Consider the following 72,089-nt stretch of genomic DNA (forward strand, 5'->3'; position numbering starts at 1 on the left):
TGAATACTTAAATACACAGCACTCTCTCTCTCGCCTCTGAAGAGAAATGACTGATAGTTCCATTTCATCTTCCTACCTTTTGGAATTTGAGTTATGAGTTAAACTAAGGAAACATATCTCCATATATCTCCATGTACAGTGTGTTCCCTGGAAGAGGTCCTCTTGTGGTACCTCCCAACACGTCACAGTATACAGAGGTTATCGTGATGTGTGGCTTGATGTTAAAAACAATACATATTATATGTTTTTTTTTTAAAGGAGTGAAAATTCCTATGTAAAAAAGGGGGGAAATCTACAATTATTACAACGTAGCAAATATAAAACAGGAGTTCTCAAACTTTGTGTCTGGAGGGGAATGCCCAATTGTTTTACCTTAGCTTGGATCATGTATTTGATATCACATTTTTATATGGCTGAGCGATTTTTCTAACTTGGCAGTATTTGTACATTGGTAACATTTTTTTTTAGAGATATGGGAAGGAGCATGTAATGCAATGAAGAACAGCATCTCTCAGTAAAAGTACATTTTGGATCTTCATTAAACCACAATCCTAAAGTTGCATTCTAAATTGTGAAATGTGTAGACAATTCGATTGTTTTCTTTGCAATGGAATCTGTCTCAAATTTAAGTTGGAATATTGGTGTTACAATATGAATGGCAATTCAGTATTATTCAGCAGTTTCAACTGATTTTTGTCAAACTGCTTTGTACAAATATATAGAAATGTAGAGATAAATAGACCCCCCACCCCCCTGTCATTTCATACTGCAGGTATAAGGAAATTACATTTCAGAAAGAAAGCATGGCCACATGATAGACTTCAATGCTTTATCTGGTTATGCATACACAAGATAAATTGAGACAATGGCTTAATTGACTTCAGCATCGTTCTTCAGAGGCATTTACACTGTAATTGGGACTGGCAGGACAAGGTCTGCTGGTGCCAAAGATGCCATAAATGGCAATAAATGGTGCCATTTATTATATTAGTGGTGGGAGGACATGGGCTATCATCACTACTGACTGTTGGCTAAGACACCCTTCTCCAGAAGAAATGAGACTTCTACTCTTACCTTCCAGGTAGCTATTTGTCATGAAAGAGAAGAAAAACTAGTAAAAAAACAAAATACAGGGGGAAATCTCTGGGAAACCAAGGCCTGAAGCTGACACACGAGTACCTGCAAGGCCAATGAGGGCTGCCTTGGTTGAAGGCCATGGGCTTGGATTGGCAGTGTCTTGGAACAGGGGTTGTACCGACAGACTGGAGAATTGCAAACGTAATAACAATCCACAAAAAGGGAAACAAAACCGAACCAGGTAACTACTATAAGAGATCCAAAATGGAAAATTACTTATATGGTAACAGTATCCTGGGAGACAGGCAGCATGGTTTTATGAAAGGAAGATCCTGTCTTACTAACTTGCTTGATTTTTTTGAGGATGCAACATCGACAATGGATAATTATAAAGCATATGACATGGTTTATTTAGATTTCCAGAAACCTTTTGACAAAGTCCAGTGTAAATGTTTAATTCTGAAAATGAATGCAGTAGGCATTCAAGGAAATGCATGCACATGGATTAGGGAGTGGTTAAATTTGTAGAAAACAGAAAGTACTGATTAGAGGAGAAACCTCAAAATGGACCGAGGTAACCAGTGGAGTACCACAGGGATCAGTATTAGGTCCTCTGCTATTCCTAATCTACATTAATGATTTAGATTCTGGTATAGTAAGCAAACTTGTTAAATTTGCAGACGACACAAAAATAGGAGGAGTGGCAAACACCGTTGCAGCAGCAAAGGTCATTCAAAATGACCTAGACAAGATTCAGAACTGGGCAAACACATGGCAAATTACATTTAATAGAGAAAAGTATAAGGTACTGCACACAAGAAATAATAATGTGCATTATAAATATCATATGGGAGATATTGAAATTGAAGAAGGAATCTGTGAAAAAGACCTAGGAGTTTATGTTGACTCAGAAATGTCTTCATCTAGACAATGTGGGAGAAGCTATAAAATAGGTCAACAAGATGTTATGATATATTGTGAAAAGTACTGAGTTTAATTCCAGGGAAGTAATGTTAAAACTGTACAATGCATTAGTAAGACCTCATCTAGAATATTGTGTTCAGTTTTGTTCACCTCGCTACAAAAAGTATATTGCTGCTCTAGAAAGAGTGCAAAGAAGAGTGACCAGAATTATTCTGGGTTTAAAAGGCATGTCATATGCAGACAGGCTAACAGAATTGAATCTGTTCAGTCTTGAACAAAGAAGATTCAAAATTCTAAAAGGTAATGACAATGTCAACCCAAGGGACTTTTTCGACCTGAAAAAAGAAACAAGGACCAGGGGTCACAAATGGAAATTGGACAATGGGACATTCAGAACAGAAAATACAAGGCACTTTTTTACATAGAGAATTGCAAGGGTCTAGAACCAACTCCCCAGTAATATTGTTGAAGCTGACACCCTGGGATCCTTCAAGAAGCTGCTTGATGAGATTCTGGGATCAATAAGCTACTAACAACCAAACGAGCAAGTAAACTTTCTTATGTTCTTATGTCCTTAAGATTGACTTCCCCTTATAATGACTAACAGAGCTCCAGCCATCCTGGATCATACTAGTATAGTATATGAACACAGCCTAGTTTCTTTCCCTCTGCCTTCAAACAAGCCTATATCATCCCCTCCTCAAAAAACCTACTCTCGACCCCACCTCCCTCCAGAACTACCGTCCTGTCTCCCTTACCCTTCATCTCTAAAACCCTTGAGAGGGCAGTACACTGCTAGTTTTCTGCTTTCCTATTTAACCACTCTCTGCTCAACCCTCTCCAATCTGGTTTCTGCTCTGCTCATGTAACAGAGCTAATATAGACTTGAATTTAATTCCTTCAAAAGTCAATTACTGTATTAGCTACTCTGACACCTTGTGGTGAATAAAGGGAGCAAACAACAGCCTCTTGAATAGTTTAGATTCCAGGTTACCTTCTCGAATGGAAAGAGGGTAAGTTTCATGACGTTTTCTCTGCTGTTATACTTCAGTTTTATTAACATTAAAGTGCCCAGTAGTGATTGAAAGTTACATCTACTGTAAAATAACCACCCCCTGTAATGCATTATTCTCATGTAAGTGCACTATGTTTTTAATATATATATAGTTTTTATGTTCATTTATTATTGTATCTACACATGGTTGCCATGTATACATTACTACAACATGTCCAGCTGGGCTTTGGCCAAATCAAAATTGCTTTTTGAGTATATTTATTATTTTATTTTGTTATAAGAATTGAGGAAACAAATGAAGCTGCCTGAAACTGAAATACATTTTTATATTTAATAGGTATGTTGTCCTCCTTTTTATCTGTTCTTTATAATAGTGTTGAATGTTTTTTTATGAAGCTGTGTACATATAAAGGTTTAACAGCAGGATTTATTATATTATAATATTATAATAATATTTATGCAGGATTTTATTTTATTTTCTATACACTGTCTATATAAATGTGCTGCCCAGTCGCTTCTCGAATGGAAAGGGAATTGAGGAGACAAATGAAGCTGCCTAAACTGAAATGTGTTTTTATTTTTAACAGTTGCTGTGATATTAGGCTATTGAATAAAATGTCTGCCATACCCAAACATTGTTGTCGTCAATGTGTGAGATAAGGAGAGGGGGACAGAGTAGCAGAGAGGGTCAACCAGAAATAAAATACAACATAACGCGGAAACATTAAGCCAAACCAAAGCTGAACCGGTTACACTCACTTTAATGAAACTGCTTTCCCGTCTGTCAGTAACTCACTAAACTGTCTCATCTGTCCTAATTCTCCTCGAGCTCTCTACTGCCTGTGACATTGTCAATCACTCTATTCTCCAATCCTCTCTCTCCTGTCCCCCAAGGATCAGTCTTGGGTCTGGTCCTGTTCTTTCTCTACACCCGCTCCCTGGTCCCCCTCATCGCATCTTATGGTTTCTCATACAATTCTATGCTCATGATGCTCAGATCTTCCTCTCCTTCCACCCCTCTAACCCCACTATCCCCTCCCATATCTCTACCTGCCTGTCTGCTATCTCCTCTTGGATGCACTTGCATCACCTCAAACTCAACAACTCCAAATTGGAGCTCCTTTTCTTCCCCTCCACATCTTCCACCTCCTCTGATCTCTCCATATCCATTCCTTTGGAATATACCATGGTCTCTCCCTCCTCCTCCTCAGCCAAAAACTTGGAATAACCCTGGACCCCTGCCTCTCCTAATCCAAGCACATCTCCACTCTAGCACACACCTGCCAATTCTTCCTGAGCAACATACGAAGAATCTGACCCTTCCTCACCAGCTACTCCATGCAAATTCTCGTCCAGGCCCTGGTAATCTCCCACCTAGACTACTGCAACTCCCTCCTGGACGGCCTCCCTGCGTCCGCCATCTGTCCGCTCCACCTCAGCCAGAACTCTCTTGTGTTCTCTCTGCCTCGCTTCTCCCACACTACTCCACTGCTACGCTCACTCCACTGGCTCCTGTTCAAGACTCTTGTACTCGTCTACTGATGCCTTGACCAGACTGCACTCAGCTACCTCCAGACCCCCCCCCCCCCCCCCCAGATGAACTGGATGTACCTGCGCTACGTTCCCCTACCTCCTTCTCCACCCTTGCCCCGCAGTGGTTGAACAACCTTCAAACGGACTCTGACCACCTTCTGGCGCCTCCTCAAGGCACACCTCTTCAGACAACACCTTCAAATAAAACTCAACTCTTCCCTTCTGGACAATATAACACTCTGCCTTTAATGCACTTTAAGTTGCATTTATCTTCTCCCTATTTTACTGTATTTAATCCTGCACTTAAACCAAACTAGTATCTTATATTTCACTTGCAGTCGTATCCAAGCCTGATGTATCTATCAACACTGTTGTCTGCTCTTGAACTGCTCCAATATCAAATCATACTGTGCTTTGTATTTGCCCTTATTAGGACTGAATCATTGTATTTTGTATCTTGCTCTTAATTGTACTGTTATTTTTGATATGTATTTTTTGTAACTGTAAGTCGCCCTGGGTAAGCACATTATTTTGGACAACCAGTCTCCAGTCATGTCCGATTTAACGAGGGACTACTGTTTAGCATTCTCTTTCAGAGGTGCTTTTTCGGGTTGAGAAAGAACCATAAAACCCTCAACTAAACCTAAAGTTCCAGCTATTATTAAGCAATTGCTAGCAATGTCAAATTGTGGTTGTTCTTTTAAGTAGAAAGCACTTCTACAGATCACGTGCTGTAACCAGTTATTTCCCTAACATGTATTTTGAATTTATTCTTATTGATCTGATTACAAATATGCATTCAAATGGTACATTGAAATTTCGTTCTGTTCGATATTTTATTTTAAAACACTTAAGCTCAAAATCAGTTATTGTAAGGTTACATTGGTTTTATGTTGGGAAATATTTTTAAGAAAAATAAAAAAAATGAAATATCTTGCTTGCATAAGTATTCAACCCCCAAACATTAATATTTGGTAGAGCCACCTTTTGCTGCAATAACAGCTTTAAGTCTTTTGGGGTAAGTATGTACCAGCTTTGCACACTGTGTCGGAGTGTTTTTGGCCCATTCTTCTTGGCAGATTTGCCCCAGGTTGTTCAGGTTGTTTGGACGATGCTTGTGGACCGCAATTTTCAAACAGTGCCACAGATTCTCAATGGGACTGAGATCAGGACTTTGACTGGGCCACTGTTGGACATTCACCTTTTTGTTCTTGAGCCACTCCAATGTTGCTTTGGCCTTGTACTTGGGATCATTGTCCTACTGAAAGGTAAATTTCCTCCCAAGCTTCAGTTTTTTAGCAGACTGAAGCAGATCCTCTTGAGGTATTTTCCTGTATTTTGCTCCATCCATTCTTCCTTCAATTGTAACAAGATGCCCAGTCTTTGCTGATGAGAAGCATCCCCACAGCATGATGCTGCCACCACCATACTTCACTGTAAGAACATAAGAACATAAGAAAGTTTACAAACGAGAGGAGGCCATTCGGCCCATCTTGCTCGTTTGGTTGTTAGTAGCTTATTGATCCCAAAATCTCATCAAGCAGCTTCTTGAATGATCCCAGGGTGTCAGCTTCAACAACATTACTGGGGAGTTGATTCCAGACCCTCACAATTCTCTGTGTAAAAAAGTGTCTCCTATTTTCTGTTCTGAATGCCCCTTTTTCTAAACTCCATTTGTGACCCCTGGTCCTTGTTTCTTTTTTCAGGCTGAAAAAGTCTCTTGGGTCGACACTGTCAATACCTTTTAGAATTTTGAATGCTTGAATTAGGTCGCCACATAGTCTTCTTTGTTCAAGACTGAACAGATTCAATTCTTTTAGCCTGTCTGCATATGACATGCCTTTTAAGCCCGGAATAATTCTGGTCGCTCTTCTTTGCACTCTTTCTAGAGCAGCAATATCTTTTTTATAGCGAGGTGACCAGAACTGCACACAATATTCAAGATGAGGTCTTACAAGTGCATTGTACAGTTTTAACATTACTTCCCTTGATTTAAATTCAACACTTTTCACAATGTATCCGAGCATCTTGTTAGCCTTTTTTATAGCTTCCCCACATTGCCTAGATGAAGACATTTCTGAGTCAACAAAAACTCCTAGGTCTTTTTCATAGATTCCTTCTCCAATTTCAATATCTCCCATATGATATTTATAATGTACATTTTTATTTCCTGCGTGCAGTACCTTACACTTTTCTCTATTAAATGTCATTTGCCATGTGTCTGCCCAGTTCTGAATCTTGTCTAGATCATTTTGAATGACCTTTGCTGCTGCAACAGTGTTTGCCACTCCTCCTACTTTTGTGTCGTCTGCAAATTTAACAAGTTTGCTTACTATACCAGAATCTAAATCATTAATGTAGATTAGGAATAGTAGAGGACCTAATACTGATCCCTGTGGTACACCGCTGGTTACCACACTCCATTCTGAGGTTTTTCCTCTAATCAGTACTTTCTGTTTTCTACATGTTAACCACTCCCTAATCCATGTACATGCGTTTCCTTGAATCCCAACTGCGTTCAGTTTGAGAATTAATCTTTTGTGCGGGACTTTGTCAAAAGCTTTCTGGAAATCTAAATAAACCATGTCATATGCTTTGCAATTATCCATTATCGATGTTGCATCCTCAAAAAAATCAAGCAAGTTAGTTAGACACGATCTCCCTTTCCTAAAACCATGTTGACTGTCTCCCAGTACCCTGTTACCATATAGGTAATTTTTCATTTTGGATCTTATTATAGTTTCCATAAGTTTGCATATAATAGAAGTCAGGCTTACTGGTCTGTAGTTACCTGGTTCAGTTTTGTTTCCCTTTTTGTGGATCGGTATTACGTTTGCAATTTTCCAGTCTGTCGGTACCACCCCTGTGTCAAGAGACTGCTGCATGATCTTGGTTAGCGGTTTGTAAATTACTTCTTTCATTTCTTTGAGTACTACTGGGAGGATCTCATCCGGCCCAGGGGATTTGTTTATTTTAAGAGCTCCTAGTCCCTTTAACACTTCTGCCTCAGTTATGCTAAAGTTATTTAAAACTGGATAGGAACTGGATGACATGCGGGGCAAGTTGTCAGTATCTTCCTTTGTAAAAACTTGTGAAAAGTAATCATTTAACATATTTGCCCTCTACGATTTTGCCATTTGTATCTCTTAAACATTTAATCTCCTCTTTGAATGTTCTCTTGCTGTTGTAATATTGGAAAAACATTTTGGAATTGGTTTTAGCTCCCTTAGCAATGTTCATTTCTATTTCTCTCTTGGCCTTTCTAACTTCCTTTTTGACTTGCGTTTGCAGTTCCGTGTACTCTTTCTGCGTACTTTCTTTTTGGTCCCTTTTTAACGCTCTGTAAAGTGCCTTTTTTCGCTGAATATTTTTTTTAATTGATCTATTAAACCATTTTGGCAATTTAGTTTTACATTTAGATTTGTCTACTTTAGGGATATAATTGTTTTGCGCCTCTAGTACTACATTTTTGAAGAACAACCATCCTTCTTCTGTGGGTGTTTTCTCTATTTTACTCCAATCTACTTCTGTTAGTCTCTGTTTCATGCCTTCATAGTTTGCTTTTCTAAAATTGTAAACCTTAGCTTTAGTCTTTACTTTTGGGGATTTAAAAAACACTTCAAATGAGACCATGTTGTGGTCTGAGTTTGCCAGTGGTTCTCTGACCTCTGTTTTAGTTATTCTATCTTCGTTATTTGAAAAGACTAAATCAAGGCATGCCTCCCCTCTAGTGGGTGCCTTCACAAATTGTGTTAGGAAGCAGTCATTTGTCATTTCCACCATTTCTATTTCATCCTTCGCGCTACCCACCGGGTTTTCCCATTTTATTTGGGGGAAGTTGAAATCCCCCATTAGTATGGCTTCTCCTTTGCTACACACATTTCTAATGTCATTGTATAACAGATTATTGTGCTCACCATCTGAATCTGGCGGTCTATAGCATGCTCCTATTATTATGCCTTTTGAATTTTTGTCTGTTATTCTGACCCATATTGATTCGGTTTTATTTTCTTTGTCCAGGTTTAACACCTGGGCTTCAAGACTGTATCTTATGTATAGCGCTACCCCTCCTCCTCTTCTGTCCTGCCTGTCTTTCCTATACAGTGTATATACCCACAAATATTATATTCGTCCCCATCACTCTCAGATAACCACGTTTCTGTAACACCTATCACATCATAGTTACCTGTTAGTGCAGTAGCTTCAAGTTCTAGAATTTTGTTTCTGATACTTCTAGCATTTAGATAAATACATTTAATGGTTGTCTTACCTGAGTTGTTGTTTTTGTTTTGATGCGGTCTCCCTTCTGTTTTTTTGTTGATTTCTCCCCCCTTCCTTTCTAGTTTAAATGCTTCCGAACCTGCTCGAGGATCTTTTCTGTAGGGATGGTATGTCTTGAGGCATGGGCAGTGTTAGGTTTGCGCCACACATAGCGCTTTGAGTTTTGGCCAAAAAGCTCTATCTTGGTCTCACCTGACCACAAAACCTTTTCCCACATCGCAGCTGGGTCACTCTCCTCCTTTCTGGCAAACTCCAGACATGCTTTCAGATGGTACGTTTTGAGTAATGGCTTCTTTCTTGCCACCCTCCCATACAAGCCAGTGTTATGCGGAGCTCTTGATATGGTTGACTGGTGCACCATTACTCCACTCTCAGCCACTGAACTCTGTAGCTCCTTCAGAGAGATTGTTGGCCTCTCTGTGGCTTCTCTCACAAGTTTCCTTCTTGTTTGAGCATTGAGTTTTTGAGGGACGGCCTTTTCTTGGCAGTGCCTGGGTGGTGTGATGCAGCTTCCACTTCCTGATTATTGATCCAACTGTGCTCACTGGGATATCCAAACACTTGGATATTATTTTGTACCCTTTCCCTATTCTATGCATCTGTATTACTTTATCTCTAACTTCTGTAGAATGCTCTTTAGTCTTCATTTTCCTTCAGATTCACAGCCTTACCAATGATCCTTCAACAGTGGGGTTTCTATGCAGAAAATGTGACAGCAACTTTAATGGTTCACAGGTGGAGGCCAATGGTAAGGTAATTGTGTCCTCCTTAAGGGCAATTTCTTTCATCGGTGCAAACTGGGAGCTTCCACGGCACGTGGGTTGAATACTTATGCAAGCAAGATATTTCAGTTTTTTATTTTTCTTAAAAATATTTCCCAACATAAAACCAATGTCACCTTAAAATAATTGATTCTGAGTTTAAAAATAAAATATCAAACAGAACAAAATTTTAACGTACCATTTGTAATTTGGTAATATGAGAGAATTGGTCAGGGGTCTGAATACTTTTGTAAGACGCTGTGTGTGTGTGTGTGTGTGTGTGTGTGTATATATATATATATATATATATATATATATATATATATATATATATATATATATATATTTTTTTAATAATGTATTCAATGAATTAAAGCACAGAAACAAGTAAAATGATACATGAATTATTTTACTTGATATTTTGCATACATGAGCTATGATACATGAATTATAATATAAAATGCTTGAATAAGAACGGGGTCTTAAATATGAACCTAACATAAGTCAGATTCAAGTTCCCTGATTAATCTCTAAAGCAGCTGAATGACTTTAGAAGGGGAGCAAACACAGATTAGATCTTAAAAAACAAGGGTACACATTAAGGCTCGGGCAGAGATGAGAGGGCAATGAGACCATGCGGTCAAAACAAGATTCAGCTTAAGATAAATGGGACAGACTACTTGCACTATTTTCTAACTGTGAAGCTAACAAAGTTAGTAACAAACTATACCACAGTTTTCATTTCAAGAGGCAAAATATTAAAGTCTAAAACATGTAGCCTATATTGCACAACAACTAGGTTATGTAATTACCAGTATTTTCATTCCTGGGTGCTACCTCCGGGGTCAGTCTCCCAAACTTCTCAATATTCTTCACGACTGATGCAAGTATAATAATAACTCTTTATTATTTAAAAAGAACAATGGCCTTCACATTTTTTTGTGTGTGTAAAAGTCCTGACAAATTGTCTAGGGTCACCAAATGGGTGATTGGTACAAAATGAGTAGGTAATATTAATTTGACTATAAAAAATATTCTGACATATGGCACAAAATCCAGTGGAAATTATCACCATGAAATTGGGTCATAAAAACCATAAGCAGGGCAGAATTTGACAGTCATTAACTTAGAAGATTGTCTGAATGCAGTTCAATGGCCAAAGCAATAACCAACATACCCACTAACATTATAGTCAGTTACAGAGATCTGGTTCAGTTTCTCCTTCAATAAAGATCACTGAATTGGTGTAGCCATTTAAAAACATTTGACTTTTAATAATCACACAATTACAATATTCATCCATTTGGATAAGCACACCTAAAAATCATTTGTGTGAAATGTTTTATTCTGTGCATTAAAAAGCAGTGACCATGTAAATAGCATGTTCCACGGTCATTGATTCCTTCTTAAACTTGCCATGGTAGAACTTCTTTTGTATTTTTGAACTAGACATACTATTGGTAACATGCTTTCAAGTTATTTATTTAATTTTATGATACAACATGAAACATTTATTCTGTTAAGTGTCACAGTAATATATTGAATCTCTGAGGAATCCATCACATTGATCTGCACAGACACTATCTTAATGAACAGCATGAGAACAGAAAGGGGAGCTCTGCACATTTGCAGTTCATGCTCAGCACCGTGGGTTTTGCATGATAGACAATGCAATAAACAAGGGTAATAAATAAAACTGCTATATAAATGACCCCTGTGGATATTACAGCTCTGTCATCCATTTAATTATGCTGCACTAAGATATTGCCTTGGAACTCTATGGAAATGAGGTAAGTACACACTATGTTAGTATGTAAAATAAGCACTCTGTAATGTACTGTTCTCCTCCTCTTGGCAGCCTCAACAGAGCTATTTTTTTAACCCTAACGAAACACAAAGAAGCTTTGAGAGTAACTGGAGCCTGCACAATGGGAATCTGCTATTAGATGTAATCATACCCCTGGAACCAACTTTAGAACTGGATTATCAACTGTTCTTATTATAATTTTATATATTCTTTATAAAAAGTGAGAGTACAGAGAATTCCAATCAGAAAACAACTCTATATCCTAGGAGAATCAGGATCCAACAGGATGCTCATCAATCACTAGAAATATTTAATGTAGAAGAAAAGTAATTGATAAACTGAAAACTCATAATTTTAATAATCAGATACAACATTTCAGAGACCTAGGGAAATCTAAAATTAAAGATCTGGGGGAATCTAAAACTAAAGGTCTAGGGAATTCTGAAATTAGACATCTAGGGGAATCAGAAATTAGAGATCTATGGAAATCTGAAATTAGAGATCTAAGGACATCAGAAATTAGAGATCTATGGAAATCTGAAATTAGAGATCTAGGGTAATCTGAAATTAAAGATCTAGGGAAATCAGAAATTAGAGATCTATGGGAATCTGAAAGATCTCCCTTTACATCGTTACTGTGTTTGCCAGCTTTGTACCACTGCTGTGGAAAACACTTCACTGCAAAGCAATGCAGGTTATCAGTATGGGCTGATGAAATTCAGCTTCTCCCCAGCAAGAACTATGGGACTGAACAAATACAGCTTGATCAGAGAAGATCCTCTGTCAATGATGTAGTTTGCAAACAGTATTACACTCATTCATACATTTGTAATAAATAAAATAAGACAAACTTGATAATAATTTTTTACATCCTTAAGAGTTAATATTAAGGTTAGGGTTACAGTTAATTTGTGCTTGCCATATACAAGCCAGTGCGACTGAGTGTAATTCAGATACATATATTGGTACACAGGTGTTTTGTTAATTTACCAATTCTAAGTTAAATAATGCCCTTATGAAATGCATGCTTTTATGGGTATGTTTTCATATCAAAAGAGTCTGCAAATTAATATCGTTGCAGTACAATAATTACTTATAGTTTGAAAAGTGCATGTATTGCCCATGTAGTCATCTTAAATGTTAAACATTATGTTGTGGCGAGGTTGCTAATAGGCAATGCTGTGACAGTAAAACTCTGAATAAGACTGGTACTGCATCTATAAATCACTTACAATTAGTAATTACAATTACTACTATTCGCGTCTAACTTGTAATATGATTTACCATAGTATTCATATTGTATGTGTTTCCTTTCAATGGCAGAGAGGAGTTATAAGCAGCACACTGCACATAATAAAGAAGATGCTTAAAAAATAAAAAAAAAACAGTGTCAATCTAAATGGGCTCCTTTTTTTTTAGCACTTAAGCATGTATTCAAATTAAGATGTGTTAAAACTCCCCCGGGGTTTGGCAGGGTGATTAGATTCAAAATTATTCATGGCTGAGTCTTGTTGTTTAGAGAGCTTTGGAAAAGGGAGGATATATAGGTCAACTTCCTAGTATTCTATTCATGGGTCACTCTTCTTAAAAGAATGCCTTGGTTATTCCTACTCTAATGAGTTGGGCCCTATCAAATTCACAACACATTCTCGAACATTTCAAGGTCATAAAAATCTTAAATTTCACGGTTTTATCTATTTAAATCTTAAATTTCACAGTTTCAGCTATTTAAATCTTAAATGTCATGATGGTGTAACAAAGTATGAACATGTAGTTAAAAATGGCTAAATATAAACATTTAAAGCCCTGAAGTTAACAAAAGCATGTGACCAACTCCCCAGTAAGGTTGTTGAAGCTGACACCGTGGGACCCTTCAAGAAGCTGGGATCAATAAGTTATTAACAACCAAATGAGCAAGATGGGTCTAATGGTCTCCTCTCGTTTGTAAACTTTCTTTTTTTCTTATGAAACTAAAATCCAGAGGATCACTGGGCAAGAGGTCTCAGTTACAGTTGTAAACACACAAACAATGAGCAGAAAATGGAGGCACAAACTAATAAAAACACAGATAAAATCAGTATTGCTTCAAAGCAGTTTAATCAAACCATATTTGTTATATATATAATAATATATATATATTATATATATATAATTCTATATATATATATATATATATTATAAATATTCAAATTTATATATATATATATATATATATATATATATATATATATATATATATATATATATATATATATATAGCTGGAAAAAATTAAGAGACCACTGCAAAATTATCAGTTTCTCTGGTTTTACTATTTATAGGTATGTGTTTGGGTAAAATGAACATTTTTGTTTTATTCTATAAACTACTGACAACATTTCTCCCAAATTCCAAATAAAAATATTGTCATTTAGAGCATTTATTTGCAGAAAATGACAACTGGTCAAAATAACAAAAAAGATGCAGTGTTGCCAGACCTCGAATAATGCAAAGAAAATAAGTTCATATTAATTTTTAAACAACACAATACTAATGTTTTAACTTAGGAAGAGTTCAGAAATCAATATTTGGTGGAATAACCCTGATTTTCAAGCACAGCTTTCATGCGTCATGGCATGCTCTCTACCAGTCTTTCACATTGATGTTAGGTGACTTTATGCCACTACTTTGCGAAGCAAAGAGATCTACTTGTGCTATGCCAAACCATTCCCAAACGCGCCCTACCACCTGAGGGTGGAGACGCCATTCCCCTGCAAGAGGGCCTCCTCTGGATAGGAGATCCACTGCAGAATTGACTCTGCCCTTTAAGTGAATCGCGCGCAGAGAGGTCTAACGCGGCTGTGCCCATAGCAACATCTGTGTTATCATCCGGTGAAGGCGAGGGGACCGTAGGCCTCCCTGGCGGTTGATATATACGCCACAACTGTGGTGTTGTCTGACCGCACCAACACTTGCTTGACTAGAAGCACTGGCAAGAAGTGCCGAAGGACGAGGTCCACTGCTCTGAGTTCCAGAGCTTTGATGTGGGCTGACCTCCAGGGTCTTGACCACACTCCGCGGGTCTCTGAGCCGTTCCAGACTGCTCCCCAACCTTGGTTGGAAGCTTCGGTCGTAACCACCTCCCTCCGGAAGATGGGACCCAAGCGCACGCCCTGGCGGATGTTTGACGGAACTTTCCACTAGTGCAGTGCTTTCCAGCAGGTTTGGGATACCGTCAACCTGCGGTATTTGTCTCTCCACGGATGCAACACGAAGGCATTGAACCAGGCCTGCAGAAGTCTCTGGTGTAATAGCCCAAGGGAAAGGCTTGCGAGGCGGCAGCCATCAACTCCAGCATGTGCTGGTTGATGGGATCATGAAAGTACGCCAGGTGAACCAGTTGCCGTGTCAGACAGACTGGATAACGTGCCTGTGCGTAAGCATCCTGAACGATAACACCCGCAGGTATTTGTTCAGTACTCGCAGTTCTAAAATAGGGCAGAGCCCGTTGTCCTTTTTGGGCACCAGGAAGTATTTGAAATAGAACCCCTGGTCTAACAAAGCTTTCTGATCAATGCTTGTATTTCCACATTCAGGGCTGAGGACTGAACCGAGTCCTTCACTGCAGTTACAACCACCCCCCGGAAGGGGGGAGGCTTTAACCGGAACTGAAGGGTGTACCCGGTGAATATAGTTTTACACACCCAGATGTCGTTGGTGCATTGTTGCCAGAATTGGAGCTGTGGGACAGTGTAGGGGTGGGTTAACAGCTGCTTGGAGATTTCAGGGCTGATTCAGCTGCGCTCATTCACGAGGGGACTGTCCAGAGCCACGAGAGTGTGGCCTGCCACCTCCTTTAGGGCACCACCCTCCACGCTGCGTTCCTGCAAATGGAGGCTGACCACGCGCAGCTGTAGCTGAAGGAGGTGTCTTATTACCCCGTGGCCATGGCAGGTGCTGCCGTGGTGTTCTTATCCACTGGTGCTCCTGTTGGCGCTTAGGCTGGAAGGGCTTATCCGGCCACATCTTCGCCATCTGTTGAGATGCCTCCCGGGCTTTAGCAGAGCGATGTAGCATCTCCTCCACTGCTGGGCCAAACTTGTGTCCCGGTGTGATGGGAGCATCTAATAATGGGGCCTTGTCAGGCTCTTGAACTCTTGTCTGTGAGAGCCAGAGCTGCCTTCTGGTGACTACCAGGGATGAAATACTCTTGCCTTGAGCCTGTGCATTTAGCTTGGCTATCTTGACTAGGAACTGAGCGACCAACGCCAATTCCACCCTCAGAGACACCGAAAGGTGCTCCGGGATATCTTTCACCAGCAACGCCTGGTAAACTGAAAGGAGGTTGGCCACATTGGACAACCTAACTACCTCTGTAGCCGCTGAATAGACCTTCTTTAAATGAACCTCCGTGGTCCTGCACTATCTGTTAGGACATGCAGGGTCTTTAGTTAGGCCCGAGAACGTCGGCGTTCTAACCAGGGCTGCAAAGGCGGCATCAACTGGTGGGAAAGACACAGGTCCAACCTTACTCTTTCCCTGCATGACAAACGTGGAAGCCTTCCGTGAAGTTGCTGGTGAAGAAGCTGGGGCCCCCCAGGTGGACCCTACCTCCTTAATAAAATCAGGGAAGGCTGGGAGCGTCCTAGGCTGTAGAGACCGTACAGACAGCAACTCAAACAGTGACCGCAGAGGTAATTCTACAGCTGGCCACTCGATCCCTATGTGGTGAGTTGCTCGCTCTACCAGTGACCAAGAGGGATCATTGGTGTCCAGCACCTCCAACTCAGTGTCTTGCTCTGAGTGCTGGGAGGTTAGTTCAGCTTCCACACTGTCCTCCTCAAGGAGAGGCTCCCCTTCTGAAGCATCCCTTGAGATGGCATCTATGTCCCAAACCCCTTGGGGTTGTTGGACGACCGGGGCGGGCAGAGCCGGTTGATTGGCAGTCGGCCCGACCTGTGTGTCAGTGGCTTGTGGTACCATGTTAGTCAATGACATGAGCAACGATTGCTGACCCATCATCACGTCCATAAACTGGGACATCTTTGACGTGAGCTCTGCCACGCCTGACTTGTCCCTATAATGCCTGTCTTGACGAGGGGAACGAGAGTGTCCTCTATGGCGGGGTGACACGGAGCGAGAACGTGACTGGAGAGGGCGTTCCCTGCGAGGGGAGGGGCCTCGGGGTCGGAGGGGGCTGTGAGAGCGTTCTCAAGCACGTCTATGGTCTGGGGATCTCTGACCAGCTGTAAGCTGAGAGGGGCTCATGGATAGCCGCAGCTTGATGGGCGCTGTAGACGACGGTGGGACAAACAGGGTGTAAGACGACACAAAGGAGGCGGACTGGCTCCCAACCGCTTTCCTCGTCCTCTAGCGAAGAGTGTGCAGCTGAAAAGTAGCGCACAATGCACAAAATGCGTGCTCTGGTCCCAGGCATGCCACACAATCCTCATGCGGGTCGCTTGCCGGCAATTTTGCCTGGCAGGTGACGCAACGGTGGAACCCAGACATCTTTAGACACCCTAATCGCCGAAGAGTCGCCGAAGAGTGATGGGTTGCATTGAGCTCCGAAGCGTCGAAGCTACGCATGTCAACGAGCATCAAGGTGCGCGCACCGATCGATTCGCTGAGTGTCAAGGTTCGTGTACCAAGCGTTGAGGCGTCGATGCACCTAGCATCGAGAGGCGAAGTGTCGAGGTGCGTGCGCCGAGCATCGAGGCGCCGAGCGGCAAAGCGTCAAGGTGCGTGCACTGAGCATCGATGCACCGAGCATCGAGCGCAGAATCATTGAGCGTTGAGGTGCGAGCGCCGACCATCGGGGTGCCGAATGCTGAAGCGGCGAGGTGCATGCACTGAGCGTCGAGGTGTCGATGCACCGAGCGTTGAGCGCCCAAGCGTCGAGTGTCGAGGTGCATGCACCGAGCATCAAGGCGACGAAACGCCGAGTGTCGAGGTGCGTGCACCAAGCATCGAGCATTGAAGCACTGAGCTTCGAGATGCGTGCACCAAGCCCCAAGTGCCAAGGCACTAAGCACAAGGCGCCGAAGCGCTACACCAAAACGCCAAGGCTCTGACACTGAAAACGTCGAAGCGCTATGTGCCGGAGCGCATGTACTGAGCGTGAAGATGAAACGTCAGCTGACCCGCAGAGCAGAGACGCTAAGTGCTAGTACAGTGCCTTAGTCTAAAAGACAATGGTGTTGTGCTATACTTACTTGTTGTTAAAAGGCGCAACTGAAAAGTGTAGATGGCAGTAGTCTTCCTAGTATGTTGTATGGGAAAAAATAAATCCTTTTTTTTTTTAATTTTAGAGGAACTGCAGCCGCACTAAAGTGCAGATATTTTTAGAGTAGCTACAATATACAGCAACCATGCAGTGTGATGTTACAATCTGCGGGTGGTATCATTGTAGTGACTGCTAGCAGCAGGCTGAACTCCAGGTCTAGCGGAGGCGAGACCGAGGCTGCAAAAAATTGCGTGGCCTACCAGGCGCACAACGTGTCCTCTAAACTCTGTTCTATACCTAGGGGGAGAATAGACAATACCAAAAACCACAAAACAAAAATATATCTCAATATTACTAATATTAATATATAGGAAGACGGAGAGCCAGCACGGCAAGAACACAATTCCTAAGCAAAACGTGAAGCTGAAAAAAGAATATATATAAAAAATATCTATATATAGTGCTCAGTAGAGCGTACATAGAAATAATCTCAGAGAAGGGGCTGTAGCCAGCTTCTCAAGCTCTAGACTGACGAGTACAATCAGTGATGTAAATCTTTTAGACAGAAAACTTACCAGCTCAATGTCTTACAAAGGCCGAAGGCAAAAGAGGAAGAGAGTCTCCGCGCGCTGCGTATAGTAAGCTCCCAGGGAGGCGGGCTTACACGGTAGCTTGCGTAGAGGTCTATCAGCAGCTTTGCTATAAAGCTCAGTCAGCCAATCCCTATTGCCTGACGGCAATATCACATACCTTGGTGGTTATTTTCGAATTGAAAGGGAACATGGCGGTCATAAATATATCAGACACAGCTCTAACCCCCTCACAGGTATCTGTTTTAAATAGAGGGCTTTCGTTTGTCCCGACAAGTAATGTCAATATCTTGGGTCTGAAGGTGGATTGCTTTAAACTTACATGACAATTACATCTCAAAAAATATTTAAAACTTTCAAAAGCTAATTCTGTTATTGATGTGGCAAATGAAAACAATATAACTCCATTTAAAAAGAAATCGTATTTTCTCCCCAATATCAATTTGAATGCAAGTATAGTTACTAACCTGGTGAATCGAGATATTGATACTCTAATTAAGAAAAAACCTTGACCTGTTAATTTCAATTTAACAAAAGAAGAACAGTTGGCTTTAAGACAATTGAATTTGACTAATGAGATCACTATTAAACCTGCTGAAAAAGGAGGGGCAATAGTTGTAATGAAAACAGAGAAATATAGAACTCAAGTATTATCTCAAATAAGAGACACAAAGTTTTATACTTTGTTGACAACAGATCCCACACTGTCATTCAAGAGAAAGTGGTCAATATCTTAGATCGGACTTTGGAAAGAGGATGGATCAATAAAAGTGAATATGATTTCCTAAAAGTAGGTCACCCGATTGGTCCAGCTTTCTACTGCCTCCCCAAAATTTATAAGGACTTAACAGATCCTCCGGGGAGACCGACTGTAGGGGGGAATGGTTCAGTAATTGAACCCCTCCGCCAATATAGACTCTTTCCTGAAACCTTTTGGTTGTAAACTTCCCTCTTATATATCTGATACACGAGATGTTCTAAACTGTATTAGTATTGATTAATATTGATGTTGATCCCATATGTATTCTCGCTTGATGTAATGAGTCTGTACACTAATATCCCACACACTGGTGGCATTCAAGCAGTTAAGTATTACTTCCAGACCAATTGACGCCAATCCACCTACTGAATTAGTAATAGATTTATTGGTATTATGTTTAAACTCAAATTATTTTATTTTCGAGGGCATATATTTTTTACAGATTAAAGGTACGGCTTTGGGGGGCATCTTTCGCCCCTAATTATGCAAACCTGTATGTGGGATATTGGGAAGAGAGATATATTCAAAGAAAGAATAATACTTTTTTACCTTATGTTCAGTTATGGCAACGTTACATTGATATATTACTCATTTGGTCAGGAATTAAAGTACAACTTGATCAATTTGTCAATTATATTAACTCTGTGAACATCAACTTACAATTTAAATGTGAATCAGACCTTCAACAAATACACTTTCTAGACTTAGAAATTTATAAAGATGAAAATAGCACACTACAAACTGCTGTGTTCACAAAATTAACTGATCGCAACTCTTTATTACTTGTAAAGTCAACACCCACGTCACCTGATTAAAAATATAGCTACGGGACAGTTTTTACGCGATAGAAGGAACTGTAGCACAGAATCTCTGTTTGATTTGAAAATGCTTCGGAAGTTTTAAGCTAGAGGGTATGACGACCACACTTTAAAGTTAGCGATTCTAAAAGCTAAAGATACAGACCATAATTCTATCCTTAGAAAAAAACAAAGATTAAAAGTGACCATACAATTAGTTTCTGTACTGAGTTCAATTATCTATCGAATGATGTTCGGGGGATAATTTTAAATGTTGCATTCAAACGTGCCAGGAATATTAGAGATATGTTGGTTCATTCATTTTGCCCTAAGATTGATCAAACTAAATCGTGGTTGTCAACCCCTCCTGATGGTAATTTTAAATGCGGACAATGTATTCATTGCTCTAATACAACTAACACTAAGTATATTGTTCACTCCAGATCTGGCAGAAAAATACAAATTCAAGGTTTTATTAACTCTAATACCCCTGGTGTAATTTACATGCTGACATGTCCATGTGGACAGGTATGTGTAGGTCAAACAAAAAGACCTTTAAAATTGCTTATTGCTGAACATAAACCGGCAATTAGAAATAATAACCAAGATTATTCTATTGCGAAACATTATAGCAAAGCTGGACATGGATCTTCTCCATATTCATTAAGATTTGTGGGTGTTGGGAGGGTCACTGTCCCTACTTGGGGTGGCAACTCTTCTCTAGTTGACCTCCTTCTACGACGAGAGGCATATTGGATACTTACATTACAAGCGCTAGAACCATTTGGACTTAATGAGGAATTTAACCTGTGTCCCCTAATATGAATCATAATGACTATTTTATTTTATGTTATGTGATATCCGATGGAGCATACTAATTGAAAGATATTGGAAAGGAACAATTCGACTGTTTACCATCTAGGTGATGTGCTGAATGATTGGTGTTCCTTATTAAGAAACGTTTGAATGTGAAATATTATAACCATTACGATTAATGTTCAATTGATTTTTATATCTTTGAATCTGAATTGTTAAATATAATTAAATATATTTATTAGGTGTGAAAATGTATAGATTCTAATAATTGTTGTACATTTGTTAAATGAATAACTAGATTGCAGTCAGATTAACTAATTGCTTTCTTTTGAAAGACAAACTTGACATCTATATTCCAAATGTTAGTCATTTTTGGATAAAATTTCATCCCGTTTTTTCCCCAGAGCATCGTCACGCCGGTAATAGAATATTGTATTTTCATGCTGGCTGCTGTGTTGCTAAGTTCCCTTTAAATAGAATGACAACCATTACTGAATGGAAAAGAGCGCTCTCTGACCATCAAACACTGAGCATATATAAAAAAGCTGCCCTGCTTCTCACAGTAACATATCACCATATTCTTTCTCCAATCACTGAGACAGGTCACAGAATGCTTCATGCTTTCTTTGTCCAAATTTGTTGGTTTAATACCATCAAATTTAATTTATCCATGGTAGAATCAAGTTTTTGAGAGTGCTCCTATCTAATTTTCGCATCAGTTTACTGACTATAACTGGTTTCGACTCCTCTTGTTGAGATTGGTAAGTGGCCATTACTCTCTTTCACTGCACAAGACCTTGTGTAATTTGTCATAACGTGTTGAGAGCTGTTCTGGTGCTGTAAGGAGACCCCGCGGGCTCGCGGGGTCGTCCTCTATGTCGATTTAATCAGCCACAGCGTCCACAAAAAAAAAAAAAAAACAGCTCGGACCTAGTGCCCCTCTCAAGCCTCGGGCTCTCCTAGAATCAGCAGCATACCCCGACATCGACTGTGGTTTTCCCGCCAACCTTCAGGCTTGGAAAAACAGCACCTACCCGGCCCTGACAGCCCGGCGCCAACCGCGCCTACCATCGCCACCGACCTCGGCACCGTTTGACTGGGCACTGACTGTTATGTACCGACAGCGCTTTCCATGGTGCCGATTCCGGCACCGATTGACTCTGCACCGGTGACTAGCTTCATGGGAGAATGAGGTCAGTAGTCCAAGGACCTCCACAGAGGTCCTCTAGGACCCCCCCTGCTGCAGTCACCAGAGAGTTCTCCCGCACCCCTGGGTCACCCTCCCCTTCCTCACCACCGGTACAGAGGTGCAGCCACATCTCAGACGAGGTGAGATGGTCACTGCCGAGGCTGTACCGCTCGAAGCGGCTCTCACCAAGGGACAGGCAGTTGCCGCGCAGGCACCACTCTCCTTCCCCGTGCAGGCGCAGATGATCCCCGTCGGAGTCGCCTCGGAGGCACCCAAGCTCGGCTGAGCGGTGATTTGTGGAGCTAGCGGAGACTGTAAGGCTCAGCAGACAATGCTAGAGACCCTACTCAAAACGTAGAGCAGACAGCCCCCTACCACCAGGCAGCCCGAACTCCCACAGTCTCATTCCCCATCCCCAACACCTAGACCTTTTAGCCCAGACAAGCTGTCCTTCACGGCATCGACATCTCGGACCCAGCCACTTCCATCGGGCAGTCACAGCGGGGGGCTCCTTACTGCCCCTGCCGCATGTGTCGCAGAGGGAAGAGTTTCAGGCGCTAATGCAGGATGCAGCTGCAGCCATGGATGTTCCCTCGCCGGCAGAATTGGAGGAAAAGGGGAAGCACTTCCTCCAGAAAAAAGGGCAACCACAGCAAGCCCTACCTTTATGCCAAGACTTCTTGGAATTGGTGCACTCCTCCTGGAGCAACCCAGCGTCTGCACCCTCATCCTCCAGAACAGCAGAGTCTTTTCTGCACATGTATGAGCCCAAGAATCGGGCCTAGGCACATTCCCCACTATCAGAGACACGGTCACGGTATTGGTGCAAGGTTCCACCTTCACCAAGGGGGATAAGGACCCAACCTGTCCGTCTAAGCCTTGCAGGACAACAGTTGCCATGTTAAAGAAAGCTTATGCATTGGCAGCACTGTCAGTTAGAGCAGCAAATGCCATGGCTATACTGGTGCTCTATCAAACCCAGTTAGCAGAGAGGCTGCAGGAAAGATCCACAGAGACAGTCATAGGAGGGCTCCAGGCGGTGGCAAAGGCGATGACTGACCTAATGGGGGGGTTAGGTCAGGCATCAGGGAGGTCGCTGGCGGCGATGGTGGCAGCTCGCCGGCATTTGTGGCTGACAAAAGCCAAGGTTGTGGCGACCAAGAGGGTGGCGTTACTGGATGCCCCCATTACTGGCAGTGCAGTCTTCGTCCTCCCTTGAAAAGTAAGGTCCCCAAGTGGGATCTAGAACTGGTACTGCGGGTCCTTATGGGTACCCCAGTCGAGCACATGGTGTCAGCAAAATTGCGCCCTGTTTCATTGAAGGTGGCATTTTTAATAGCCATTACATCTGCCAGACGAGTAAATGAGTTTCATGCGCTTTCCATTGAAGACACATGTATGGCTTTCACTGGAAATCACTCAGAGGTAACATTAAGAACAAATCCATCCTTTTTGCCAAAGGTGGTATCTCCATTCCATATTAACCAACCAGTGGTTTTGGAAACTTTCAGACCACGAGTCAGAGGAGGACGGTAGACAGCACACACTATGCCCAGTTCAAACTTTGCACTGTTACCTGGATAGGACAGTGTCCTGGAGACAGTCCAACCAGCTGTTTGTCTGCTATGGGTCCCGCTGTAGAGTTCAGGCCCTATCGAAGCAACGTCTAGTGCACTGGGTGGCAGATGCTATACGCTTGGCGTATGAACAGACGGACTCCCCCTTTCCGGGGGACATTACAGCCCATTCAACCAGGGGTCAGGCAACTTCGTGGTCTTTCCTTCATGGCGTCTCCTTAGATGATCTATGCAATGCTGCTACATGGACAAGTAGTCAGACATTTGTGTGTTTTTACTGTCTTGATGTTGCAAACCGAGCGAGACCCTCTCTGGGCTCTAGGGTGTTGCAGAGGGCTTGCCCTTAGGCATCATGTAGGCTCTGTGGTTATCACCATGAGGCAGTACTGTTGGTAATCTGGAGCCACGACAGCTTTGGTACAGCTTCCCATTTGGTAATGGTTGTCATTCCATTGAAAGGGAATGTTAGGTTACACTGTGTAACCAAAAAAAATAAATAATTGTTCCTGGGTAGTAAATGTTATTTCCAAATTGCTTATGCCTCAAAGGTATAGAACATGGCTATTATTTCCCACAAACTTTGCTTTTGTGACCAGGACACTGATATTTCAAAATATCACTATTTCCAATGGGAAAATGGGCAAATGTGTGTCTTTTCGTTCACATAAAGTCAGAAAAAAACAACATATGAGTCCAAATTAACATGTATTTATACTAAAGTAATACAAAGATGACTACAAAAGATTTAGAAGTGAGTAGTTTTTCGAGATTTACAATTATACTGTAAATACAGTATAATTGTAAATCTCGAAAAACTACTCACTTCTAAATACTGTAAATACAGTATAATTGTAAATCTCGAAAAACTACTCACTTCTAAATCTTTTGTAGTCATCTTTTGATGCCACTCCTGCTCTGCTCAGGGCTGACGTATTTGGATCGCCTGGGGTCGCCTGCTGCTTCGCATCGCCTGGGGTTGCTGCTGCTCCTCATCGCCTGGGGCTGCTGGTGTCTCCTTTTTGTTTTTTAGGCCTCCTGAGGGTTCGCTGCTGCCGTTGCCTCCCGACGGTCCGCTGCCGCCTTCTCCACTAGAGGGAGCTGGGCCGTCGGCGCCGCTTTCTCCACTAGAGGCAGCCGGGCCGCTGTTGCCGCCTCCGCCACCAGAGGGAGCCGGGCCGCCGTCGCCATACTACCTTGGAGATTCGGGGCCCCCTCAACCAAAGAAGGCTTGGGGGCTCCGACATCAACCCCACCCACCACCACCCACCAAAACAGCCCACCCAAGGGACATAATTGGACTCTTGGAGGGGGGGGGGGGGGGGGGAGTTTGGCCGATTGCGGCCTCCGTACTTTGTACGTGGGGGGAGGTGTGTGGCAGAGCAGGGCTCTGCCTTTGGAAATACTGGCAGGGATGGAGTTAAATTCTCCTCCCTGCCCAGGTTGATTTCCCCAGGTGGGAGCAATCAACTAATGTGCACGTTAGTTGTGCACGTTTATTTTGCGTTAATTTATAATAAAAGTTTATATTTTTTGAACTGCGGTCTGTCTCTGGGCCTCTGTCCACTCGCCAGCCTGCCACACAACCATTACCCTTCGAGGTCATGTCCCCAGCTGACCTCTGATTTCGAACAAAAATGGTGATATGTTAATGTGAGGACATCCCTCTTCAACAGGAGGTGGGAGGGACTTCCCCTCACAGCAGGGCCCTGATAGGGCAGCTTTTTTTTTTTTTTTTTTTTTTTTTTTCTTCCTCTACGATTTTGCCATTTGTATCTCTTAAACATTTAATCTCCTCTTTGAATGTTCGCTTGCTGTTGTAATATTGGAAAAACATTTTGGAATTGGTTTTAGCTCCCTTAGCAATGTTCATTTCTATTTCTCTCTTGGCCTTTCTAACTTCCTTTTTGACTTGCATTTGCAGTTCTGTGTACTCTTTCTGTGTACTTTCTTTTTGGTCCTTTTTTAATGCTCTGTAAAGTGCCTTTTTTCGCTGAATATTTTTTTTAATTGATCTATTAAACCATTTTGGCAATTTAGTTTTACATTTAGATTTGTCTACTTTAGGGATATAATTGTTTTGCGCCTCTAGTACTACGTTTTTGAAGAACAACCATCCTTCTTCTGTGGGTGTTTTCTCTATTTTACTCCAATCTACTTTTGTTAGTCTCTGTTTCATGCCTTCATAGTTTGCTTTTCTAAAATTGTAAACCTTAGCTTTAGTCTTTACTTTTGAGGATTTAAAAAACACTTCAAATGAGACCATGTTGTGGTCTGAGTTTGCCAGTGGTTCTCTGACCTCTGTTTTAGTTATTCTATCTTCGTTATTTGAAAAGACTAAATCAAGGCATGCCTCCCCTCTAGTCGGTGCCTTGACAAATTGTGTTAGGAAGCAGTCATTTGTCATTTCCACCATTTCTATTTCATCCTTCGCGCTACCCACCGGGTTTTCCCATTTTATTTGGGGGAAGTTGAAATCCCCCATTAGTATGGCTTCTCCTTTGCTACACACATTTCTAATGTCATTGTATAACAGATTATTGTGCTCACCGTCTGAATCTGGCGGTCTATAGCATGCTCCTATTATTATGCCTTTTGAATTTTTGTCCGTTATTCTGACCCATATTGATTCGGTTTTATTTTCTTTGTCCAGGTTTAACACCTGGGCTTCAAGACTGTTTCTTATGTATAGCGCTACCCCTCCTCCTCGTCTGTCCTGCCTGTCTTTCCTATACAGTGTATACCCACAAATATTATATTCGTCCCCATCACTCTCAGATAACCACGTTTCTGTAACACCTATCACATCGTAGTTACCTGTTAGTGCAGTAGCTTCAAGTTCTAGAATTTTGTTTCTGATACTTCTAGCATTTAGATAAATACATTTAATGGTTGTCTTACCTGAGTTGTTGTTCTTGTTTTGATGCGGTCTCCCTTCTGTTTTTTTGTTGATTTCTCCCCCCTTCCTTTCTAGTTTAAATGCTTCCGAACCTGCTCGAGGATCTTTTCTCCAAGTAGACTAGTTCCCTTGTTATTTAAATGCAGTCCATCCCGTCTATACAGATAGTCCTCGTTGTAGAAAGTGGTCCAATGATCAAGATAGGTGAAGCCTTCCCGTGTGCACCACGTCTTCAACCATTGGTTTTGATTTATTATTTCCAGCTGTCCATATGGTCCTTTGCAAGGTGCGGGTAGTATACCAGAAAATACCACAGTTTTGGTTTTCTCTTTTAATTTCCTTCCTAGCTCTCTGAATTTGTTTTGCAGGGATTTTGGTCTGTCTCTTCCAATGTTGTTTGTACCGATGTGGACGACTACTACCGGGTCGTCTCCTGTTCGTTCTAGGAGCCTGTCCACATTCTCAGTGATGTGCTTGACCGAGGCTCCCGGAAGGCAGCACACTGTTGTAGTAAGGGGGTCCAAACTGCGAACTGAACTTGCTGTGTTTCTCAATATGGAGTCCCCAACAATCATGACCTCCCTTCTTTTTGCTGTCTGGTCACCACTGTCAATAGGGTCCTGGATGTTCCTTCTTTCATTCTCTTGTTGTTGGTTCTGCTCATCACGATTCTGAAGTGACTCAAATCTGTTGGTTGTTTTGATTTCTGGTGGTTGTGTTTGACGAAGTTTCTTTTTTTCCCTGCTTCTGCCTACCTGAACCCAGCTGTTCTGACCTTCTATCTCCCTGGTGGCTTTCAGTCTGTTAGGGGTGATGCAGACTTCCATGAATTGTGGGTGTGCCAGCTCCATTTCTAGCATGCTTACTAGTTTATGCAAATCCTGGATCGCGCGGCACTTTACGCACACTTGGTTTAGCTCCGCTGGGTTTTCTCGGATTTCCCACATCAAGCAGGTGTCACAGATTACTGGCTTGAAGACCATGTTGAGGGTTTTTTTTTTTTTTTTTTTTAAGTTTAGTTTCTTCTGCAGCCGTCAACCTGCTTTCAAACTGCTTCGAAACTGCTCTGTACTTTTCCACGCCTGTACTGCTTCCACTCGCTGTCGCTGGGAAGACTGCCTCGTTTAACTGCGTTGTTCTGCTGTGCTGTCGGCTCCTCCCCTCGCCCGTGTCTCAAAACGGCGTTGAATTTGAATCAGCTGCTCCGAGTTTCAGCTTGTTTGTTATCAGAAAAACACACGCGGCTGTGTTTCCCCAATGTCCTCTGTTTTCTGATTAAAGCAATTCAAGATGCAATTTCTCCTTTCTGCTTCGAAACTGCTCTGTTTGTATATCTGTGTCCAAATGGCTTTGCTTCGGAATTGCGGAAGTAAACACTGTCGTGTCACATCACTGTGCCATGTTTACAGTGTGTTGCACTGCAGCATTGCCATGGTTTGAACACTCTGTGTATAAAAATAGCCCATCACAAAGGACGGGCTGTAAAATATGACAAAAGTATTGTAGCTGTGAAATTCATAGAAAATATTATAAAACTTTCAGAACATTTTTTAATTTTTTTATTTATTTTTTTTTAGCTATAATGAAATATAGATAGAGAGAATAGAGACAATGGATTACTCATATTTAATATGAATGCTATCTGTTGCATACGTCTGATAGCTATACAAGGTATTTTATCAGTATTTTACTTTATCACATCTATTAGTTTAATAGAAGAAAAACAACACATTGATAACAACATATGTTTTTCCTTCAGCAAAAGAGACAAATGTCAGGGTTTGAATTACTGGGGGGCTGGGGGTGGGGTTGATCCCTTTGAGTTTCCAAATTTCCTTTTTAACATGTTTTAAGCCAACAGGTATCATTTAAAACAGAAAGGAACCTGCTAAAAATGGGTTAATTGCATGATGATATTCCCTGCCTTGTCTATGCAGTTTTTCAGTACCAATCAATGATACATTTTTCAATACCAATGATAATGAAAAAGCGTCTCCTGACATTCTGAAAACCCCTGTGCATTTCACATAGGCTAATGCGTATGCTTATATTAAGGAAGATTAATATTCCTTTCGTAATAAAGAAGTAACAAAATTTCATTTGATCAGCAAAGGAATACGATTTAATCTTATTACATTGTGATCCATGTCTCACCTATACTGTTCAATCAAACAAATAAACTCCAGTCAAGATCAGCAAAGAAATTAGGCTTCGTAAAATGTGTGGTTAATTTAGACTGCCAGAATACGCTCTCTCATGGTCATTGATTGGTACTGAAAAACAGAATAGGCAGGAAATGTCATCATGCAATGAACACATTTTTAACAGGTTCCATTACGTTTTAAGTGACCCCCGTCAGCTTACAGCATGTTAAAGGGGGAATTTGGAAATAAAACTTTTCGGAAAAACTGAAAATGTTTGCCTACGTGGATTACTATTTACCATTCTTAATAACTACTTCAGAAGAAAATTCCTGTTTCTACAGTCAGTGCAGCTTCTAAATAAAACTAAAAAAATCCTTAGTATCTATTAATCACGGCACACTAATGATCCAAGCAGAAACTGCAATACAAACGAGAACGAGAAAGTGGAAGTCAAAGAGAGAAGATGCAGTATCTTAGGCAGAAAAGGGATTAGATTTACTACAGTAATCATCAATAAAATAGAATCTTGGAATTTGATATTACTGAATTATGTAATGTAATAACTATACTTGTGTAGAAATGAAATGACAAATACAATAAGATCATTTATTCACAAAATAAGGTTTTGAAAGTAAAAGACTCCACTCTGAATTCTGATTCAACATAATATTAGACACTAGAGCTTCCCCGTAGCTAGGAAGTTGGAAGTTATTCACAGTATTTCCATACTGTCCCAGTTAAAGGAGTTAAAAATCTGGTCAACTTATTTAGAACAGCAAGTTTATCCAATAACACAGAACTAAGTAATAGCAATTGGTATAATACCACATTAATTAGAATATTTAATAATGACTAGCTAGTTCAGTAACATTTAAGGAATAGCAGCAATTGGTACAATATTACACTAATTAGAATGCTTTATAGATCAAATATATCCGGGAATATGTCACAGATGACTGTCACTGTAGTGTGTGGGGTGTTTTGTTTTTCTTTTGCACTTTTTCGATAATTGTTTTTTTTGTCACATTGTTAACTTTGTATATTTGTCACGTTAGCTTTGAGATTATCATTGTTTATGTATGGGTATTTTCTTTATTGTTTGCAGTTTTTAACCACTTGAGTACACAGGGAGTCCAAAAGACGCAGGTACTCATACACGTGTGAGGGACCTATGTTTTGACTCTGTTTCAAAAACACCTCCACTGTTGACATCGCTGCTACAGAGGAGTGAATGGCAGTCTGGTAGTCAATGAGGTGCAAAAGCAGGAGGAGAGGATCAGGTGTGTAAAGGCCGTTTCCCAGGCCAAGCAGGAAGAATGGATGAGATGGGAGAGTGTGGAACAATGCAAAATCGGCTGGCAAGACCTATGGACAATGGAACAGAGCAGGATCAGTTTCCTCATCAGGTCAACATATGATGTTCTCCCATCACCACATAACCTAAACCTCTGGGTTGATGAGGATCCCTCCTGTCTTTTGTGTTCATCACCTGCAACATTAAGGCAGATTTTGACAGGATGTAAGGTGGGTCTTAGCCAAGGACGGTTTACTTGGCGCCATGACCAGGTGCTGCTATATTTGGCCTTAGCATTGGAAGACAAGAGTAACCTGACCAAAAAGTTGCCACCAGTTCCATCAAAGCATTACACACAAAAGACAATATTGCTCCATCCAGGAGAGCAACCACCAAGAAAAGATGTTGAAACCAAGCCTCGCCCAGGACAACTGGAAGATACTAGACTGGAAGATGCTGGCAGATGTTGGTCTCACCACCACCACCACCAATCAACACCTGACAGAAGGATATCTACATCATCAGATGGAAAGCAAATGGATGGAGATGCAGATAGATCACATTAGTTTACTGTAAAGCCACTTCTTAGTTGTTGCTTATCTTGGCGTGAAGTTTAACATCTACTCTCATGTAATGGAAATCATGAAGATCTGGAATAGTGCAGCTAGCAACAAGACCTTGTGACAGCATGGAGAGACAGCTGATAGGAGGAAACCGACCCCATTTGGGCTGGCAAGGGTTAGCTACCCTTGTCGGCTGTATCCAGCTCTATGTTTTAAAAGGTAAACAGGATGCTGGAGACAACCGCTCAAGGCTTCTTAGAAATTAAAGAGAAAAATACCCCTAGGGTCTGCGAGAGCGGGGAAGGAAGATGACACAACGTTGGATAACACGGTTAATGACTTAGGAATGGAAATGGATATGAGAATGGAGAGTACTTCACAAAAGACTAGTTCAAGATCTGCAGTTAACAAAGACATGGCACTCCAGTTTGTGTCTGTGGCTGGAGCAAGGCGACAACGGTCAGGGGTTTGAAGATTCTTCAAACCCTCTTCTTACGAAGTCCGTCAAATCAGTCGAATGAAATCCAGCGACAGGAAGCAAACCACAGTTTGCACGATATCCGTACCCCTGTATAACAGGATGGCGTATATAGTGACGTCAGACCCGGAAGAAACACTCAGTACTGCCAGGTGAAATGTGAATTGTGCTGTTGTGCAGTTTAATCAGTAAACAGAAAATAAAAGGATGCAAGACAAACAAAACACAGGACTCGGCACTGGTAGCCAAAACAAAGAGATGAAACAAAACGGACTAACACTAAACAAACAGTGGACTAACAGACAAACACGGTGAGTCAAGACAGTTCTAACTACGTTATTTTACTTTGTTTACTCTCCTTCTCCAATCCCGTTCTCCACTCACAGAACACACAACCCAGAGTAAGTGAAAACATGCAGCTTTTATGCAGCTGTAATGAGACTTTATTGCTAATCAATCATTCAACTGGAGTCTCGGTACAACTGCACGTGAATTAATAAAAGTGCAATTCCCCATGCTCGCATATTATTACATTTTACCTGCACGTGAAGTGCTGTGCAATCCTCGTGCCTAAATACAAATATACATTTTAAACAACTTGTGTTCCACAGACCCATTTATATCCCGTGTACCAATGACTATAAACTAACATTTACACATAACACGTAACATATAACAGAAATAAATAGCCCATCCGCGGGGCACTTTGCCACATATACCTTCCCTTGTGCAAAGCACACCTGGCCTCAACGGCCACCTCCCCCCTTAAAAACCCAGCAGTCCATGTCAAAGTCTTGGGCTGGGAAAGGAGGCTTCACTGGGCCCATGGCTGAAAATGCTGTCAGCTCAACTGCCAGTAGTGGCATGGCTGACAGCATGGTGGTCCACTCCTGCAGCGGAAAAGCTGCTCTATCCTGTTGCATCCCTGGCAGCGGAAAAACTGCCAGGGGCAATGCTGTCAGCAGACCTGCTGCTGAGGAAGGTGGTCTCCTGACCTCTCCCCCTTCTTCATAGCCGGCAGCTCCCTTTGGTGGGGTTCCGGCCACAATGACCCCTGCGGCCAAGCAAAGCTGTAGGCGACCCCTGGCAAAGCAGAGCCAGCAACCCCAGACGAAGGAAGCAGCAGACCCTCGGGAGAAGAACTCGGGATGGGAGCCCCTGGCCATAGAGGCTGCAGCGGGAGCTCTGCTTCTCCCTCGAATCCTGCCACACGTGGCTCCACAGGCAATGTGGAGAAAGAGGCAACCCCTGGAGATGCGGAGCAGCAGGCGATGCGGAACGGCTGGCACCCCCAGGCAATGAGGAGCGGCAGGCATCCTTGAGTAAAGCTCGGAAAGCATCCTTGGGAGAAGGATGGCAGGCATCCTTGGATGAAGCATGTTAGTCATCCTCGGACGTTTCTTCCCCGTGCTTCCCTCAGCAGCCTATGCAAGGGTTGCTGAAGGCCACCAGCATCTAATCCTTGTCCTGGTGAAGGGAGTGGCATCTCCTGTTCCTATCCCACTGATGGTAATGGAGGAAGAGGCAGCTCCTGCTGCTCTTCTACTGCCGGTGGAGGCGGCGGAGGGAGAGGCAGCTCTTGCTGCTCTGCTCCTGGCGGTGGAGGTGGCGGAGGCAGAGGCAGCTCCTGCTGCTCTGCTCCTGGCGGTGGAGGTGGCGGAGGCAGAGGTAGCTCCTGCTGCTCTGCTCCTGGCGGTGGAGGTGGTGGAGGCAGAGGTAACTTCTGCTGCTCTGCTCCTTGTGGTTGTGTTGGGAGCAACATGTAGCCTTGTGGCGACGGAGGTGGGAGTGGCGTGTAGTCTACCCTTCTTACAGGGGACTGGTGCGGCTCTCCCTCACTAGCAGGGGACTGTTGCTGCTCTCCTTCACTTGCAGGAGAATGGTGTGGCTCTCCCTCACTTCCAGGGAAGAGCAGAGCTTGTTCCTCTCGCTCTGGAGACAGTGGTAGGACCTCTCCCTCTGGCGCTGGAGATGGCAGCAATGGCTGCTCTCTCTCTGGCGCTGGAGACGGCTCCTCTCACTCTGGCTCTGGAGGTGAAACCAGCAGGCATTCTTCCTCTGCTGGTGAAGATGGGAGCTGCAAATAGTCTACCTTCAGCCCAATGAGGGTGCAGGTAGGCGTGGCTCCTCCCACTTGGAATGCAACCTGCTGGGGCAGTCCCATATCTGCAGCCATGTAGTTGATCACCAAGGCTGCCGGGTTCACAAAGGGCACTGGATAGTAATGTTGTTCCCAGCATTCTCAATGTTCCCCATCTCTGGCCCACAGCAGGTCAACAACCTGTGGAAGGTCCTCCCCATTCCACTCTGGGTCCGACACCCAGTCCAGTATCTCCTCAGAGGATGGGAAAGGATCTGTCTCCTCCCTCCTGGACTGTGGATGCTCCGGGACCTCTCTCTCTTGGGCTGTGGACATTCAGGCTCCGGCCCCTCAGGCTGTGGAGGTGAAACCAGCACAGACTCCTCCCTCTTGGGCGGTGGACGCACAGACTCCTCCCTTTTTGGCTGTGGAGCTGGCATTCGTTTCCCCTTTTTTCTGTGGGCTGGTCTTGGGGCTTTTGGGCAAAGCCACTCCTCTGCATCCTCCACCTCTCCACGATCGAGGGCATTCAAAAAGACAGGGTCTTCATAGGGGCATACATCCCGGAGGTGTATAGTCCATGAAAGAGGCGCACCATGGAGCCCCTTCTTCCTTCAATTCCTCCTGGCGATTACGCCATGGCTGCCTTTCTTCCTCCCATCCCATTTTTTTTCCAAAATGAATTTTTCACCCACAGTATCCCTGGTCTGACGCTTGGAGGCGCTGTTGTCCCAGTTCTGACACCATATGTAACAGGATGGCGTATATGGTGACGTCAGACCTGGAAGAAACATTTAGTACTGCCAGGTGAAATGTGAATTGCGCTGTTGTGCAGTCTAATCAATAAACAGAAAATAAAAGGTTGCAAGACAAACAAAACACAGGACACGGCACTGGTAGCCAAAACAAAGAGATGAAACAAAATGGACTAACACTAAACAAACAGTGGACTAACAGACAAATACGGTGAGTCAAGACAGTTCTAACTACATTATTTTACTTTGTTTACTCTCCTTCTCCACACCCGTTCTCCACTCACCGAACACACAACCCCAAGTGAGTGAAAACATGCAGTTTTTATGCAGCTGTACCGAGACTCGATTGATAATCAATCATTCAGTTGTAGTCACAGTATTAATAAAATTAATAAAAGTGCAAATCCCTGTGTTTGCATATTATTAAATTTTACCTGCACGTGAAGTGCTGTGCAATCCTCGTGCCTAAATACAAATATACATTTTAAACAACTTGTGTTCCACAGAACCATTTATATACCATGTACAAATGACTATACACCAACTTTAACACACAACACGTAACATGTAACAGAAATAAATAGCCCAGGGGCGAAGCACTTTGCCACACCCTGTCATAGACGTGAGGAGGACTTGCATATATATATAATAAGTGATGAACCTAATGATCCTTGCGAACACAGTCTGACGAACCAGTGTAAGAGAGAAAAGAACCTCAACAGGCACAAGCCTGGAGTTAAATGGCCAAGAGCTTGTGAGAAAATTGTGTGGGACACAGTAAACACGATCTCTGTTTTACTTTGGAAAGGTTAAATGCAACAGTTGAAAATAAGCTGCATAAATTTGGGGGCATCATCTACGCATATGGAAGAGAGAGGTTTGGAATTGAAAAAAGGAAGGAAAAAGTACAAACTATTCCTGGAAAGTCTAGACTGCAGGAGCAGCAGGAGATTGAACACTTAGTTAGAGAAAGGAGGCAGTTGAGGAAGCAATGGAGAAAAGCAGAACAAAGTCAGAAGGAGGGACTCAATCTGTTACAAAGGGTCATAAAAGATAAGCTTGAACATTGCACAGAACTGAGCGCCTATTGAAATACTTCAATAAAAAAGAGCATGCGAGAAATAACTTTTATAAAGATCCATTGAAAATGGAAAAGAAAATATTCACCAGTGAGAAAAATGGCACACTAAAATCATCTAAGTTTGAGCTGGAGAGATATTTGGAGGAAACACATACAGATTCAAAAAGGCAGGAACCTATGTCAGTTCCTTCAGACATCCCACCTATCAATCCACCAGAATACCAAATGGAGGACTGTGCACCTAAGTGGAAAGAAGCAGAACAAGCTGTGAGAAAAGCAAGGGCATTATCATCTCCAGGACCTAATGGGGTTCAATACAGAGTGTACAAGAGTGCTTCTGGAGTTTTACAAATCCTGTGGAAATTGTGAAAGTGGCATGGGAAAAATTGGTTGTACGAAGAGCATGGAGCCGAGCAGGTGGAGTCTTTATACCAAAAGAAAAAGATTCTACAAGCATCGGTCAGTTTCGTCCTATTTCCCCATTAAACCTAGAAAGCAAGATTTTCTTCAGCATTATTGTCAGAGATTGTCAACCTACCTACCTGCTATTAAATAACTGCTTCATTGACACGTCAGTACAAAAAGCAGGCATTCCAGGTTTCCCAGGATGCTTAGAACACATCAGCTAATCTGGCAACAAATTCAATCAGCAAAAAAGGAGAGGAAGGAGCTTCATGTGACATTCTTGGATTTGGCTAATGCATATGGTTCAGTGCCACATGAACTTCTTTTGGCAGCATTTGATTTTTTTAGTGTACCGATGACAATAACAAATTTAGTGAAAGCCTACTTTGGAGATTTGCAATTTAGTTTTTCGACTTCAGAATTCAGCACTACCTGGCAATGCCTAGAAGTTGGAATAATGGCAGGATGTACCATTTCTCCACTGGATTTTACCATGGCAATGGAAGTAATTATTAGGGCATCAATATGGGTGGTGGGAGGAGAGCGCTTGTCTTCTGGAATGCGACTACCACCAATTCGAGCATGCATGGATGACTTGACAATAATGACTACAACAGTAGCCTGCACTAATTGGTTATTGGGCAAATTAAATTAAGCCCACTAAATCAAGGACATCTCTATAATTAAAAGTATAGTAGTAGATAAAAGGTTCTACATTAACGGTGAGGCAAAACCAAAAGTGTCCAAGAAGCCAGTGAAAAGTCTAGGGAGATGGTACAACGGGAATCTAAAGGATGCAGTTCGTGTGGGAGAAGTTAGACAACAAGCAGTGGAAGGGTTGAAGAGCATAGACAGCAGTGCTTTACTGGACTAACTGAAACTCTAGTGCTTTCAGTTTGGTCTACTGTCAAGACTGCTGTGGCCACTGACTGTGTACAAGGTTTCCTTGACAACAGTTGAGAAGCTGGAAGATTTAATCAGTTCATATGTCAGGAAATGATTGGGAGTTCCATGCTGCCTCAGCATAGTGGGACTTCATGGTAAAGGAATACTACAGCTACCAATCTCTGCTCTAACCGAGGAGTTTAAGTGCACCAAAGTCTGACTGGAAATGACATTAGTAGACTCACGTGACAAATGTCTAAGCAGCACCTGTGATGAAAACTGGAAGAAAATGGGTGGCAAAGAAAGCTGTGGAAGATGCTAAGGCTGCCTTCAAATCGGAGATATTATGGGGCAAGTTCAGCATAGAAAAGGAAGTCTTGGTCTCAGTTCGGCTCCTTCTTCATGGCGCAAGGCAACCCCAGCTCAACGGAGGAAGCTGGTAGTCAATGAGGTGCAAAAGCAGGAGGAGAGGATCAGGTGTGTAATGGTCATTTCCCAGGCCAAGCAGGGAGAATGGATGAGATGGGAAAATGTGGAACAACGCAAGATCAGCTGGCAAGACCTATGGACAATGGAACAGAGCAGGATCAGTTTCCTCATCAGGTCAACATATGATGTTCTCCCATCACCACATAACCTAAACCTTTGGGTTGGTGAGGATCCCTCCTGTCCTTTGTGTTCATCACCTGCAATATTAAGGCAGATTTTGACAGGATGTAAGGTGGGTCTTAGCCAAGGACGGTTTAATTGGGCCCTGACCAGGTGCTGCTATGTTTGGCCTTAGCATTGGAAGACAAGCGTAACCTGACCAATAAGTTGCATCAAAGCATTACACACAAAAGACAATATTCCTCCATCCAGGAGAGCAACCACCAAGAAAAGATGTTGAAACCAAGACTCGCCTAGGACAACTGGAATCTGCTAGACTGGAAGATGCTGGCAGATGTTGGTCAACGGCTTATTTTTCCACCTGAGATTGCCACCACTAACCTTCGACGAGACATTGTCTTGTGGTCTGGCTCAGCACTCCTTGTTCATCTGGTAGAGTTAACAGTGCCATAGGAGGATGCTGTGGATGAGGCACATGAGAGGAAGAGACTTCAGTATGCTCAACTAGCTGCTGAAGCGGAACAGCGAAGATGGAGAATCCGAGTTTACCCAGTGTTTGGTGGGTTGTCATGGATTTGTGGCACACTCTTAAACGGTTTCTCAGAGATGTCGGGTTCAGTGGTCAAGAGTTGCGTTGCACAGTGAAGAACTTATCTGGAGCAGCAGAAAGGGGCAGCAACTGGCTGTGGTTGAGACAGAAAGATTCTGGATGAGGATCTCAAGCACAATAAAAAGAAAGCAACGCTGATGTACGGGTAAGTAAGCTGGGCTGAGCTGAGTGGGGGATGGAGGGGGGTGATGCTGGGACACCAGAATCACTGTCGAGCCCTCTTGAGGTGCTGTAGGCTAGTCGACGAAACACTGAGGATGGAAGGTGCCCACTTGAAGACCACAGAGATGTACCCTACATTGTCATGCTGATGCGCTGGGGAGACCGCACTGGGTTGATCCCTGGAGCCAGCATCGCAGCTGTTGTGTGTGCTGATGCGCTGGGGAGGCAAAATAAGCTGATCCCTGGAGCCAGCATTACACTTCAGCAATCAACAGGACAGAAGGATATCTACATCATCAGATGGAAAGCAACGCAAATGGATGGAGATGCAGATGGATCACATTAGTTTACTGTAAAGCTACGTCTTAGTTGGTGCATATCTTGGCGAAAGCCGAGTTCAGTTCAGCGTGAAGTTTAACATCTACTCTCATGTAATGGAAATCATAATCCGTGTGTTAATAAAACATTTTGAAATTTACTTACCTGTTGTGTTACACTCACTGAGGAAGGCCTGGTTGGCCACCACACAGTCCAAAACTAACTGTAGGGGAGAACAAATGATTATTCATAAAAGGTAAAGCAAAGTCATATATATATATATATATATATATATATATATATATATATATATATATATATATATATATATATATATATATTACTAATGTTAATTTGAGATTCCAAACAGTTTCTCCAAAACCCACTCACAACCCAAATGCTATCTTTATACTGTATCTGAAATTATAAAGAAACAGAGAGGGTTTAGAGAAAATAGAATTAAAATTAGGTAACTGGAAAATATTTCCGATACCTTTTGGGGTAAAATTGAGGTGATTAAAATGATGATACATCCTATGATAGCATACACTACGGGCTGTATTCTGATAACAGTGCAAATTGCACTTGTCCCCAATTCTGTGGTGCATAAATGGAGTGAAGACATAAAAAAACTGCTTTGAAATGGTTGTTGAAGACATGTCTTGCACCGCTATAGAGCGCCTACCCCACAGCCATGGGTCGGCATACATTTCTGGGCGTAGTATCATTAACATATTCACCAAAGGATTCTGATGACAGCACTATGGGGTCCCAAACATACAAAACACAGTTATTTAGTGCTGAAATCAGGAATGTTAACAATTGAACACACTATAAAAGGCTAAGTAGCAACTGTGTGCATTTGGACTGACTCCACAAGAACGAGGAAATCAAAGAAAGAAAAGTAAAAGAAAAGAAAAAATAACCTAAGTTGAAAAAATGACAAAATAAGAAACTAACCCTATGTGGCAAAGTGCCCGCCCCTGTGCTATTTATTTGTGTTTTATGTTGTATGTAGTGTGTTAATGATGGTGTACAGTCATTGGTACACGAGATAGACACTGAACAAAAATATAAACGCAACATGTAAAGTGTTGGTCCCATGTTTCATGAGCTGAAATAAAAGACCCCAGAAATTTTCCACACGCACAAAAAGCTTATTTCTCTTAAATTTTGTGCACAAATTTGTTCCCTGTTAGTGAGCATTTCTCCTTTGCCAAGATAATCCATCAACCTGACAGTTGTGGCATATCAAGAAGCTGATTAAACAGCATGATCATTACACAGATGCACCTTGTGCTGGGGACAATAAAAGGCCACTGTAAAATGTGCAGTTTTGTCACACAACACAATGTCACAGATGTCTTGAGGGTGTTTTGAGGGAGCATGCAAATGGCATGCTGTCTGCAGGAATATCCACCAGTGCTGTTGCCAGAGAATTGAATGTTTATTTCTCTACCATAAGCCGCCTCCACCGTCGTTTTAAAGAATTTGGCAGTACGTTCAACCGGCCTTACAACCACAGACCACGTGTAACCACGCCAGCCCAGGACCTCCACATCCAGCTTGTTCACCTGCGGGATCATCTGAGACTAGCCACTTGGACAGCTGATGAAACTGTGGGTTTGCACAACTGAAGAATTTCTGCACAAACTGTCAGAAACTGTCTAAGAGAAGCTCATCTACATGCTCGTCGTCCTCACCAGGGTCTTGACCTGACTGCAATTCGGTGTCGTAAACGACTTCAGTAGGCAAATGCTCACCTTCGATGGCCACTGGCATGCTGGAGAAGTGTGCTCTTCATGGATGAATCCCGTTTTCAACTGTACCAGGCAGATAGCAGACAGTGTGTATTGCGTCGTGTGGGCGAGCGGTTTTTGATGTCAACCTTGTGAACAGAGTGCCCCATGGTGGTGGTGGGGTTATGGTATGGGCATGCATAAGCTACGGACAATGAACACAATTGAATTTTATCGATGGCAGTTTGAATGCACAGAGATACTGTGACGAGATCCTGAGGCCCATTGTCATGCCATTCATCCGCTGCCATCACCTCATGTTTCAGCATGATAGTGCACGGCCCTGTGTCGCAAGGATCTGTACACAATTTCTGGAAGCTGAAAATGTCCCAGTTCTTCCATGGCCTACATACTCACCAGACATGTCACCCACTGAGCATGTTTGGGATGCTCTGGATCGACATGTATGACAGTGTGTTCCAGTTCCCACCAATATCCAGCAACTTCACATAGCCATTGAAGAGGAGTGGGACAACATTCCACAAGCAACAACCAACAGTCTGATCAACTCTATTCATAGGAGATGTGTCGCGCTGCACAATGCAAATGGTTGTCACACCAGATACTGACTGGTTTTCTGATCCACGCCCCTACCTTTTTTTAAGGTATCTGTGACCAACAGATGCATATCTGTATTCCCAGTCATGTGAAATCCATAAGTTAGGGCCTAATGAATTTATTTCAATTGACTGATTTCCTTATATGAACTGTAACTCAGTAAAATCTTTGAAATTGTTGCTTGTTGCATATATATTTTTGTTCAGTGTAATATGGGTTACGAGCATGAGTGTTTAAAATGTATATTTGTATTTAAGCACAGGAATTGCACAGCACTTTATGCGCAGGTAAAATGTAATAATATGTGAGCATGGGGAATTGCACTTAATTCATGTGCAGCACTGAGACCACAATTGAATGATTGATTAGAAATGAGTCTCGGTACAGCTGCATAAAAGCAGCATGTTTTCACTCACTCTGGGTTGTGTTTTCGGTGAGTGGAGTACGGGTGTGGAGAGGAGAGAATTAAAAACGAAACTAAAGTAAATAACTCTTTTGACTCATTGTGTTTGTTTGTCTGTTAGTCCACGGTATAGTTTAGTGTTGTCCATTTAGTTTACCATTTTACTTAGGCTGCAAGTGTCGTGTCCTGTTTGGTGTGCTGTTTTTCTGTTTAAATCTTCTATTTTGTTTATTAAATGCTGAGCATACAGTAGCACATCTTCATTTTCTCTCTCATCTCTCTGAGATAGGTCGTAGATTGAACATAAGAAAGTTTACAAACGAGAGGAGGCCATTCGGCCCATCTTCCTCGTTTGGTTGGTAGTAGCTTATTGATCCCAAAATCTCATCAAGCAGCTTCTTGAAGGATCCCAGGATGTCAGCTTCAACAACATTACTGGGGAGTTGATTCCAGACTCTCAGGATTCTCTGTGTAAAAAAGTGCCTCCTATTTTCTGTTCTGAATGCCTCTCTGTCTAATCTCCATTTGTGACCCCTGGTCCTTGTTTTTTTTTTTTTCAGGTCAAAAAAGTCCCTTGGGTTGACATTGTCAATACCTTTTAGTATTTTGAATGCTTGAGTTAGGTTGTCGCGGAGTCTTCTTTGTTCAAGACTGAATAGATTCAATTATTTTAGCCTGTCTGCATATGACATGCCTTTTAAACCCCGAATAATTCTGGTTGCTCTTCTTTGCACTCTTTTTAGAGCAGCAATATATTTTTCATAGATTCTTTCTCCAATTTCAGTATCTCAAATATGATATTTATAATGCACATTTTTATTTCCTGCATGCAGTACCTTACACTTTTTTCTATTAAATGTAATTTGCCATGTGTCTGCCCAGTTCTGAATCTTGTCCAGTTAATTTTGAATGACCTTTGCTGCTGCAACAGTGTTTGCCACTCCTCCTATTTTTGTGTCATCTGCAAATTTAACAAGTTTGCTTACTATACCAGAATCTAAATCGTTAATGTAGATTAGGAATAGCAGAGGACCTAATACTGATCCCACTGGTTACCACAGTCTATTCTGAGGTTTCTCCTCTAATCAATACTTTCTGTTTTCTACATGTTAACCACTCCCTAATCCATGTACATGTATTTCCTTTAATCCTTACTGCGTTCAGTTTGAGAATTAATCTTTTGTGCGGGACTTTGTCAAAAGCTTTCTGGAAATCTAAATAAACCATGGCATATGTTTTGCAGTTATCCATTATTGATGTTGCATCCTCAAAAAAATCAAGCAAGTTAGTTAGACACGATCTCCTTTTCCTAAAACCATGTTGACTGTCTCCCAGGACCCTGTTACCATATAGGTAATTAACTTCTTTCATTTTTTTGAATACTATTGGGAGGATCTCATAAGGCCCAGGGGATTTGTTTATTTTAAGAGCTCCTAGTCCCTTTAACACTTCTGCCTCGGTTATGCTAAAGTTATTTAAAACTGGATAGGAACTGGGGGCATGTTGTCCATATCCTCTTTTGTAAAAACTTATGAAAAGTAATCATTTAATATATTTGCTATTTTTTTTTTCTTCATCTACGATTTTGCCATTTGTATCGCTTAGACATTTAATCTCCTCTTTGAATGTTCTCTTGCTGTTGTAATATTGGAAAAAACATTTTGGAATTGGTTTTAGCCCCCTTAGCAATGTTCATTTCTATTTCTCTCTTGGCCTTTCTAACTTCCTTTTTGACTTGCGTTTGTAGTTCAGTGTCCTCTTTCTGTGTACTTTCTTTTTGGTCCCTCTCTATCGCTCTGTAAAGTGTCTTTTTTTCGCTGAATATTTTTTTTAATTGATCTATTAAACCATTTTGGCAATTTAGTTGTACTTTTAGATTTGTCTACTATGGGGATGTAATTGTTTTACGCCTCTAGTACTGCATTTTTGAAGAACAGCCATCCTTTTCTGTGGATATTTTCTCTATTTTACTCCAATCTACTTCTGTTTGCTTTTCTAAAATTGTAAACCTTCGCTTTAGTCATTACTTTTGGGGTTTTAAAAAGCACTTCAAATGAGACCATGTTGTGGTCTGTTTGCTAGTGGTTCTCTGACCTCTGTTTTAGTTATTCTATCTTCGTTATTTGAAAAGATTAAATCAAGGCATGCCTCCTCTTTAGTTGGTGCCTGGACAAATTGTGTTAGTAAGCAGTCATTTGTCATTTCCACCATTTCAATTTCATCCGTCGTGCTCCAACCGGGTTTTCCCATTTTATATGGGGGAAGTTGAAATCCTCCATTAGTATGGCTTCTCCTTTGCTACATTCATTTCTAATGTCATTGTATAACAGATTATTTTGCTCACCGTCTGAATCTGGTGGTCTATAGCATGCTCCTATTATTATGCCCTTTGAATTTTTGTCCGTTATTCTGACCCATATTGATTCGGTTTTATTTTCTTTGTCCAGGTTTAACACCTGGGCTTCAAGACTGTTTCTTATGTATAGCGCCACCCCTCCTCCTCTTCTGTCCTGCCTGTCTTTCCAATACAGTGTATACCCACAAATATTATATTCAACCCCATCACTCTCAGACAACCACGTTTCTGTAACACCTATCACATCATAGTTACCTGTTAGTGCAGTAGCTTCAAGTTCTAGAATTTTGTTTCTGATACTTCTAGCATTTAGATAAATACATTTAATGGTTGTCTTACCTGAGTTGTTGTTCTTGTTTTGATGCGGTCTCCCTTCTGTTTTTTTGTTGATTTCTCCCCCCTTTCTAGTTTAAATGCTTCTGAACCTGCTCGAGGATCTTTTCTCCGAGTAGACTGGTTCCCTTGTTATTTAAGTACAGTCTGTCCTATCTATACAGATAGTCCTTGTTGTAGAATGTGGTCCAATGATCAAGATAGGTGAAGCCTTCCCGTGTGCACCACATCTTCAGCCATGAGTTTAGATTCATTATTTCCAGCTGTCTATATGGTCCTTTGCAAGGTGCCGGCAGTATATCAGAAAATACCACAGTTTTGGTCTTGTCTTTTAATTTCCTTCCTAGCTCTCTGAATTTGTTTTGCAGGGATTTTGGTCTGTCTCTTCCAATGCTGTTTGTACCGATGTGGACGACTACTACCGGGTCGTCTCCTGTTCGTTCTAGCAGCCTGTCCACGTTCTCAGTGACATGCTTGACAGAGGCTCCCGGAAGGCAGCACACTGTTGTAGTAAGGGGGTCCAAACTACGAATTGAACTTGCTGTGTTTCTCAATATGGAGTCCCCAACAATCATGACCTCCCTTCTTTTTGCTGCCAGGTCACCACTGTCACTAGGGTCCTGGATGTTGTTCCTTTCATTCTCTTGTTGGTTTTGCTCATCAAAATATTGAAGTGACTCAAATCTGTTGGTTGTTTTGATTTCTGGTGGTTGTGTTTGACGAAGTTTCTTTTTTTCCCTGCTTCTGCCTACCTGAACCCAGCTGTCCTGTCCTTCTATCTCCCTGGTGGCTTAAAGTCTGTTAGGGGTGGTGCAGACTTCCATGAATTGTGGGTGTGCCAGCTCCTCAAGATCCTTCTGCTGTCTCATTTCTTCCAGCTTCATTTCTAGCATACTTACTTGCTTTTGCTTTTATGTACCAAATTTGGTACATTGTTTGGTTTTCCAAATAAATTTCAAATCAAATCCACGGTAATCACGCTCTCAAGCGGTGATAAATTGTCTCTCGCTATATTCTCTTGTCAGTTTTCCGGCTAGAGCTGTTGTGGTTTGGACCCCTCTTCAGGGATTAACGAGCGGCCATTACTCTCTCACTACACGAGGCTTTGTGTAGTTGATACACTGTGTGAGAGCTGTTCTTATGCTGTAATGAGACCCAGTGGGCTCTACACCGATTTATTTGGCCACAGCGACCAAAAATAAATAAATAAATAAACCAGTCCAGGCGCAGCGCCCACTTTCAATCCTCGGGCTTTCCTAGCGTGGCTGCGCTCACCTTCATGTGAACACACTGATTGAATCGGCCTCACACCCCGGCGAATGGAGGTTGAAAGAAACAGCGCCTACCCGGTCCCGATTGACTTGACACCGGTGTAAACATCTTCGGCGCCACCTTGGAACAGGTCCACTCGGCACCGACTGTCTCTGCATCAACAGAGCTTTTCTCGGCGCCATTTCCGGCACCGATTGATTTGGCACTGGGGAATAGCTTCAAGGCCGTCTACAGCCTGACACCGACTGCGCTACACATCGTTATCGAATTCGGCGCCGATCGACTTGGCACCGACCTCTCGTCACCAATCTCGCACAACTAGATGCCGATCTTGGCACTGACAGCGCACGCCTCAACGCTGATCCTACCACTGACTGATTCGGCACCAGTGAATCATTTTAAAAACACATCTGCAGGCTGCTCATTGAGCGCAGCAGTTTAAAAAAAAAAACTAAAACTAAAACTGCAAAGCATGTCAGTGCAGTCGACTGGGTCTTCAGTTGGCTTCCACCAGTGTGACTGGTGCTCAGAGAAGCTACCCAGACAGGATGAACATCGATCCTGCACCAGGTGTCTAGGGCCAGAACAGGAGGCCAAGGCACTAGCAGGTGAGCTGGACTGCTCTCCCTGTCGGAAGTTCTAGAGGAGAACAAAGCAACGGAGAGCAGCCCCGTCCCGAGCACAGTTTCTCTCCTCAAGCCATGGGAGAATGAGATCAGTGGTTCAAGAGACTCCGCAGCGGTCGTCCAGGACCCCCCCCAACAACTATCAGGGGAGGCGAGATGGTCCAGGGCGGTACCACTCAAGGGGACTGTGGCAGGCTGGCGAGTGGATAGAGGCCCAGAGACAGACTGCAGTTCAAAAAAATAACTATTTTATTATAAATAAACAAAAATAAAGTGCACAAGGGCAAAATAACAGATACTCAAACACAAATAAAGCAAAAACAAAACTCACAAAAATAAAGTTTCCAGGCTGGGCAATGCCTTCACTGGATTTAGAAAATTCAAAAAACCACAAAACAAACACCAACCTGCTTCCTCAGCTCCCTTCTCCCAAATGAGAAGCTGAGGCCTCCTTTTATATCAGGTGGCTGGGCGCTGATTGATCGTTAATCAACCTAATCAACTAATCAACCCCAGCCACCTGAACATAATAAACCCAGGCAGGCAGGGGAAGTTAACCCCATCCCTGCCAATTTAAAAGGGCAGAGCTTTGCTCTGCCACAGGGACACTTACCAGGGGACAGATGGTTGCCACGCAGGGACTGCTCTCCTTACCCATGCAGTCACCTTGAAGTCGCCCAAGCTCGGCCCAGCGGTGCTTCGCGAAGCTGGCAGAGACTGTAAGGGCTCAGCAAACCATGCCGGAGACCCTATTAAAATCTCAGGGCAGGCTGCTCCCTACCACCGAGCAGCCTCAGTCCCCACAGTCTCGTTCCCCGTCCCCTCTGCCTAGACCCCCTAGCACAGACGAGCTGTCCTTCATGGCGTTCAGGTCGGACGTGTCGAACCCAGCCACCTCCGTAGGGCAGGCCACAGTGGGGAGCACCCTGCCGCCCTTGCCACATGTGTGCCAGAGGGAGGAGTTCCGGGTGCTAATGCAGCGTGCAATTAATTGCAGCCACAGACGTCCCATGGCCGGCGGAACAGGAGGGAAAGGGGAACCGCTTCCTCCAGTAGAGAGGGCACCCACAGCACTCCTTACCCTTATACCAGGACTCTGCACCCTCAGCCTCCAGAATGGAACCCAGTAAGCGGGCCTAGGCGCATTGTCCACCATTGGGGACATGGTTACGGTGCTGGTGCAAAGTTCCACCTTCCCCAAGGGGGATAAGGACCCAACCTGCCTGTCAAAGCCTTGAGAACAATAGACACGATACTAAAGAAGGCATACGCATTGGCAGCACTGTCTTTGTGAGCAGCGATATGCCATAGTCATACTGGTATTCTAATAGAGCCAGTTAGCGGAGAGGCTGCAGGACAGAACCACGGAGACAGACACAGGGGAGCTCCAGGCGGTGGCTAAGGTGATGACTGACCTAATAGGGGAGTTAGGTCAGGCATCAGGGAGGTCTCTGGCGGCGATGATGGCCGCTCGCCGGCATTTGTGGCTGACGCAAGCCAAGGTTGTAGAGACCGAGAAGGTGGCGCTACTGGGTACACCCATTACACCGGGGCAGACTTTCGGGGTGACCATTGATGTGAGCCTTGAGAGGTCAGACAAGACCATGGAGGTTGCCTCAGAGTTCTCGCGCCTTCTGGCTTACACTCAGCGCCCATGGTGGCATGCACAGCCTGCTGGTGTAAAATGGTCTGAACATCGCCCTCCACCCCAGAGTAGACAAGCAGGCAGAGGCAGGGCCAGGGGCAGGAGACTACCGCAGTCCAAGGGTAACCGGTTCTCCGGCTGGAGACCTAGGCCGGAGCCTAAGAAAGACCCGCCCCCTCCCAAGCCCAAGGGAGACTGCCCCTGAGGGGCTCCGGCTGCCACCAATCCCCCCCCCCCCCCCCCCCCCCCCACAACAGCACTGACCAATGGCTATGACCCATGGCAAGGCCGCACCCAGGACTTCTGGGTGCTATCGACTATGAGACACGGATACGCTCTACAATTCTGCATAGGTCCGCCAGTCTTCAAAGGTGTGCTCCTCACCAACGTCGAACCAGCGAGATCGCCAATCTTCAAAGGAATAACGCTGTACGCTTGGTAAGTCCAAGCGATGCCCTCAGCAGCTTTTACTCCAGGTATGCCCTGGTGCCCAAAAGGGACGGCAATTTCAGACCAATTATGGACCCCTATTTTCACGTCCCGATCTGTTCCACGCTCGGATCTCCCCTCGGATCCCCTCACAGAAGGGAAGTGATCACTACAGACGCCTCCAGTCTGGAACAGGAGAGGAATAAGGGGTTAGTGGAAGGGACATTGGCAGCAAGCGCACATAAATGCGCAAGAGCTGCAAGCAGTGAGCCTGGCATTATCACATTTTCACCAGCAATTAGCGCACAAACATGTGCTGATTCGGACGGCCAACACCATAGTGGTAGCCTACATAAATCACCAAGGTGGCCACGCACCGCAGAGACTCCTGTCCTGGACACACAGAAACTTGCATTCCATTAGGGCAGTTCACCTCCCTGGTGTGGACAACAAGGCAGCAGATCTCCTGTCCAGAGGAGCACCAGACAGCTCGGAGTGGAGGCTGCATCCTCAAGTGGTGAAATAGATTTGGAAGAGGTTTCGACCAGCAAGAGTTGACCTCTTTCCAGAGACGAGTCCACTCATTGCCCCTAAGGTTCTCCATGGAGAGAGACTGGGGGCCCCCTTGGAGTAGACGCGCTAGTTCACCCCTGGCCACCGGGGCTCTTTTATGCATTCCCTCTGCTACCATTAATACCCTTGACACTAGAGAGGATCAGGGTGGAGAGAGCACAGGTTCTGCTGGTTGCACCCACCGAGACACCCCTGGTTTGCTCTCCTATCCGACATATTATCGGATCAGCTGTGGCAGCTCCCGCTTCGCAAGGACTTCCTGAGCAAAGCGGAGGGGCTATTATGGCAACTGAACCCAGCCCAGCTCCAACTCTGGGTCTGGCCATTGAACGGTTAGGCATAAAGTGGCATAAAGTCACCCAACATCAATGTGAAAGACTGGTGGAGAGCATGCCAAGACACATGAAAGCTATGATTGAAAATCAGGGTTATTCCACCAAATATTGATTTCTGAACTCTTCCTAAGTTAAAACATTAGTATTGTGTTGTTTAAAAATTAATATGAACTTATTTAAATCTAAATGACAATATTTTTATTTGGAATTTGGGAGAAATGTTGTCAGTAGTTTATAGAATAAAACAAAAATGTTCATTTTATCCAAACACATAAGTATAAATAATAAAACCAGAGAAACTGATAATTTTGCAGTGGTCTCTTAATTTTTTCCGGAGCTGTATATATGTATTGTGATGAGCCAGCCGGCTCAATCACGCATTGATTGAAACATTGGCAACCTTAATTAGAAGGAGCACTGCGACCAATGACAGCATACTTGTTGTAGTTGAATAATTAGAAACAAACTGGATAAAAGCAATGTACAGGATGGACTAAGGAAGCTGATTTTTGGGGTTTTGAGTTGCGTTTGGTTTTTGTTGCTGCTGAGGGGTCGCTGACGGGGTTCGGGGCTGCCTGTGGAACTGAAATGAAAGTCACTAAATGAACTGAATTGAACTATGCGCTGTGTGAGACTCTGGGGGGGACTTGTCATTGAAGGGAAGTTTTCTTTTTGTATTTGTATTTACTATTTCATTGTATTTACTTGTGTTTATCTTTGTTGGGTTACGTGCAATAGCCTACTGATAACTGTGAACATTTGAATCTGTTACCTACCTTGTAGTGTATTTATTTTTGTTCTTAAACAAAATAACTGCATAAATAAATGTGTTGCTGAAATGCCCAGAATAGCCTATGAACTATTAATAATTGGGATTGATTAAATACAACTTTTAGTGCTGTTAATACTTACTGAATGGTTTAAGAACGATTGATATAATCTAGTTTTAACGCAATATTGATTGCTGCTAATACACACTGGCTGGGTATGAAATGCTGATACAATTAATCTGTTTTTTAAATTAATTACTGGTAGTATTGTATTTGTAAACTGATTACTAAAACATTAATCTCTGCCAGGTGATACTCAACAAATTGTGCCTAGTGATTGAGTTGCCATTGTCTAGTTAATTACCGATGCAACAATTAATCTAACTGATTTGTGTTATAATTGAAATGTGTGTGATTGTTTTACACTGAAGTTGTTGTCAGTTGATTTGTGTGGGTTTTCTCTTATGATTTGAATATTGGTTTGTGAACGAAACACTTAATAGCTTTATTTTGTATTTGTTTAGTTGCATACATTGGTTTTAAATGTAATATTTGATTGTGTTATATTGAAGTGTGATTTATTACTGTATGGTAATTTAACTGAAGGCCTAATTGTAATATACAGTAATTGGACTTGTTCTATGGGAAGTGACTGGATCAAACATATTTGGTTATTGTAACTTTTTTTCTACAATTGTCCACTTTGCCTATACTAAATTGTATACCCAGATTATTTTTATATTCTCTTTTAAAGTAAATATATCCTTTTAGATTCTAGCTGTTTCCTGGTGCTTCGCTTTGTTTCCTAGTTACTGTAACATTCTGCTTCTGGGGTTATTTATAAGGACCTTCCCAGATAACCAAAGGCGGTGGCAGCTACACACGACTCTGTTTCAATCGAGTTATAACACAACCACCATGGGACAGGTTTCGTATATATATATATATATATATATATATATATATATATATATATATATATATATATATATATATATATATATATATATATATATATACACACACACACACACACACACACACACACACACACACACACACAGTGCCTTGCAAAAGTATTCAGACCCCTGACCAATTCTTTCATATTACTGAATTACAAATGGTACATTGAAATTTCATTCTGTTTGATATTTTATTTTTAAACACTGAAAAAGAAATTGCCCTAACGAGGACACAATTACCTTACCATTGGCCTCCACCTGTGAACCATTAAAGTTGCTGTCACATTTTCTGGATAAAAACCAAACTGCTGAAGGATCATTGGTAAGGCTGTGAATCTGAAGGAAAATGAAGACCAAAGAGCATTCTACAGAAGTTAGAGATAAAGTAATACAAATGAATAGATTAGGAAAAGGGTACAAAATAATATCCAAGTGTTTGGATAGCCCAGTGAGCACAGTTGGATCAATAATCAGGAAGTGGAAGTGCATCACACCACCCAGGCACTGCCAAGAAAAGGCTGTCCCCCATAACTTGTGCTCTAACAAGAAGGAGACTTGTGAGAGAGGCCAATTATCACTTTTTTGAAGGAGCTACAGAGTTCAGTGGCTGGGAGTGGAGTAATGGTGCACCAGTCAACCATAGCAAGAGCTCTGCAAAACACTGGTCTGTACAGATTTGAGTCACTTCAGAATTTTGATGAACAGAACCAACAACAAGAGAATGAAAGGAACAACATCCAGGATCCCATTGACAGTGGTGACCAGACAGCAAAAAGAAGGGAGGTCATGATTGTTGGGGACTCCATATTGAGAAACACAGCAAGTTCAATTTGCAATTTGGACCCCCTTACTACAACCGTGTGCTGCCTTCCGAGAGCCTCGGTCAAGCACATCACTGAGAAGTTAAACGAGGCAGTCTTCCCAGCGACAGCGAGTGGAAGCGACAGCGAGTGGGAGAAGTACAGGCGTGGAAAAGTACAGAGCAGTTTAGAAGCAGAAAGGAGAAATTGCATCTTGAATTGCTTTAATCAGAAAACAGAGGACATTGGGGAAACACAGCAGCAGCTCAAAGTCAAACAGCCGCGTGTGTTTTTCTGATAACAAACAAGCTGAAACTCGGAGCAGCTGATTCAAATTCAGCGCCGTTCTGAGACACGGGTGAGGGGAGGAGCCAACAGCACAGCAGAACAACGCAGTTAAATGAGGCAGTCTTCCCAGCGACAGCGAGTGGGAGAAGTACAGGCGTGGAAAAGTACAGAGCAGTTTAGAAGCAGTTTGAAAGCAGATTGACAACTGCAGAAGAAACTAAACTTAAAAAAAACCCTTAACATGGTCTTCAAGCCAATAATCTGTGACACCTGCTTGATGTGGGAAATCCGAGAAAAAACATTGGAGCTAAACCAAGTGTGCGTAAAGTGCTGTGCGATCCATGATTTGCATAAACTAGTAAGTATGCTAGAAATGGAGCTGGAAGAAGTGAGACAGCAACAGGATCTTGAGGAACTGGCACACCAACAATTCATGGAAGTCTGCATCACCCCTAACAGACTGAAAGCCACCAGGGAGATAGAAGGTCAGAACAGCTGGGTTCAGGTAGGCAGAAGCAGGGAAAAAAAGAAACTTCGTCAAACACAACCACCAGAAATCAAAACAACCAACAAATTTGAGTCACTTCAGAATTTTGATGAGCAGAACCAACAACAAGAGAATGAAAGGAACAACATCCAGGACCCTATTGACAGTGGTGACCAGACAGCAAAAAGAAGGGAGGTCATGATTGTTGGGGACTCCATATTGAGAAACACAGCAAGTTCAATTCACAGTTTGGACCCCCTTACTACAACAGTGTGCTGCCTTCCGGGAGCCTCGGTCAAACACATCACTGAGAACGTGGACAGGCTCCTAGAACGAACAGGAGACGACCCGGTAGTAGTCGTCCACATCGGTACAAACAACAGTGGAAGAGACAGACCAAAATCCCTGCAAAACAAATTCAGAGAGCTAGGAAGGAAATTAAAAGAGAAAACCAAAACTGTGGGATTTTCTGGTATACTACCGGCACCTTGCAAAGGACCATATGGACAGCTGGAAATAATTAATCAAAATGCATGGCTGAAGATGTGGTGCACACGGGAAGGCTTCACCTATCTTGATCATTGGACCACATTCTACAAAGAGGACTATCTGTATAGACGGGATGGACTGCATTTAAATAACAAGGCAACCAGTCTACTCGGAGAAAAGATCCTCGAGCAGGTTCAAAAGCATTTAAACTAGAACGGAAGGGTGGAGAAATCAACAAAAAAACAGAAGGGAGACCGCATCAAAACAAGAACAACAACTCAGGTAAGACAACCATTAAATGTATTTATCTAAATGCTAGAAGTATCAGAAACAAAATTCTAGAACTTGAAATTCTAGAAACGTGGTTGTCTGAGAGTGATGGGGACGAATATAATATTTATGGGTATACACTGTATTGGAAAGACAGGCAGGACAGAAGAGGAGGAGGGGTGGCGCTATACATAAGAAACAGTCTTGAAGCTCAGGTGTTAAACCTGGACAAAGAAAATAAAACCTAATCAATATGGGTCAGAATAACAGACAAAAATTCAAAAGGCATAATAATAGGCGCATGCTATAGACCGCCAGATTCAGACGGTGAGCACAATAATCTGTTATACAATGACATTAGAAATGCGTGTAGCAATGTAGAAGCCATACTAATGGGGGATTTCAACTTCCCCCAAATAAAATGGGAAAACCCGGTGGGTAGCGCGAAGGATGAAATAGAAATGGTGGAAATGACAAATGACTGCTTCTTAACACAATTTGTCAAGGCACCGACTAGAGTGGAGGCATACCGTGATTTAGTCTTTTCAAATAACAAAGATAGAATAACTAAAACAGAGGTCAGAGAACCACTGGCAAACTCAGACCACAACATGGTCTCATATGAAGTGTTTTTTAAATCCCCAAAAGTAATGACAAAAGCTAAGGTTTACAATTTTAGAAAAGCAAACTATGAAGGTATGAAACAGAGACTAACAGAAGTAGATTGGAGTAAAATAGAGAAAACACCCACAGAAGGATGGTTGTTCTTCAAAAATGTAGTACTAGAGGCGCAAAACAAATATATCCCTAAAGTTGACAAATCTAAATGTAAAACTAAATTGCCAAAATGGTTTAATAGATCAATTAAAAAAATATTCAGTGAAAAAAGGCAATTTACAGAGCATTAAAAAAGTACCAAAAAGAAAGTACGCAGAAAGAGTACACAGAACTGCAAACGCAAGTCAAAAAGGAAGTTAGAAAGGGCAAGAGAAAAATAGAAATGAACATTGCTAAGGGAGCTAAAACCAATTCCAAAATGTTTTTCCAATATTACAACAGCAAGCGAACATTCAAAGAGGAGATTAGATGTTTAAGAGATACAAATGGCAAAATCATAGATGAAGAAAAAAAAATAGCAAATATATTAAATGATTACTTTTCACAAGTTTTTACAAAGGAAGATACTGACAACATGCCCCACATGTCATCCAGTTCCTATCCAGTTTTAAATAACTTTAGCATAACTGAGGCAGAAGTGTTAAAGGGACTAGAAGCTCTTAAAATAAACAAATCCCCTGGGCCGGATGAGATCCTCCCAGTAGTACTCAAAGAAATGAAAGAAATAATTTACAAACCGCTAACCAAGATCATGCAGCAGTCTCTTGACACAGGGGTGGTACCGACAGACTGGAAAATTGCAAACGTAATACCGATCCACAAAAAGGGAAACAAAACTGAACCAGGTAACTACAGACCAGTAAGCCTGACTTCTATTATATGCAAACTTATGGAAACTATAATAAGATCCAAAATGGGAAATTACCTATATGGTAACAGGGTCCTGGGAGACAGTCAACATGGTTTTAGGAAAGGGAGATCTGTCTAACTAACTTGCTTGATTTTTTTGAGGATGCAACATCGATAATGGATAATTGCTAAGCATATGACATGGTTTATTTAGATTTCCAGAAAGCTTTTGACAAAGTCCCGCACAAAAGATTAATTCTCAAACTGAACGCAGTAAGGATTCAAGGAAACACATGTACATGGATTAGGGAGTGGTTAACATGTAGAAAACAGAAAGTACTGATTAGAGGAGAAACCTCAGAATGGAGTGTGGTAACCAGTGGTGTACCACAGGGATCAGTATTAGGTCCTCTGCTATTCCTAATCTACATTAATGATTTAGATTCTGGTATAGTAAGCAAACTTGTTAAATTTGTAGACGACACAAAAGTAGGAGGAGTGGCAAACACTTTTGCAGCAGCAAAGGTCATTCAAAATGATCTAGACAAGATTCAGAACTGGGCAGACACATGGCAAATGACATTTAATAGAGAAAAGTGTAAAGTACTGCACGCAGGAAATAAAAATGTACATTATAATTATCATATGGGAGATACTGAAATTGGAGAAGGAATCTATGAAAAAGACCTAGGAGTTTTTGTTGACTCAGAAATGTCTTCATCTAGACAATGTGGGAAAGCTATAAAAAAGGCTAACAAGATGCTCGGATACATTGTGAAAAGTGTTGAATTTAAATCAAGGGAAGTAATGTTAAAACTGTACAATGCACTAGTAAGACCTCATCTTGAATATTGTGTTCAGTTCTGGTCACCTCGCTATAAAAAAGATATTGCTGCTCTAGAAAGAGTGCAAAGAAGAGCGACCAGAATTATTCCGGGCTTAAAAGGCATGTCATATGCAGACAGGCTAAAAGAATTGAATCTGTTCAGTCTTGAACAAAGAAGACTACGTGGCGACCTAATTCAAGCATTCAAAATTCTAAAAGGTATTGACAGTGTCGACCCAAGGGACTTTTTCAGCCTGAAAAAAGAAACAAGGACCAGGGGTCACAAATGGAGATTAGAAAAAGGGGCATTCAGAACAGAAAATAGGAGGCACTTTTTTACACAGAGAATTGTGAGGGTCTGGAATCAACTCCCCAGTAATGTTGTTGAAGCTGACACCCTGGGATCCTTCAAGAAGCTGCTTGATGAGATTTTGGGATCAAGAAGCTACTAACAACCAAACTAGCAAAATGGGCCGGATGGCCTCCTCTCGTTTGTAAACTTTCTTATGTTCTTATGTTCTTATGTTCTTATGTATGGGAGGGTGGCAAGAAAGAAGCCATTACTCAAAAAGTACCATCTGAAAGCATGTCTGGATTTTGCCAGAAAGCATGAGAGTGACCCAGCTGCGATGTGGGAAAGGTTTTGTGGTCAGATGAAACCAAGATAGAGCTTTTTGGCCAAAACTCAAAGCGCTATGTGTGGCGCAAACCAACACTGCCCATGCCTCAAGACACACCATCCCCACAGTGAAGTATGGTGGTGGCAGCATCATGCTGTGGGGATGCTTCTCATCAGCAGGGACTGGGCTTCTTGTTACAATTGAAGGAAGAATGAATGGAGCAAAATACAGGAAAATACTGCAAGAGAATCTGCTTCAGTCACTTAAAAAACTGAAGCTTGGAAGGAAATTCACCTTTCAGCAGGACAATGATCCCAAGCACAAGGCCAAAGCAACATTGGAGTGGCTCAAGAACAAAAAGGTGAATGTCCTACAGTGGCCCAGTCAAAGTCCTGATCTCAATCCTATTGAGAATCTGTGGCACTATTTGAAAATTGCGGTCCACAAGCGTCGTCCAACCAATCTGAACAACCTGGAGCAAATCTGCCAAGAAGAATGGGCCAAAATCACTCCGGCACTGTGTGCAAAGCTTAAGAACATAAGAACATAAGAACATAAGAAAGTTTACAAACGAGAGGAGGCCATTCGGCCCATCTTGCTCGTTTGGTTGTTAGTAGCTTATTGATCCCAAAATCTCATCAAGCAGCTTCTTGAAGGATCCCAGGGTGTCAGCTTCAACAACATTACTGGGGAGTTGATTCCAGACCCTCACAATTCTCTGTGTAAAAAAGTGTCCTCCTATTTTCTGTTCTGAATGCCCCTTTTTCTAAACTCCATTTGTGACCCCTGGTCCTTGTTTCTTTTTTCAGGCTGAAAAAGTCCCTTGCGTCCACACTGTCAATACCTTTTAGAATTTTGAATGCTTGAATTAGGTCGCCACGTAGTCTTCTTTGTTCAAGACTGAACAGATTCAATTCTTTTAGCCTGTCTGCATATGACATGCCTTTTAAGCCCGGAATAATTCTGGTCGCTCTTCTTTGCACTCTTTCTAGAGCAGCAATATCTTTTTTATAGCGAGGTGACCAGAACTGCACACAATATTCAAGATGAGGTCTTACAAGTGCATTGTACAGTTTTAACATTACTTCCCTTGATTTAAATTCAACACTTTTCACAATGTATCCGAGTATCTTGTTAGCCTTTTTTATAGCTTCCCCACATTGCCTAGATGAAGACATTTCTGAGTCAACAAAAACTCCTAGGTCTTTTTCATAGATTCCTTCTCCAATTTCAATATCTCCCATATGATATTTATAATGTACATTTTTATTTCCTGCGTGCAGTACCTTACACTTTTCTCTATTAAATGTCATTTGCCATGTATCTGCCCAGTTCTGAATCTTGTCTAGATCATTTTGAATGACCTTTGCTGCTGCAACAGTGTTTGCCACTCCTCCTACTTTTGTGTCGTCTGCAAATTTAACAAGTTTGCTTACTATACCAGAATCTAAATCATTAATGTAGATTAGGAATAGCAGAGGACCTAATACTGATCCCTGTGGTACACCGCTGGTTACCACACTCCATTCTGAGGTTTTTCCTCTAATCAGTACTTTCTGTTTTCTACATGTTAACCACTCCCTAATCCATGTACATGTGTTTCCTTGAATCCCAACTGCGTTCAGTTTGAGAATTAATCTTTTGTGCGGGACTTTGTCAAAAGCTTTCTGGAAATCTAAATAAACCATATCATATGCTTTGCAATTATCCATTATCGATGTTGCATCCTCAAAAAAAATCAAGCAAGTTAGTTACACACGATCTCCCTTTCCTAAAACCATGTTGACTGTCTCCCAGGACCCTGTTACCATATAGGTAATTTTCCGTTTTGGATCTTATTATAGTTTCCATAAGTTTGCATATAATAGAAGTCAGGCTTACTGGTCTGTAGTTACCTGGTTCAGTTTTGTTTCCCTTTTTGTGGATCGGTATTACGTTTGCAATTTTCCAGTCTGTCGGTACCACCCCTGTGTCAAGAGACTGCTGCATGATCTTGGTTAGCGGTTTGTAAATTACTTCTTTCATTTCTTTGAGTACTACTGGGAGGATCTCATCCGGCCCAGGGGATTTGTTTATTTTAAGAGCTCCTAGTCCCTTTAACACTTCTGCCTCAGTTATGCTAAAGTTATTTAAAACTGGATAGGAACTGGATGACATGTGGGGCATGTTGTCAGTATCTTCCTTTGTAAAAACTTGTGAAAAGTAATCATTTAACATATTTGCTATTTTTTTTTCTTCCTCTACGATTTTGCCATTTGTATCTCTTAAACATTTAATCTCCTCTTTGAATGTTCTCTTGCTGTTGTAATATTGGAAAAACATTTTGGAATTGGTTTTAGCTCCCTTAGCAATGTTCATTTCTATTTCTCTCTTGGCCTTTCTAACTTCCTTTTTGACTTGCATTTGCAGTTCTGTGTACTCTTTCTGTGTACTTTCTTTTTGGTCCTTTTTTAATGCTCTGTAAAGTGCCTTTTTTCGCTGAATATTTTTTTTAATTGATCTATTAAACCATTTTGGCAATTTAGTTTTACATTTAGATTTGTCTACTTTAGGGATATAATTGTTTTGCGCCTCTAGTACTACATTTTTGAAGAACAACCATCCTTCTTCTGTGGGTGTTTTCTCTATTTTACTCCAATCTACTTCTGTTAGTCTCTGTTTCATGCCTTCATAGTTTGCTTTTCTAAAATTGTAAACCTTAGCTTTAGTCTTTACTTTTGAGGATTTAAAAAACACTTCAAATGAGACCATGTTGTGGTCTGAGTTTGCCAGTGGTTCTCTGACCTCTGTTTTAGTTATTCTATCTTCGTTATTTGAAAAGACTAAATCAAGGCATGCCTCCCCTCTAGTGGGTGCCTTCACAAATTGTGTTAGGAAGCAGTCATTTGTCATTTCCACCATTTCTATTTCGTCCTTCGCGCTACCCACCGGGTTTTCCCATTTTATTTGGGGGAAGTTGAAATCCCCCATTAGTATGGCTTCTCCTTTGCTACACACATTTCTAATGTCATTGTATAACAGATTATTGTGCTCACCGTCTGAATCTGGCGGTCTATAGCATGCTCCTATTATTATGCCTTTTGAATTTTTGTCTGTTATTCTGACCCATATTGATTCTGTTTTATTTTCTTTGTCCAGGTTTAACACCTGGGCTTCAAGACTGTTTCTTATGTATAGCGCTACCCCTCCTCCTCTTCTGTCCTGCCTGTCTTTCCTATACAGTGTATACCCACAAATATTATATTCGTCCCCATCACTCTCAGATAACCACGTTTCTGTAACACCTATCACATCATAGTTACCTGTTAGTGCAGTAGCTTCAAGTTCTAGAATTTTGTTTCTGATACTTCTAGCATTTAGATAAACACATTTAATGGTTGTCTTACCTGAGTTGTTGTTCTTGTTTTGATGCGGTCTCCCTTCTGTTTTTTTGTTGATTTCTCCCCCCTTCCTTTCTAGTTTAAATGCTTCCGAACCTGCTCGAGGATCTTTTCTCCAAGTAGACTAGTTCCCTTGTTATTTAAATGCAGTCCATCCCGTCTATACAGATAGTCCTCGTTGTAGAAAGTGGTCCAATGATCAAGATAGGTGAAGCCTTCCCGTGTGCACCACGTCTTCAACCATTGGTTTTGATTTATTATTTCCAGCTGTCCATATGGTCCTTTGCAAGGTGCGGGTAGTATACCAGAAAATACCACAGTTTTGGTTTTCTCTTTTAATTTCCTTCCTAGCTCTCTGAATTTGTTTTGCAGGGATTTTGGTCTGTCTCTTCCAATGTTGTTTGTACCGATGTGGACGACTACTACCGGGTCGTCTCCTGTTCGTTCTAGGAGCCTGTCCACGTTTTCAGTGATGTGCTTGACCGAGGCTCCCGGAAGGCAGCACACTGTTGTAGTAAGGGGGTCCAAACTGCGAACTGAACTTGCTGTGTTTCTCAATATGGAGTCCCCAACAATCATGACCTCCCTTCTTTTTGCTGTCTGGTCACCACTGTCAATGGGGTCCTGGATGTTGTTCCTTTCATTCTCTTGTTGTTGGTTCTGCTCATCACAATTCTGAAGTGACTCAAATCTGTTGGTTGTTTTGATTTCTGGTGGTTGTGTTTGACGAAGTTTCTTTTTTTTCCCTGCTTCTGCCTACCTGAACCCAGCTGTTCTGACCTTCTATCTCCCTGGTGGCTTTCAGTCTGTTAGGGGTGATGCAGACTTCCATGAATTGTGGGTGTGCCAGTTCCTCAAGATCTTGTTGCTGTCTCACTTCTTCCAGCTCCATTTCTAGCATGCTTACTAGTTTATGCAAATCCTGGATCGCGCGGCACTTTACGCACACTTGGTTTAGCTCCGCTGGGTTTTCTCGGATTTCCCACATCAAGCAGGTGTCACAGATTACTGGCTTGAAGACCATGTTGAGGGTTTTTTTTTTTTTTTTTGAAGTTTAGTTTCTTCTGCAGCCGTCAACCTGCTTTCAAACTGCTTCGAAACTGCTCTGTACTTTTCCACGCCTGTACTTCTCCCACTTGCTGTCGCTTCCACTCGCTGTCGCTGGGAAGACTGCCTCGTTTAACTGCGTTGTTCTGCTGTGCTGTTGGCTCCTCCCCTCGCCCGTGTCTCAAAACGGCGCTGAATTTGAATCAGCTGCTCCGAGTTTCAGCTTGTTTGTTATCAGAAAAACACACGCGGCTGTGTTTCCCCAATGTCCTCTGTTTTCTGATTAAAGCAATTCAAGATGCAATTTCTCCTTTCTGCTTCGAAACTGCTCTGTACTTTTCCACGCTGTACTTCTTCCACTTGCTGTCTCTTCCACTCGCTGTCGCTGGGAAGACTGCCTCGTTTAACTGCGTTGTTCTGCTGCGCTGTCGGCTCCTCCCCTCGCCCGTGTCTCAAAACGGCGCTGAATTTGAATCAGCTGCTCCGAGTTTCAGCTTGTTTGTTATCAGAAAAACACACGCGGCTGTGTTTTTCCCCAATGTCCTCTGTTTTCTGATTAAAGCAATTCAAGATGCAATTTCTCCTTTCTGCTTCGAAACTGCTCTGTACTTTTCCACGCTGTACTTCTCCCACTTGCTGTCGCTTCCACTCGCTGTCGCTGGGAAGACTGCCTCGTTTAACAAAGCTTGTACATACTTACCCCAAAAGACTTAAATCTGTTATTGCAGCGAAAGGTGGCTCTACCAAATATTAATATGTGGGGGTTAAATACTTATGCAAGCAAGATATTTCAGTTTTTTATTTTTCTTAAAAATATTTCCCAACATAAAACCAATGTCACCTTACAATAATTGATTTTGAGTTTAAGTGTTTTAAAATAAAATATCAAACAGAACAATATTTCAATGTACCATTTATAATTCAGTAATATGAGAGAATTGGTCAGGGGTCTGAATACTTTTGCAGCACTGTATATGTAAGAAATGGAGAGAGGAAAGCAGCAGCCACGACCACAGGAGGAGGAGGACACAGAGGAGTTCCGCCTGAAGGCTAGGAACCCAGTACGATACGACCAGCCATCACAAGTATGCCCCCTCTGTGAACAGGGGCATCGCTTTTCTAGCTGCCCCTCCCGCAGTTATGAAGATGAGGAACTAGTGCCCAGTCGGGGGGACTGTGAGCATCCAGCACCCTGTCGGGGGGTCAGGGGCTGAGAAAGAGCTGTTCCCACCTCCAACAGCAGAAGGAGAATGCCTGCTGGTTCCATCTCCAGCGTCGGTGGGAGAAGCCCAGCTTGCTCGAGGCCACCATAGAGGGTGATCTGGGACTGGATGACGGACCCTGAAGGAGCCCTGAAAGAGATCTCCCGAAGGTGATTAACCTGATATGGGCCCGAGATGGGGAGCATTGGGAAACCTGAGAACAGCAACACCACAGAGTGTCCCTTCGAGACATCGCCGCCATGGTGCTCAACTACCTGGCTGTAGATATGGGAGGGATTCCGCCATCTCTGGTCTAATGAAGCCCCGCCACTGCCTCCAGCGCCAGAGAGGGAGATGCCAATGCTGCTGCTGCAGGTGAGGGAGAGCCGCACCGGTCCCCTGCAAATGAAGGAAAACCACACCGGTCCCCTGCAAGTGAGGGAGAGCCTTCGTCGCCAGGAGAACACACGTCACTTCCACCTCCTTCGCCAGGAGACCACACGCCTCTCCCACCACCGTTGCCAGGAGACCACACGCCGCTCCCACCTCTGTTGCCAGGAGACCACATTCCGCTCCCATTGAGTGTTTAAAATATATATTTGTATTTAGGCACGGGAATAAAAATGTAAAATATGTTAGCACGGGGAATTGCACTTAATTACCATGCAGCTCTACCGAGACTCCAATTGAATGATTGATTAGCAATCGAGTCTCAGTACAGCTGCATAAAAGCAGCATGTTTTCACTCACTCAGAGTTGTGTGTTCATGAGTGGAGAACGGGTGTGGAGAGGAGAGTTAAAATAACGTAAGGAGAGAAATAACAATTGCTAAGGCGTGCTGGAGGGCCAGCACGGTACTTGTTTGTTTAACGTTCGTCCACTAGTTTTGTCTGTTTAGTATGTTTTGTTTGTCTATTTATTTTGGCCACAAGTGCCGTCTCCTGCAACCAAGCGCTCAGCTGCACCAAACTCCACGTCTCTGTCTGTCCTGTGTGTTACTGTTCAGGGTCTGACGTCATCCCACTATAGCCATCTTTGTGACACCCTATTATTCGTAAATTAATAATAAACAAATATATTAATACAGTCTCTTTTACAGACACAGTGGAGTACTACATTTATTTTATTTTCCGTAGCAATTTATTTTCATGGCAATTATTATAAGTGAAAATATTTACATACAGTATATGTAGAGCAGCACAACAGGAGCACCACTTCTGTATGTGTATGTTTGTCCTTCCTTTCCCTTCCTTTGTTGCTGTCAGCGACAATACTATAGCAACTAGTCTCTGGTTTAAATGAGAAGTTGAAATCAAACAACTACACATAGTTGTTAGTTTCGGTAACTTTATTTTAGCATATCATAGTAACAATACAAGCCAGGAGAAGGCAACTTTGACTAATAAATGCAAATAATATCACAGCATTCCATTGCTATAATATGTTTTATATGTAGCAGTCAATTTGACCGCTCCTGGTCGGAATAGGTATGACAGTATTTAATCTCCCTAATTTTTTCTTTGTCAGGGTAATTAGTAGATATATTTAGGAATATTCAAGAAAGCACAGCTCCGTATCTTAAACACACTTGCAGTAATTTAAATATAAATTTAAAAAATGGTCAAAATGACCGCCTTGGTCGTTTTAATGTTAAAAGGATTGTTGTCAGTGCCTGATTAGATAGCAGATTCCCCAACCTGCTCAGTACTGATTAGCTGGGCACTTTCACTGCGCCACTTCATCAGAATCACACTTTTGGAGTAGCCACCCCCGATGCGATTTACTACTGCACTAATTTAATCAGAATAGAGCCCTATGTCTATTTTACCTATAATTCTACCTTCTTCCTTTTTCAAGGATATTTCTAAGTTAGAAACTGAAAAAATGGAACAGAAAATGTCTTGTCTGAAATGATCTGCTTAATGCTTTCATATGATAAAGGGGGACTATTGTTAGCTAATACGAAGAATTACATGGCCTATCACTTTCGATCATTATGTTTTGGATTTTCTTCCAACCTCAACCCTCCTTTATGGCTCACTGGGCCTCATTTACTAAGAGGTGGTAATTTGGCCAGAATAGCAGAAGATAAATTGAGATGACTATGCATAGTATTTCCAAAGTGTCATGCCCTATTTACTTAATAATTAGAAGCAATTAATTCTAATTTGCACACAAATTGTGGGATGGAGTTGCACATGGTATTTATTGACAACCAATGAAGCAGCTTACTTACTGGAGCGGCAGGGAAACAAATATGATAGCGATAAAAGAAAATATGATGAAATAATTTAGTTTCAATTTAAAATATCATTTTATTATCTACACATCCTACAACAACGTGAAGCCTACAACACAACAGCATGATTTGTTTACATGTAGGACAGACAACAACAGCAACAAAAATACTGTAATGTGTACAAATATATTAATGTTATTTTAATATGCCCTTATATTTTTTTTTTTTTTTTTTTTTTTTTTACTAAACAAACCATTGCTGGCGCTAGGGTTTACTGGGCCCTGGTGCAAGACTGTGCAGTAGACCCCCCCCCCCCCAAAAAAAAAATAAATAATTAAAATAAACACACACAGAAAAGCAGCGCTGCTACAGCACACCCTAAAGAAAACTTTTTGAAAATAAATACATCACCAGCAAAGTCTGAATCGGTCAAAAACTTTTTTTTTTTTTTTTTTTTTTTTGCCCCCAAACAAATATTCTAACGTTATTTTAAGATGACTGTGAACAAGACAGTAATCAATTAAGTAAAAGTATATCCAACCATTTTATTAATACAATTGTGTGACAAGATTAATCAATTTGATTAATCATAGGCATCAATTTGAATGTTTTAATTAATGTTACAAAAGTTAGTATGTAAACATTTCTATAAAAAAAAAAAAACATGTCTGCAACTCAAAACTTACACACAGTACATTTGCATTCGTAACAGCTCATAAGCAAAAACATCATTCTATGAACACACTTAACAAATTAATATTCCAAAAGCATTTTTTTTTTTTTTTTAAATATTTAATTTTTACTATCTGTTAGTTAAGGTGGGATTTCATGAGGCAGATAGACTCCGACACGCTCAGCTTGTTCGATGTGGAACAGGAACAGGTTTTAGCCTTTTCACAAAATCATTTAGTTACATTTCTGTTCAAGCATCATGGCTGACAGTGATTTAGGGATACTGTTTGCGCATTGTGATGTTTTTTTATTTTTTTCAGACAAAGTTCCAAGCAAAACTTATATCTTATGTAATAAACTATAACATTAATATTATGGGTCAAATATATTAAAACATCTTGTTATACAGTATAGACCATGTAAATCAAAGTTACGTTTATTATATTTTGCCACTAATTATGTACATTTGGATTTTACCTAAATACAGTAAATTAGAAGATGGCTATGGCCAAATGTTTTCCCTATATAATTAAATAATTTTGCTAAATATAGTCAAACAAAGCCTGTGGAATAATGCTACGTTAACATTTTGAATTCCATACCACTTTGAAGTTTACTTAATGAAAAAGTGACAACAATTAAAAAATATGACATTTCAAAATCTGACATGAAATACTGTACTATCATTAGTAATTCCGGTAGACTTTTGTGATATTGTTCTGCAGTTTCTGTGATTACATGATGCTAAATAAAACATGTAAATGATGTTAATCTATTTTTTTATATCTGTGATAAAGAGAGAAAGGATCAATTTTGGTATGCTGCCTCCTAGATGGACCGCCTTGACGGTAGGTGGAAACCGGAAGGTGACCATAGTAGGGGGAGCTCCATTACAATCAGCCTCGGGACGGCCATCTATTGGAAAAACCATTGCGATGGGTTGATTGAGTTTGTGGGTACAAAGGGGAAGCAGCTACGCCGCCTTGAGCTGACGTATGTAAACAGACAGTCAGAGCCTGTACTGTTTATTACATGTGTTTTATGTTGCAGAGAAGTGAGCACCCCAGAGCTGTTGCTACAGAGCCAGCAATCACCCCAGAGCACTTCCCTGGACAGCACCACGTAGTGTATACTAGCACCACAATCCCCTGGAATTGAGCACATACAAAAGTAGGGGATGCAAAACTTTTGGCTATAGCTGTACCTGGAACTCCTCGAGCAGACTGTTCGATCATACAAGCAAAACACGTTCCACCGCAGGAACGATAAACGGTTTCGCCAAATCAGATTTCCAGTTCTGTTCGGTCTGTTCAGGCGCTCAAAATTACGCCTTTAGTATTGCATCTGCCAGCAGAGCAATCACATGACCTTAAAATTGATCTGTTCTCATAGCGCTTGCTCTGCGTCCTGCCACCAGATAGATCTACCAGCTGTGATTTACGAATTTGTATTTGAATAACAGTGCACCAATACTACCTTGCTAGATGTTTTTTTTTTTCTAATCCCAGTGGAGTAAACATCACCTATATATATATATATATATATATATATATATATATATATATATATATATATATATATATATACACACACATATATATATATATATATATATATATATATATATATATATATATATATATATATATATATATATATATATATATATTATATATATATACACACTTGTGGGGCCGACGTCCCAGGGTTACATCGTAGTGTGCACACGTAGAGTGGCGAAGTAAGAATGTTTTCAAAAATAGACATGTTAATAGTTTATATTTATCAATTAACAAAATGCAAAGTGAGTGAACAGAAGAAAAATCTACATCAAATCAATAGTTGGTGTGACCACCCTTTGCCGTCAAAACAGCATCAATACTTCTAGGTACACTTGCACACAGTTTTTGAAGGAACTCGGCAGGTAGGTCTGCCTGGGAGAGACCTTGGTGATGCAGTATAACTACCTTGTGTCTTGTTGCTGTGCTCAGTCTTGCCATGGTGTATGACTTTTGACAATAAACTGTCTTCAGCAACCTCACCTTGTCAGCTGAGTTTGTCTGTTCTTCACCCAGTTTTATTCCTCCTACACAGCTGTTTCTGTTTCAGTTAATGATTGTGTTTCAACCTACATATTGAATTGATGATCATTAGCACCTGTTTGGTATAATTGTTTAATCATACACCTGACTACATGCTTACAAAATCCCTGACTTTGTGCAAGTGTACCTAGAAGAATTGATGCTGTTTTGAAGGCAAAGGGTGGTCACACCAAATATGGATTTGATGTAGATTTTTACAGATGTAGTACTTTCAATATATATATATCAATTCTATAGGCTATAGTCCTTATATTAGATATCGATTATTATATATATACACTATATTATGTATATTATACACAGGACACACACAATATGAATAAAGAACTACTATAATACAGATAAATGCGCTTGGTGTCAGTTAACAAGAAACAATTAACAAGAGCTGTTGAGCTGTTGATAAATAGATACCAGAATTTGAACTCAATGCAGCTGTTTGACACAATGTTACAAGTTTCTTCAAGATTAATTATTACAACATAACCTCCCAACTTTGTTAAAGCCAGAAAGAACCTACCAAAAAATGTACATTGTAACTTTGTTTATTTACAATTTTAGGTAACACTTTATTTTGAGCACTACATATTAGTCATTTATTATGTACTTATTTGTGACTAATTAGCACATAATCTGTGTATAGCCTCCTAATAAGGTTTTGTTTGGTACTTATTATGCTTATTCTCAAACATGCCTTACTATCAGGTTACTGGACATTAATAAAGGATATTCATGCCTTATACTGAAGTGAAGACTGTTCTTGGCCATATTAGGTCCTACTTTCTGCTTGTATATGATTAATACCTTGGTAACAAAGCAGCAAAACAAAGTGGACCATACATGGATAACACTCTATCCCAGAGTTGGACTTTGTTTCAAATAAAGGGCTTATTAGGAGTATGTTAGTCACTAGTTCATTAATGAACCTGACAAAAAAAAAAGGTTGAATTAAAAAAGAAATAGACAAATCCTTTTCATCAGGAATGTATCTGGGTTTTTTAAAAGAACTGTTAAAACTTGTAACACACTGCTATATAATTATTTTCCCAGTAAAACATACAATCTTAAATTGGAATTATTTTTTTCCAAAAAAGATTACATACATTCTACATTCCTAAACAGATACAGCACCAACTGATGCAACCAGTTGTGACTTGGTGGTAAGATACCCTAGAGCAGTGGTTCTCAACCTGGTCTTGGAGGGCCCTGTGTCTGCAGGTTTTCATTCCAGCTGAGTTGTCAGTTACTTAATTTAACATTTGTCAGGACTATCTTCACCTGTTTAAGAGATAAAAACAATTGAAATGTCTAAACAAGCCAAAAACCAGCAGACACAGGAGCCCTCCAAGACCAGGACTGAGAACCACTGCACTAGGGCAAAAAATGTCTCAACTGCCTGGCACAGTAAACTTGCAACAAGCCTACCATATATCCAAATAACACAAGCACATTTTTTTATTATTATTTATTTATTTTAAATGGGGCACTCATCATACGCAAATCGCCATACGTGTGCCTTACAGGTGCTCCACCATCGCTCTGTGTGTTGGGTGTGAGCACCACTGTATGGATCAACAAAACACTGCTGATGGTTAACCTCAAAGTTGTTGTACCCATGTGTGCTGATATCTTAATATGCTCTTCATTTATCAGTGATGATAGTGATCCCAAGTTGCACATACTGGTTAATTAGTGGGAGAAGTTCTTTGTGCACTTTTATACTAGCCTTAAAATGAGCCTTCTGTGTGTGTTGCTAATGCCCAGCAACCCAAAAACCCAAGATTGATTTCTCCATGACCCAGCAAATCTTCCTCTTATACTGAAATTTAAATTATAACAATAAATGTTTTTGTATTTTAAGTCTTTAAATCTCAAGTGGCAGCATGCATATTTAAATAGACATAGCCCTATCATATTTATGTGTTGTGCGTATGTCTAGTGCTGGGCTTAAATGTAACTGTCTGATAATTATAGCCTACCCTAGGAGTTTAGAAATAAACACAAAAAAAAACATTTACATCTGCACCACTATTTCCTACCAGTATTTCTTTCAACAAAGCTTGTCGGTTATACATTTAAAAAAAAAATAACATCCAGTTTAATCCAGGAATACTTAGAGTTAATAGTAACAGTTAATAGTTAGAAAACTACTACGGAAATCCATTCAAATCTAAATATTAACCTTATCAAATTCAGATTTGATCCCACTTTATACAAAAAAAGTCACATGTCAGCAATGTGTAATTCACAGTTCGATGTAAAAGAACAACAAACAGACATGTTTATAAAGGACAGCAATGATTATATGACTTTACACATTATTAGCCATTAATTATTATTACTATAATTTGTTCTACATACAAATATGAGTAAATTGAATATTATACTCTTACTTTTCTTTTGTGGCAGAATTTGCTTTCATCTATGATTACATATTCCCTCCAATTTTCTGTTTATTCTTTCTCCTCATTTTCTTCATTGCCGACTTGCAGCCATTTCTCATCTTGTGTGCAAGTTTGCTTAGAGTTGCAGAACTCCCACACACACCTTCCTGAATCATGTCTATTTGCCGTAAATGGAGTCTCTGTGAAAATCTGTAATCTATTTAAGGTAATGTAAAGGAAGCAAACAGCAATGTCCATCCTAGGATTTCACTGTGTATACAACACAAACTTATCATTGTGAAATTTTCCTCATGTTTGCATCTCTCTGTTTTCTTATAGATTGATTGATAGAAACATAAATATATGCACTGTGCAGTTATTAAAAAAACATGACGATAACTAAGGAAGAGTATTATCATAGTAGAGTGTTTTCCTTGAACATAAGCAACATTAAGCTAATACAGTATTGACATTAATGAAAATATATTGCCAGTGCCCCCAAAATTAAAAAAAAAAAAAAAAAATCACAAAGATAAAATTAAACACACAATAGGTATTACTAAGTATTTTAATACATCTATATTTCTATGACCTTTTAAATTATTATTATTATTATTATTATTATTATTATTATTATTATTATTATTATTATTATTATTATTATTTTTTTGGTTTAATATTAATTTATCAAATACAAATCATCCCACATTTGTAAAGTAAAAACAGTTAAGGTTGGTGAAAGCATCTTTTAACTTAGGCTTGAAATCTGAAGATTGGAAAATGCTTGGATAATTAAGATATAGCACATTTATCCTAATAAACCCTGATGGGCTGTCAGTTACCTGTAAATAAATCATCCAGGTCCTCAAACTGGCATGAGAGTTCTAAAGCATCGATCCATGGCGGATGGACTTTGTTGAATTTTTTTCCTCGATGGCAAGATCTTTGGCAGGTCTTTAAAGGAACGATTGGTATATTTTTTTATACAATTATGTAGACTTAGAACTCTAAGTAGACACATCTTTGCATCTCTCAGTCAAAACAAGCAGGGGAAGTTGATACAACAGGATTAAATTATTTAGGACAGGTAAACTACAGAAAACTACAGAAATAGCTATGATAAGAGTCACACCAGAGAAGTTACTAATTTCACAATTTAAACATTTAGCTATCTGTTTTAGTTAAGAAACCAAGACACATCAACAGTGCTCAGGATCATTTTAAAAATGGAAGTTTGACAATCAGAAAGTAGGCTATATTACAAGTTGCAGATATTCACCAACTAAAATGTAGTTAGAGCTTCACCAATGGCACAATCCTTGGCCTACCTTAAACATAATCAACACATTTGTACCTTAATTGTAGTAGGCTTGAGAGCAATTCAGTCCTATGACTGAGATATCTGTAAATAAAAGTTATCCAGTTAACATGGAAAACAGTACAACAGTGAAGTCACCGCTATATTCCTGGCATTGTATGTTTACATGAACAGTTAGGTGAAGTAAAGCATAAGCTCTTGGATTTTCTTCCAATTTATTTTGGTTTAATTGCAGAATGTGCTCCTAGCGTTTACCCACTTATGATATAGGGATACAGCATTTACTCCCTTCTACTCTCCTGCTATATGCAAATCCTGGGTTAAAGACAAGATATTTTAACGGTAAGTGTCTGTGTTGTTTTGATGCGCCCGACACTGACCAGGGTTCTCATCAGGAATTTTTCAGTGTGGTGGTGGGAAACCCTTCTCGAGGACAGGGCCAGGCGGGCTGTGGCTTGGGGGGGGGGGGGGGGGGGGCGACATGGTAAAAGAAATGGAGATCCTCGCAACCCACTGCAGGCGAGGCAGGATAAGTGATAAGTGATGCACATGCTTATGCTTAGTGGAAGTAATTGTCCGGATAATATTCTATCTCTATGGTTGTCAGTAGGTAGATGCAGAGTCTGCATCATAGGATGACATACTCCCTAGCAACGCATGGACGCCATTCCACGGAGGGGAAACTAGATTTTTGCCATGGTGTTATCGTTTAGCGTTATAGCGGAATGTGCTAATAAAGTTCAGTAAAGTTCAATCTCGCCTCAAAGTCACATACATTACACCAGGGTGCCCAGACTTTAGTTACATAAGATCTACTTTTTCCACCCCCATCCTAATGCAGTTTACTCTCCCACCCCCCTTCAAATGTTGCACACTACATTATTACCAGACCACAAATAAAATAGACCCTATTTTTAAAACAATTGTACAATAATAAGAAATAGTAACTTTTTACCTTTTTGATTTGATGGTTTGCACTGCATGGAGTCAGCAAACTTTGCATAGTCTGGGTTGTAGCTGCTGATTGCTAGCCTCAAGCAAGTGTCCAGGTGATCATCTGTTGGAGTGGACTGGTATTTTGACTTGGTGATCTTCATGTCTGAAAATGCTTACTCGCAAAGGTAGGTAGATCCAAAAAATGCTGTTACGTACATGACAATTCTTCTCATATCTGGGTATTTTTCTTCCACGATAAGGTTCCAAAAGAGTTCCCCCGAAGCCCTCGATTTCATTTGGCGGTCACTTTGCAGAGTCAAAATTTCACTCTCCATGGCAGATGTCTCCATGTGAAACAATGATACTATTTTTGTTGCAATTCGTCAACATCAACTTCCACACCAAATGAAAATTTCATAAATGTTGTCACAGGTTCCAGGATTGCAAAATCTTGGAAGCGTCGGTCAAAATCAGCGATAATGCTATACACCTGTTCAACCTATTGACCACTGTCATAATGTGCAGGTGCTTTTCCCTGACTTTTGAGCTCCGACATCAGATTTTTGAAAATCCTCAGTTCGTGTCGCTGCAATTGTGAGGACAGCAATTTTAATTTTTGTTTAAAAGCTGTCACAGAGCTAATCATTTCAACAATAGTTTTGTCTTTTCCTTGCAGCTCTAAATTGAGCTCATTCAACCGAACAGTTACGTTGGTCAAAAAAGCTAAATCTAACAGCCACACTTTGTCTTCCAACTGCTTATATTCTGTATCTTTTGAGGCCATAAACTCCTTTATTTCAAATAACAGATCACTAAAATTCTGCAGGAATTTACCTCTACTAAGCCACCTTACATGCGTGTGTACAAAAGGTCTGTGTGTTCAGCTTCACTTTCTTCCAGCTGGGACAAGAAGAGGTGCCTCTGCAGACTTCTGGCCCGAATCGAATACATGATTTTGAGCATGATATCCATGACATCGTTCATATTCAGTATTTTACTGCACAAAGCCTGTTGATGGATTATGCAGTGATACGTGAGGAATTCTGGAAAGTCATCATCACTTTTGCAAAGGGCAATAAACCCATTTATGCGGCCAGTCATGGCTGGTGCTCAACTGTAGTTATGGACACCAGTTTATAAATGGGTAACTGAGTGCTATTAATAAAGTCCTTGAATGCCTGAAAATTGTCCTCCCCCCAAGTTTTTCCTTTCAACAATATTATTTTCAATAGTTCTTCCTTGGCAGTCATATCTTCAAACATCATTCTAGTGAAAATACACAACTGAGATGTGTTGATCACGTCTGTCGACTCATCAAATAGAAGTGAAAAGAATGCACAATCATTTCTGTCTTTTTTAAAATGCTCCCCCAAATCCTCAACCATCACTTCACAGCGCCGCATAACAGTATTTCTGGATAGCTGAACATCCTTAATAGCGGAAATGATTTCCGATTTATTTTTTAAATCATCAAACAATGATTCAGCTACATCTAAAAAGGCCTATTTTATCATTTTTCCATCCTGGAATGGTTTCTTGTGCTTTGCTAGTATGCAACTCACCTGGAATGATGCAATTGTGGCTGCCTTTGATTTCGAACTGGGTCTTGTAAAGATCGATTGTTGTGTAGCTAGTTGAGACTTCAGTTCTTTCACGTTTCTCTTTCGTAGTTCACTTTTAGCTGGAAAGTCGCTTTCAAATTTCTTGTGAACTGTTTTGAAATGCCTCTCAACATTTCCCTTCCTAGCAAGAGCTACTCTTGAATGGCAGATCAGAAACACACATTTTGAATTTGTTGTGGTGAAAAAATAATCTTCCTCCCACTCACTGTGAAAGTGGTAGGTTTTCTTTTTCTTTATAGAAAGAAAACAACAACCAAGAACAAGAAAAAATA

Source organism: Polyodon spathula, chromosome 19 (genome assembly GCF_017654505.1).
Source record: "Polyodon spathula isolate WHYD16114869_AA chromosome 19, ASM1765450v1, whole genome shotgun sequence".
Classification (NCBI taxonomy): domain Eukaryota; kingdom Metazoa; phylum Chordata; class Actinopteri; order Acipenseriformes; family Polyodontidae; genus Polyodon; species Polyodon spathula.